The 72089-nt window shown below is 33.7% G+C and overlaps 2 protein-coding genes across 2 annotated transcripts; both read left to right on the forward strand.

Moving 5' to 3' along the window:
- The first annotated feature begins 7041 nt into the window (after nt 1-7041).
- Nucleotides 7042-10056, forward strand: LOC139868198 (uncharacterized). Its single transcript, XM_071856528.1, has 2 exons — nt 7042-7866; nt 7936-10056. The coding sequence occupies exons 1-2, from the start codon at nt 7042-7044 to the stop codon at nt 10054-10056; spliced, it is 2946 nt and encodes a 981-aa protein (XP_071712629.1).
- An 18002-nt stretch (nt 10057-28058) lies between these two features.
- Nucleotides 28059-59940, forward strand: LOC139868199 (uncharacterized mitochondrial protein AtMg00810-like). Its single transcript, XM_071856529.1, has 2 exons — nt 28059-28668; nt 59288-59940. Exons 1-2 carry the CDS (start codon nt 28059-28061, stop codon nt 59839-59841), a joined length of 1164 nt encoding a protein of 387 aa, XP_071712630.1. The 3' UTR covers nt 59842-59940.
- The last annotated feature ends 12149 nt before the right edge of the window (nt 59941-72089 follow it).

Raw genomic sequence — 72089 nt, forward strand, 5'->3', positions numbered from 1 at the left:
ACAAATAATCATTCCATGCATTTATTATTAATAAACCAAAATAATACAATACCATACAATACTGATATTTTACATATGCTTATTTTACATAACAAGATAGAGTAGCACACATAAGCAATAAAATAGCGCATGGAAGATTTATGGTTGCGAGGTCGTTTATTCAGAACTATCAGAAACTTCTTCCCATTTGGTTCTCTCAGCCAATTGTTTGTGTGCACATGGTCCGACAGACATTCTGGCAGTGTATTTTATTTTTGGTTGGGGTTTTGAGGTACCCGTTGCCTCAGTGGGTTTAATACAATAAGGGTGGTTACGGATCGAATGGTCATGTTCCTTTTTAATAATTAAGGACTTTTTATTATTGTGGTTGTTTTTATTATCTATAGCAAGTTGGAATTTCTCCTTAGTGATCTCTTTTATTTCATTAGCGAAATCCTCCTCCTTACTGATCTCGTCTGATGACGAACTGTCTGAGTCATGTGTAGGAGAATATGATGAAGAACTGCGAGAATATGTACCGGTGGTCATGAACCGAAATCTGCCAGGCGTAATCGGCACAACCCGCCCGTCGGCGGTATATCTGGACCAATGTCCATATTTGTTTAGAAATGGACGATCCTCGTTTACTCCAGGGATCATGGGTCCATGCCAACGATACTGTGGCTCCGGAAAACTAAAGCTGGGTGGAGCTGGAACCTCCTCTGGGTTTACCGGGAGTTGAGATTCCCCGGCTAACACAATTTCTTCTTTAATAGGTATTGGAATGCCCTTTTCAGTTGTGGATAGAATAGATTCAGTGTCCGATTCCAAGTCGTACAAAATGATAGGATTAGAAGAAGTCATCTATCGATTAATTGAAACAACAATTACGTTAGCATATAAATATATCACATATAATGTTTTTGACCAAATGATAAGCAAAAATCAGTAAAAACAGATATGGTCATAGTCCAGACTCACTAATGCATCCTAACAGTTACCAGTTAAACACACTAATGTAATTTCTGGTTCCCTATGACCTCAAACTCGGATACCAACTGTAACGACCCGTCAAAATCGCTATTGACGCGGCACGTTAATCATTGATTCCACAGTGAGGTTTTGACCTCTATATGATACGTTTTGATAAAATATTGCATTCATTAAAATAAGTGACTTTCTAAACATAGAAAGTTATAAACATGTGGGCAAGTGCTTAGGTATAAGCAAAACCCCGAAATACATAAGTCTTTAATTTACAGGTTGACATCACAGTCCAATTATTTATTACACAACGCAGTTTTATTTTGAATGCAATAAACTTTGTACAAAGCATGAGAGACTCCATGCAGGCAACAAGCACATCACAGCGGAAGCATTCTAAGGACCTGAGAATAAAACATGCTAAAAAGTCAACACGAATGTTGGTGAGTTATAGGTTTAATTGCTCGAGTCATAAACATATATAAAGATAGACCACAAGATTTCATCAAAATTTTATCAATAGATTCTACGTAACAGAGCACCCTGGTAACTAAACTTAACGCTATAGTGATAATTACCCCATTCGTTTTAATACACGCAAACCAACGTTCTTAAACTCAAATAACATACGTCCGTTAAAAGGCTAGCGCTCTAGCTCGAACGGGGATGTCAAGCCCTATGGATCCATATACAATTATTCGCGCCCACCAGTCCATATCCTATGTACTGGCAGCTACTAGTTACCAAAGCTAAGGAATTTTCGGTTTAACTCAGTGTAGAATTTAGTATGTACTTGTGTCTTATCGCGTTTAAAATAAATTGCATGTATTCTCAGTCCAAAAATATTTAAAGTATTTAAAAAGGGAGACTATAAACTCACAGTTCAATATTGCGATTCAATATTGTAGGCAAATTGCGTAGACGTAATGATGGTAGACGACTGTATGGTTGGCCTTGGATTCAAGAACAATACCCCGAATAATACCTAATATTTCCTTAGCTTAAAGCGGTTTGAAACCCGAATTAAAAACACCCTCGTATATACCTTATTATTATTAAACTTAAATTTAAAATTATAATTATAATATAAATATAAATATTGAGAGATAAATGTGAAAAAACTTCGTCGAACAAACTGCGTATTTATATTACTTTTCGATTTACTGTAGCTCATGCGATCGCATGAGTTTTCAGTGTTTTTGTCATGCGATCACATGGCCGCCTTTTCCGTTTTTGTTTGCTAGTCCGTCGACATCAAATAGTGTTTACTGTAGCAAATAGTGTATACTGCAGCAAACAGTGTTTTACTGTAGCAAATAGTGTTACTGTAGCACTGTAGCACTGTAGCAAAATGCGGTTTCACTGTAGCAAAATACGGTTTCACTGTAGCAAAATACGGTTTCACTGTAGCAAATAATGTTTTACTGTAGCAAATAGTGTTTTACTGTAGCAAAGTAATTTTTACTGTAGCAACTAGGGTTTTACTGTAGGAAAGTCGTTTTTACTTGTACATATATATATATATATATATATATATATATATATATATATATATATATATACATACATATAATTGTTCATGAATCGTTGAGAGTAGTCAAAGGTAATTGTATATATGAAACAGTTCTAAAATTTTGAGACTCAATCTAACAGACTTTGTTTAACGTGCCAAAATAATAAATTGTATAGAGAATTGGTTTAAATTAGTCGAAATTTTTCGGGTCATCACAACTCGGTAACTAACTTAACGTAAAAATAATATATTACCCCCTAAAAGCACACTTGGCGAGTGCGTATGTTCTCGATGTATTAAACACACGTTAAATGCTAGCGCACTAGCCCGGGTGGGGATGTCAAACCCTATGGATCCATATCTGAGATTCGTGTCTACCGGTTCAAAAACCAGTAGTTAAACGTTACCGTGCTAAGGGGAAATTTTATGCCGTTATATAACCCACACATATATAAAGTTTAAGTACTCGTTTTTAGTAAGTAAAACATAAAAAGCGCATGTATTCTCAGTCCCAAAAATAGTATAAGTAAAAAGGGAGCTATAACTCACAGTGATAAATGCGGTAAAAGTCGATATGAAAAGTATGCAAGTAGTAAGCCGGTTCGAAAGGTCCTCAACCTAGATCAAAGGTTACTAAGCCAGTATATTGTCCCAAAAGGTTTAAAAGTGAATAAATTAAGTCTTAAGTATCATCATCATCATCATCATCATCATTCGTAAAAGGTAAAGTAAGTTTCCAACAGGAATAGAGATCGAAACAAAAGGCTGACTTCGGACAGCTGCTACGACCTCTATACAAACCGAAAAGATACGTGGTCAGTGGCCAAGGCTCCGTATGTGAGTCCTCGTACCGCTCTCAAATTTTTAGATCCTAACTCGATGTCTTTTGACCGTGGCGACGGTTCAAGCGCGAGTAGGTCAGAAATTTTAGCACGTCGTTACAAAGGCGTAGTGATTTTCGGAAGGCTATAAATCCTAAACCGTATATCGGATTTAGGAGAGTCTTAAATGAAAAGTCATCTAATCGAAACGAACTATCTGAAAATCAACATTCCAGAAGTCCCAGGTGTCTGATCAGACCCCAAAAAATAGTAAACAAGTGCTCCAGTGGGTTCCTTGGTGCTTGATGCTCATCACGGTTCTCATCCTTGATGCGTGTAAGCTTGAAGTGTACATCTCTTTGATGTTTTAGCATCACTTTGACCAAGTTTCAACCATCAACACACAATGTCAAGACTAAGAAGTAATACAACTCACTTAAGAGTTTTAGAAGGATGATGAACCAAGGTTGCATCATGTTCTTAGTCTTAACACAAATACAAGTTCTATTCAAGATTAAAGCTACAAACTTTGATTCAATCAAACAAGCAAGACATAAATTTGATCAATCAAAGTAATCGAACCCTAAGCTAGAGAGCTTGGATCCTTTAACAATTAACTATGAGATTTCAAAACTAGAAAGCTTGAATCTTTTATTTTCTTGAAGATCTTTAAAGCAAAAGGCTAGATCTTCAAGTTTCATGAAGATCATAAACATAAGTTTTGATCTTTTTAACAAAATAAAGAGATCATAAGCTAGAAAACTTAGATCCAATAAAATTAATGAAGATTCAAAGCTAGAAAGCTTGAATCTTTCATGTTCTTGAAGGATTCAAATCAAAGTTTGAATCTACAAGATATAACAAGATCAAAAAGCTAAAAAGCTTGATCTTTACATGATGATGATGTCGTAATTATGAAGAGAAGGAGAAGAAGAAGAAAATTTAAAACTTACAATTTTTAGTGTGAGAAAGACTAGAGAGAAAATTAGAGAGCAAGTGTGTGTAAAATGAGAATGAGATCAAGTGTGAAATGGATGAAATAAGCTTGATATTTATAGTGGTGGAGGGTGGTGGTTACTGTAGGTTTTGGGGGGGACAAGGGGACAACTTTTTGCTTTTTGCATGGTGGTGGTCTAAAGGTGGTGCTTGTTGTTGGGATCTCATGCAACATGTGTGGTAATGGTTAACAAAAATGCTAGTATGTTGGCTCATATTAATGGGTTTTTGTCCTACTTCTTAATGGGTCATAATCCATTTAAAATTGGGCTAATTAAATGGCCCATTAGCTAGAGTAGGGTGGGCTTAAGTCCAACAAGGTAGAAAGTCCAATAAGACTAACTATTGTGCATTAGTAAATTACTAAGCGTAATTAAGTAACCAATAAGCCAAGTAATTATCATTAGAAAATAACAATTAGTATTACGTAGTCATAATATTCTAATTACGACAAAAGTTAAACGTGTACCAAAATACATAGCTCGTTCTAAACGTCAAGTGACACTAACGGTCATAGAAGCATTCGGGGATCAAGTTAAGTAATTAAGCACTTAATAATACGTTCTAAGATATAACGAAAGTAATCAACATAAATAAGATCCCAGAATATAATCTAATACAGTACGCACAAATACGCAGTTTTGAGAAAGTAACAAGCACAAATATAAGTCAAAAAAGTCGGGTCGTTACACGAATCTTGGGGAGATCTCGTTTGGACATTTTTTGGGAGATCACGGCATCTTCGAAAATCTCGGGGAGATCTCGAAAGTTGACTTACGTTGACTTTTTAGTTTTTTGAATAACAATATAAATATATTGATAAATATATGTATATTTATATAAATTTTTACGAGATTTTAAAAGAAAAATCGAGAAAATCGGAGAAATTACTAGATTGTGCGAGAAAATCCAAAAAATGAGCGAGAAAATTCGAAAAATGAGCGAGAAAATTCGAGAAATCATGGCTTTGACCAAGTTTGACCCCGTTGACCAAGAAATCTCGGGAGATGAACATCTCGTCTCGGCCACCTTTCAAAAACGAGATCTCGGGGAAATCTCGGGGAGAAATAAGGAGATTTACAACACTGGCTGTAGGTTATCTTTACAATCTTGCTTAGACTTATCTTCAAGATGAGGTCCATTATCAATATCACGATACTGGACTATTGGGTCGTTTGGTTCAGTTGGCCTAATAGATCCAACCCGATTCGGGACCAAACATTCTGTATCTGGTCCCACCTCTTCATGTCTCTTAGTATTCTCACCCACATTTTTGGAATTTGGGTTGTCATGATTATGTTCGCTTGAATTAAACTGGCAGCCGTAAACATTCTCATTGGTCTCCTCAACTACCGCGTTATCATCAAAAAGCTCATCAATTCCGAAACAACCCGAATACGAATCATGCAGGTTTATCTTTTCCGTCACCGGAGAACCGGTCATCTTCTCCGGCATGTTTTCTTCAAAAACCCTAAAATCATCACCATCAACTTCTTTATCATCCTCATCCATGATCTGTTCATCTTCTTGAAGGATCTCATTGTAGAGACTATATTCCTCATCTGAGAAGTGTAACATATCATCATCACTAGATAGGTCATCTGAATCGATACTATCACTTGAATACCCTGAAAAAGTGCAATTGTCTTCCCCATCATCTGTAGAAACTTTTTTAGACGAACATATTTTGCGTTCTCCTTCCACGTTGACAAAGTATAATTTAGACTTGAAGATAAGTTTAATCGATTCATTTACTACCTCGAGTTATTAAGTTTCACAAAAACTCTACCATGAGTTAAACTCTGGTTCCCTTCTACAGAACAATTCTCCAAGATATAAACTGTACCCCCACCATTCGGCGATGGAGGTGAAGGTTTTCAGTCTAGAATGGTGGTGGTACCCCACATATCTTTAGCCATGTCGTACGCCCTTCCGGCCAAAGTGAGAAGTCCCACAGATGTAACTTGTGTAACCATTTACGAAACGAATGGTCACATTTCATAACATTCTTTGCTGCCTAAATTGAATCAAGAACGGTCAACACATCTAACTCACCGAGTAGTTTGATTTGAAGTTTTTCAAATCCTTCTGCAGTAAGAATCTCACCTAGGTTGATTAAGATATCATGACTTTTCACCTCATCTACAATGGATCTCTGGAGAATATTGTTGTTTATGACACGTATGATTTATAACATGTGCTTTATAATAATGTATAAATTATATAGTGCCTCCTTTTAATTACTCCATATTATTAGTTTAATTATGATTGTATTAATATATTAAGGAGTAGTTTATCTTATATTTTATATCTACAGATAAGAAAAAGAAATGGCATGGAAGGATTAAATAAGTAACATAAACATTTATGTTTTTGATAACTTGTTGGAAGGTTTTTGGTTTAGATTTTGATTGATAAAAGCATAAAATTAATGATGTGATTTATACTTTGATTTTTGAACTAGTTCGTGATGGATAAATGGATTATTATTTAAATATGACGGACGAATATATACTAATAAAAAGAAGGATATTATGTACAACACCATTTTATAAAACAAGAAACATAAATAAGTATGGGGGGTTTTAAAATGGTAATATGAATCTTTTATCCTTAAATATTGGTGGAGGGATGTCATTTAGAGTAAAGCAAAAATGGGTCAATAAAATTTGTAAAGAACATTCAATCTCTATTTTTGGTTTACAAGAAACGAAAGTGTAGACTTTAAATCATTTCGCTATTAAAGCAATGTGGGGCAATTATCAATTCAAGGTTGCGTCTTCTAGTGCTCGAGGGCACTCAGGTGGTATAACCACGGTATGGGATCCGAGTGTCTTTGTGAGCTCAAGGATTATTTCGTTTGATAATATTCTTATTGTCGAAGGATATTTTACTGGAAAAGGGACTAAATGTTTTTTGATGAACATATATGCTCCTCAAGCACGTGCTCAGAAGCGTAATCTTTGGAACTTTATTTCATCTTTTATTTCTAACAACGAAGGAGAGTTCATCGTATTTGGCGATTTTAATTGTGTTCGTTTTCCTCATGAAAGAGTTGGGATGAGATTTTGTAGCGCTGAGGCAGATGAATTCAATAACTTTATCGCAAATGGCAACTTGGTTGACGTTCCATTGGGTGGTCGTTCCTTTACGAGGACGAATAAGGAATTTACCAAACGATCCTTACTTGATCGTTTCCTTGTTTCCAATGGAATTTTGAATTTGTTTCCATCTCTTACAGGTAATATTCTATCGAATATTTGGTCCGATCATTGCCCCATTGTATTGAAAAACGAAGTGGTGGATTATGGCCCGACTCCTTTTCGCTTATTCCATTCTTGGTTTAAGGAAAGTGGCTTTGATGAGGTGGTGATTAACTCCTGGAATGACTCTAACCAATATTGGAGCACAAATTCTCAAATAAAGTTTAAGGACAAACTTAAGTTTGTCAAGATGGCTTTAAAGGACTGGCATAAGTATTCTACAGCTTGTGCAACTTTGCAAAAGAATGCTTTGAACAGTAGGCTTCAAGAAATTGAAGTTGCTTTAGATAATGGGGATATTTCCAATCATGTAGCTCATGAAAGAAATTGAAATGCCTTATCGCTCATTCCAAAGAAGGATAAACCTGTCCACGTTCAGGATTATAGGCCGATAAGTCTCATTGGAGTTCAATACAAGATCATCGCTAAGCTGCTTGCAAATAGATTGGCGAACGTGATTGATACGGTGATTGGCTCTGAGCAAACAGCTTTCATCAAAGGTCAGCAGATTTTAGACGGTCCTCTCATGGTTAACGAAGTTGTTGATTGGTGTAAGAGGAAGAGAAAAAAAGCTATGTTATTCAAGGTGGATTTCGATAAGGCATTTGATTCCATTCATTGGGATTATGTGCTAGATATTCTTCGCTTTATGGGGTTTTCGAATCGATGGATCAGATGGATTAAAGCATGTTTTAACTCTTCGAGGGCCTCTCTTTTACTTAACGGCAGTCCATCTTCAGAGTTCTCGGTTGAACGGGGTCTTAGGCAAGGAGACCCGTTATCTCCTTTTCTTTTCATTATTGGTATGGAAGGATTAAATGCAGCTATAAATGATGCCATGGATGCTGCCTTATTCTCCCCGATTCAGGTAGGAACTCGTAAAAAGTTTACCCGATTAGCATTATGCTTATATGTAGACGACGTCTTATTTTTGGGGGAATGGTCTCAAACTAATGCAGCTAACCTCAAGATTATCCTTGAGTGTTTTTTTCGGGTATCCGGGTTAAGAATAAATCTTATCAAATCTTCCCTTTATGGTGTCGGAGTTAGTGAATCGGAAGTGAATTACTTAGCGAGTTTCATGGGTTGTTCTTTTTCGTCTCTTCCGTTTCATCATTTAGGTTTGCCGGTGGGTTATAACATGAATAGGATGGAAAGTTGGAAAAATGTGATTGATAAAGCTAAAAAGCGTCTTGCTTCGTGGAAGGCAAATATGATCTCGATGGGTGGAAGGCTCACTCTCTTAAAATCAGTGCTAGGAGCGATCGGTACGTATTATATGTCTTTATTTAAAGCCCCGACAGTTGTTATTCAAAAACTCGAATCGTTGCATGCTAATTTTTTTTGGGGCGGTAAGGAAGATGTGAAAAAAATTCATTGGATTAAGTGGAGGGTGGCCTTAAACCCAATTGAAATTGGTGGGTTAGGGGTTGCTAGTCTCAAGTCTCTTAATTTGGCTCTTGTTAATAAATGGAGATGGCGTCTTTTAAATAATCCGAATTCGAGTTGGGTCAATATTATTACTGCTATCCATGCTCCAAGTATAGGTGGTTCTATGCCTTGTGCTAATAATGTGTCTGGAATTTGGAGCTATCTAAAGAAGTGTACGGATCAAGTTGCTTTTTCTCATGCACTTAATGTCTCTAATTTGCGAATGTGTATTGGTAATGGTCGTGCAACAAACTTTTGGTACGACCCGTGGTTTGAAGGTATTCCGCTAGCGGTGAGATTCCCCAGATTGTTTAATTTAGAATGTAACAAGTTTTGCAAAGTGGTTGACAGAGTTGCAATGTCGTTTGAGAGTTATGGCTGGCGTAGATTACCGAGAGGAGGGATCGAATCGATTCAATGGCAGCAATTAATGGATATTGTGAATCAGGTGCAGCTTGTAAATGAGTGTGATCAATGGTGTTGGGATGGGTTCAAGTTTGGTATTTATTCGGTTTCGCAAGCGAGAAAAATGATCGACTCTATTGACCAACAAGATCCATCGCAACCTACTTTATGGTGTAAATACGCTCCTATAAAGATCAATGTTTTCATTTGGCGTTTGAAGTTACGCCGTCTTCCAACTAAGCTTAACTTGGTGGCGAAAGGATTGGAGTTAGATGATGGGATTTGTTGTGTATGCTCTAATGACTTTGAAGATGATTTGCATTTATTCACCAACTGTGCTACCCGCATGGATATTTGGAGCGCTTTAGCAGCCTGGTTTAATTTGGATATTCCGGCATGGAACTCGTTGGATGGCATATGGAATTGGGTGGATGGTGTTCCCATAAACGGCAAACAAAGAATGATTATTCGGGTGATTATTTTCGCTACTCTTTGGAATATTTGGCGGCTAAGAAACAGCATTATTTTTAAAGATTCAAAGTTTCGCAAGTGTCATGTTGTTGATAGCATTATCGTTGATAGTTTTAATTGGTTGTATGCTAGATATAAGAAGAGTAGTATTAATTGGACAGGGTGGTTACAAAACCCTCTGAACGCTTTGTAATTGTATTTTTTTTCCCTTGCTTCTAGCGTCTTGCTAGTCGCCTTTTTATTTAATTTTTCTGCCGTTCGAAAAAAAAAAAAAAACATAAATAAGTTTTTGATTCTATATACCCACCACAGTATTGGACTATATTTGTGTCACATACATATAAATCATAAAATTATACTCTCTCCATTTCATGATGATTGTTAAATAGGTTTTTTTTTTTATATATTTTAATTTAACATACGTACAATAAATGCCATTTTTATCTTATATTTAAGATAGTTTGACCGAATATATTGAGAAGTTTAAATTACGGTAAATAAGTTAATTTTTGCAACTGAACATTTGTTACATAACTAGTAGTCACAACTAGTACCATCCCATAAAAATTAATAACAAAATGCAGCTAGCGTTAATCAAAATTCAACCATCCGTTACACGCCTAGCTACAGCCAATACCACGAGCTGAGGACCAGGACTTCGTACCCATGTCGAAAATTGACTAGTCAACTTTTTTAGCTATTCCATTGAGTTAAAATAGTTAAAAAATGTTAGATTTACAAAAAGCTTATTAAAATATTTGAATATTTTATAAAACATATGGCATTTGGTAAATTAGCAAACCTTGTTAGGATTTTGAATTTTTCATCATGCAATAATGGTACAAATTATTATTACGTGCATCTTCTGCATATGATCGGATATAAGTTAGGTGTTATTAACAGCCCATCGTACTTTCTCCAACCTTGTTTAAGTTGCTTTTTTTTTTTTTTTTTTTTTTTTTGTTGGGGGGGGGGGGCAGCCCTTATTTAAGTTTGTAGTAGTAGTAGTTAGTATTTAACGGAAGTCATATTCGTAAAAGCATATGATCAAAACCACGCAGGTTTGTCTGAGTAGTCACCGAGTTGTCCAATGAAGCACAACACTCGGGTACAATTCCTGATGATCATATATATAGGCATATATATGTATATTTCAAGTGCAAAAGGCAACTTAAATGCAAGTGTAAACAGAACCGCGGATATAAGTTAGCAGTTGTGCGTTGCGCCTAAATCATTGCGGAAGTCCGCATAAAGAAAGTGTGCGAAGATATCCAGCACGAACATTGCGGATAAGTCGGTGGTGCGCGAACATTAGTTCCGCGGATATCCGAAGCCTATAAATAGGGAGTTTGGCCTCTCATTTTAGGTTGTTGATTTTGTGCAATTGCTAAGGTTTTTATGGTTCGCTTGTGAATACGCCCAAGCCTTAATCATAATCAAGCCAAAGTAATGCAATCAAGACCGGGACATGGTGATTGATCACTTAAACCTAGGTGAAAGACGATCATAAGGTCCTAAAAACATTATCAACACCACCATCCACCCCTCATTGCACTCAATTCCTAAATTAGATCTTAACATATGTTACAATACATAAGACATACGTATACACATTTAATGTTAGTAGGTAGTCGGTGCAATTAATGTAGTTAGTTGGGTTGGTGCATTTATTGGGCAGTCAGGTCTTGTATCTAGGGTCTATATATATCCTCGTTGTATGTTGTAAATATGAATTAATCAATAGAGATGAAATTACAGAGAGTTTAGATGTTTGTAAATGTTAAATTACATGGTATGAGAGTGTACCTGTTAATGAGTTGAGTTCAATAAGTCACCACTGTCACCAAGTCATCACCGCCACCATCATAGCCACCCCAAGTCACCACCGTCTCTGAAATTGAACTATTCGAAGTCACTTTTAGATCTCACCACCCCCTCCAAACGTTCCAGAATGTCCCGAATTGTATAACAGAAAAGCACGAAATTTTTCTGACCACCGTAAGCCTTCTCACGCGCCGCCTACCTCCGCCTGCTGCCGCCCACTCGACGGCGCGTGAGGGCGCTTGTACGACTGTTCATCGCTGTTTTTTTCGATCATCTGTTTTGTGATTCCGAACAATATCCTTGAAGTATTGACCCGTTTGAACATCGAAACTTCTGATCGATTGTTTGAGTCACTGTTCTGCTCTTTGGGTGGTGCCTTTTTATTTTGTGTGTGAACAAATTGTGTCCAGTACTAGAGTGGGAGTTAGATATTTTATAAGTCATATTTACTTTTACTTAATCTTGCACATCTTTTGGTTGGGCCCCATTTTATGGAAAAGTTATTAAAAAAAAAAGTTAGTTTTAAGTGACTGTTTTTTCTTTCCCGATTTGATGGATATTATATATATGTTTGAAGTTTGTGGATTTGGTGGGATTTTGATTTGGTTATTTGTTAAGCTCTTACTATATCCATACATACTTGGTCCTATGTATTTGTGGTCATTACACAAGGATGATGAAAAGAAATTCTCATCACAAGTGCAAAGTTCTTCCACATTCACTATCTCTGCAGAAGAATATAAAGAATATGTTCAATTGAAAGGATCCGTAAAACTCGCGATACCATTTGCTGCTTTTGCTGGATCAGGTAAGTTTAATACATGCCTATTATCATCGGCCTCTAAATGGGTCATCGATTCTGGTGCTTCATGAAATGTCCCGTTCATATTGATTATAAACGTTCCATATTAATTGATTTCGTTGCGAGGTTTTGACCTATATATGAGATATTTTTCAAAGACTGCATTCATTTTTAAAACAACCATAACCTTTATTTTATCAATAAAGGTTTTAAAAATATTACGTAGATTATCAAATAATGATAATCTAAAATACACTGTTTACACACGACCATTATATAATGGTTTACAATAGAAATATATTACATCGACATATGTTTCTTGAATGCAGTTTTTACACAATATCATACAAACATGGACTCCAAATCTTGTCCTTATTTTAGTATGCAACAGCGGAAGCTCTTAGTATTCACCTGAGAATAAACATGCTTTAAACGTCAACAAAAATGTTTGTGAGTTATAGGTTTAACCTATATATATCAAATCGTAACAATAGACCACAAGATTTCATATTTCAATACACATCCCATACATAGAGATAAAAATTATTCATATGGTGAACACCTGGTAACCGACATTAACAAGATGCATATATAAGAATATCTCCATCATTCCGGGACACCCTTCGGATATGATATAAATTTCGAAGTACTAAAGCATCCGGTACTTTGGATGGGGTTTGTTAGGCCCAATAGATCTATCTTTAGGATTCGCGTCAATTAGGGTGTCTGTTCCCTAATTCTTAGATTACCAGACTTAATAAAAAGGGGCATATTCGGTTTCGATAATTCAAACATATAATGTAATTTCACGTACTTGTGTCTATTTTGTAAATCATTTATAAAATCTGCATGTATTCTCATCCCAAAAATATTAGATTTTAAAAGTGGGACTATAACTCACTTTCACAGATATTTCCTTCCTCGAAAATAAGACTTGGCCACGGATCGATTCACGAACCTATACAAATATGTACATATATATCAAAGTATGATCAAAATATAATTAAAACCATTTTTATTATGTTTTAAAGATTTGAGTGTATTAAGTCAGCTGTCCTCGTTAGTAACCTACAACTAGTTGTCCACAGTTAGATGTACAGAAATAAATCGATATATATTATCTTGAATCAATCCACGACCCAGTGTATACATGTCTCAGGCTAGATCACAAGTCAAAGTATATATATTTTTGGAATCAACCTCAACCCTGTATAGCTAACTCCAACATTACTGCATATAGAGTGTCTATGGCTGTTCCAAATAATATATATACATGGGTCGATATGATATGTCAAAATATTTGCATACGTGTCTATGGTATCCCAAGATTACATAATATATTAGAATACATGTATAATACAATATAAGTTAGCTAGGATATGATTTGTATAGATTTGTTAAACATTTCCCGTATATAAAAAGATCAAAAATATCCAATCTTGTTTTACCCATAACTTCTTCATTTTAAATCCGTTTTGAGTGAATCAAATTGCTATGGTTTCATATTGAACTCTATTTTATGAATCTAAATATAAAAAGTATAGGTTTATAGTCGGAAATATACGTTACAAGTCGTTTTTGTAAAGGTAGTCATTTCAGTCGAAAGAACGACGTCTAGATGACCATTTTAGAAAACATACTTCCACTTTGAGTTTAACCTTGATTTTTGGATATAGTTTCATGTTCATATGAAAAATAATTTTCCCAGAAGAACAACTTTTAAATCAAAGTTTATCATAGTTTTTAATTATCCAAACCAAAACAGCCCCCGGTTTCACTACGACGGCGTATATCCGATTTTATGGTGTTCATCGTGTTTCCAGGTTTTAAATCATTAAGTTAGCATATCATATAGATATAGAACATGTGCTTAGTTGATTTTAAAAGTTAAGTTAGAAGGATTAACTTTTGTTTGCGAACAAGTTTAGAATTAACTAAACTATGTTCTAGTGATTAAAAGTTTAAACCTTCGAATAAGATAGCTTTATATGTATGAATCGAATGATGTTATGAACATCATTACTACCTCAAGTTTTCTGGATAAAACTACTGGAAATGAGAAAAATGGATCTAGCTTCAAAGGATCCTTGGATGGCTTGAAAGTTCTTGAAACAGAATCATGACACGAAAACAGTTCAAGTAAGATTTTCACTCGAAATAAGATTGTTATAGTTGTAGAAATTGAATCAAAGTTTGAATATGAATATTACCTTGAATTAGAAAGATAACCTACTATAAATAACAAAGGTTCCTTGATCTTAGATGATTACTTGGAATGGATTAGAAAGCTTGGAAGTAGACTTGTAAACTTGGAAGTATTCTTGATTTTTATGAAACTATACTTATGGAATTTATGAAGAACACTTAATACTTGAAGATGAAGAAAATTGAAGAATGAAAGTGTTTGTAGGTGTTTTTGGTCGTTGGTATATGGATTAGATATAAAGGATATGAAATTTTATTTTCATGTAAATAAGTCATGAATGATTACTCATATTTTTGTAATTTTATGAGATATTTCATGCTAGTTGCCAAATGATGGTTCCCACATATGTTAGGTGACTCACATGGGCTACTAAGAGCTAATCATTGGAGTGTATATACCAATAGTACATACATCTAAAAGCTATGTATTGTACGAGTACGAATACGGGTGCATACGAGTAGAATTATTGATGAAACTGAACGAGGATGTAATTGTAAGCATTTTTGTTAAGTAGAAGTATTTTGATAAGTGTCTTGAAGTCTTTCAAAAGTGTATGAATACATATTAAAACACTACATGTATATACATTTTAACTGAGTCGTTAAGTCATCGTTAGTCATTACATGTAAATGTTGTTTTGAAACCTTTAGGTTAACGATCTTGTTAAATGTTGTTAACCCATTGTTTATTATATCAAATGAGATGTTAAATTGTTACATTATCATGATATTATGATATATAATATATCTTAGTATGATATATATACAGTTAAATGTCGTTACAACGATAATCGTTACATATATGTCTCGTTTCGAAATCATTAAGTTAGTAGTCTTATTTTTACATATGTAGTTCATTGTTAATACACTTAATGATATATTTACTTATAATTTAACATAATTAACCAAGTGTATCAATATCTTAATATGATTCATATGTACCTAGTAAGATGTTGTTATAACGATAATCGTTATATATATCGTTTTCGAGTTTCTTAATTTAATAGGCTCATTTTTATGTATATAACTCATTGTTAAAATACCTAATGAGATAATTACTTACAATAAAATCATGTTAACTATATATATAACCATATATATGTCATCGTATAGTTTTTACAAGTTTTAACGTTCGTGAATTACCGGTTAACTTGGGTGGTCAATTGTCTATATGAAACCTATTTCAATTAATCAAGTCTTAACAAGTTTGATTGCTTAACATGTTGGAAACATTTAGTCATGTAAATATCAATCTCAATTAATATATATAAACATGGAAAAGTTCGGGTCACTACAGTACCTACCCGTTAAATAAATTTCGTCCCGAAATTTTAAGCTGTTGAAGGTGTTGACGAATCTTCTGGAAATAGATGCGGGTATTTCTTCTTCATCTGATCTTCATGCTCCCAGGTGAACTCGGGTCCTCTACGATCATTCCATTAAACCTTAACAATCGGTATCTTGTTTTGCTTAAGTCTCTTAACCTCACGATCCATTATTTCGACGGGTTCTTCAATGAACTGAAGTTTTTCATTGATTTGGATTTCGTCCAACGGAATAGTGAGATCTTCTTTAGCAAAACATTTCTTCAAATTCGAGACGTGGAAAGTGTTATGTACAACTGCGAGTTGTTGAGGTAGCTCCAGTTGGTAAGCTACTGGTCCGACACGATCTATAATCTTGAATGGTCCAATGTACCTTGGATTTAGTTTCCCCTGTTTACCAAATCGAACAACGCCTTTCCAAGGTGAAACCTTAAGCATGACCATTTCTCCAATTTCAAACTCTATATCTTTTCTTTTACTGTCCACGTAGCTCTTTTGTCGACTCTGGGCGGTTTTCAATCGTTGTTGAATTTGGATGATTTTCTCGGTAGTTTCTTGTATTATCTCCGGACCCGTAATCTGTCTATCCCCCACTTCATTCCAACAAATCGGAGACCTGCACTTTCTACTATAAAGTGCCTCAAATGGCGCCATCTCAATACTATAATGATAACTGTAGTTGTAGGAAAATTCTGCTAACAGTAGGTGTCGATCCCAACTGTTTCCGAAATCAATAACACATGCTCGTAGCATGTCTTCAAGCGTTTGTATCGTCCTTTAGCTCTGCCCATCAGTTTGTGGATGATAGGCAGTACTCATGTCTAGACGAGTCCCCAATGCTTGTTGCAACGTCTGCCAGAACCTTGAAACAAATCTACCATCCCTATCAGAGATAATAGAGACGGGTATTCCATGTCTGGAGATAACCTCCTTCAAATACAATCGCGCCAACTTCTCCATTTTGTCATCTTCTCTCATTGGCAGGAAGTGTGCTGACTTGGTGAGACGATCAACTATTACCCAAATAGTATCATAACCACTTGCAGTCCTTGGCAATTTAGTAATGAAATCCATGGTAATGTTTTTCCATTTCCATTCCGGGATTTCAGGTTGTTGTAGTAGACCTGATGGTTTCTGATGTTCAGCTTTGACCTTAGAACACGTCAAACATTCTCCTACATATTTAGCAATATCGGCTTTCATACCCAGCCACCAAAAGTGTTTCTTGAGATCTTTATACATCTTCCCCGCTCCGGGATGTATTGAATATCTGGTTTTATGTGCTTCTTTAAGTACCATTTCTCTCACATCTCCAAACCTTGGTACCCAAATTCTATCAGCCCTATATCGGGTTCCGTCTTCCCGAATATTAAGATGTTTCTCTGATCCGTTGGGTATCTTATTCTTCAACTTTCCTTCTTTTACAACCCCTGTTGCGCCTCCTTTATTTGAGTAGTAAGGTTAGTACGAATAATTATATTCATAGCTTTTACCCGTATAGGTTCTCTGTCCTTTCTACTCAAAGCGTCGGCTACCATATTTGCCTTCCCCGGGTGGTATCGAATCTCAAAATCATAATCATTCAACAGTTCAATCCACCTGCGTTGTCTCATATTCAGTTGCTTCTGATTAAATATGTGTTGGAGACTTTTGTGGTCGGTATATATAATACTTTTGACCCCATATAAATAATGCCTCCAAGTCTTTAATGCAAAAACAACAGCACCCAATTACAAATCGTGAGTTGTATAATTTTGCTCGTGAATCTTCAATTGTCTAGACACATAAGCAATCACCTTCGTTTGTTGCATTAATACACAACCGAGACCTTGCTTTGATGCGTCACAATAAATCACAAAATCATCATTCCCTTCAGGCAATGACAATATAGGTGTCGTAGTTAGCTTTTTCTTCAATAACTGAAACGCCTTCTCTTGTTCATCCTCCCATTCAAATTTCTTCCCTTTATGCGTTAATGCAGTCAAGGGTTTTGCTATTTTGGAGAAATCTTGGATGAATCTTCTGTAGTAACCAGCTAATCCTAAAAATTGACGTATATGCTTCGGAGTTTTTGGGGTTTCCCACTTTTCAACGGTTTCGATCTTTGCCGGGTCCACCTGGATACCTTCTTTGTTCAATATGTGACCGAGGAATTGAACTTCTTCTAACCAAAATGCACACTTTGAAAACTTAGCGTACAGTTTTTCTTTCCTCAATACTTCTAGTACTTTTCTCAAATGTTCTTCGTGCTCTTGATCATTCTTTGAGTAAATAAGTATGTCATCGATGAAAACAATGACAAAATTGTCAAGATATGGCACACACACACTCGGTTCATAAGGTTCATGAACACAGCTGGTGCGTTAATCAATCCAAACGGCATAACCATAAACTCGTAATGACCATAACGCGTCCTAAAAGCAGTTTTTGGAATATCATCCTCCTTTACTCGTATTTGATGATATCCAGAACGTAAATCGATTTTCGAATAAACCGACGAGCCTTGTAGTTGATCAAATAAGTCATCAATTCTCGGCAGTGGATAACGGTTTTTGATGGTAAGTTTATTCAACTCTCTGTAGTAAATACACAACCTAAATGTACCATCCTTCTTCTTGACAAACAAAACAGGAGCTCCCCATGGTGATGTGCTTGGTCGAATGAAACCACGTTTTAATAGTTCTTGCAGTTGGCTTTGCAGTTTTTTCATCTCGCTGGGTGCGAGTCTGTAAGGAGCACGAGCTATTGGTGCAGCTCCTGGTACAAGATCTATTTGAAATTCAACAGATCGATGTGGAGGTAGTCCCGGTAATTCTTTCGGAAATACATCGGGAAATTCTTTTGCGACGGGAACATCATTGATGCTCTTTTCTTCAGTTTGTACTTTCTCGACGCGTGCTAGAACAGCATAGCAACCTTTTCTTATTAGTTTTTGTGCCTTCAAATTACTAATAAGATGTAGCTTCGTGTTGCCCTTTTCTCCATACACCATTAAGGGTTCTCCTTCTTCTCGTACAATGCGAATTGCATTTTTGTAACATACGATCTCTTCTTTCATCTCCTTCAGCCAGTCCATGCCAACTATTACATCAAAACTCCCTAACTCTACTGGTATCAAATCAATCTTAAATATTTCGCTACCCAGTTTAATTTCCCGATTTCGGCATATATAATCTGCTGAAATTAATTTACCGTTTGCTAATTCAAGTAAAAATTTACTATCCAACGGCGTCAATGGACAACATAATTTAGCACAAAAATCTCTACTCATATAGCTTCTATCCGCACCCGAATCAAATAAAACGTAAGCAGATTTATTGTCAATAAGAAACGTACCCGTAACAAGCTCCGGGTCTTCCTGTGCCTCTGCCGCATTAATATTGAAAACTCTTTCGCGGTCTTGTCCATTCGTGTTCTCCTGGTTCGGGAAATTTCTAATAATGTGGCCTGGTTTTCCACATTTATAACAAACTACATTGGCATAACTTTCTCCGACACTACTTGCTCCGCCATTACTCGTTCCGACACCATTTGTTCCTTTCGTTCTGTTAACCCCTGGTCCGTAGACCTCACACTTCACCGCGCTATGACCATTTCTTTTACACTTGTTGCAAAATTTGGTGCAGAACCCCGAGTGATACTTTTCACACCTTTGGCATAGCTGCTTCTGATTGTTGTTGTTGTTGTGGTTGTTATTGTTGTTGGGATGATTGTTGTTGTTGTTGTTGTGCCGTTTGTTGTAGTTGCGATTGATGTTGCGATTGTTGGGATAGTTGTTGTTGTTTTGGTGACTCTTATCACCGTTTTCCTCCCACTTTCTTTTGACTAACTTCACGTTGGCCTCTTCGGCCGCCTGTTCTTTAATTCTTCCCTCAATCTGGTTCACTAGTTTGTGAGCCATTCTACATGCCTTTTGTATGGAGGCAGGCTCGTGTGAACTTATATCTTCTTGAATTTTCTCCGGTAACCCTTTCACAAACGCGTCGATCTTCTCTTCCTCATCTTCGAACTCTCTCGGACACAATAGGCACAATTCTGTGAAAAGTCTTTCGTACGAAGTAATATCGAATCCCTGTATTCGTAACCCTCTAAGTTCTGACTTGAGCTTATTGACCTCGGTTCTGGGACGGTACTTCTCGTTCATCAAGTGCTTGAATGCTGACCACGGTAGCGTGTAAGCAGCATCTTGTCCCACTTGGTCTAGATAGGTATTCCACCATGTTAACGCAATACCTGTGAAGGTATGCGTAGCGTACTTCACTTTGTCTCCTTCAGCACACTTACTTATGGCAAACACCGATTCAACTTTCTCGGTCCACCGTTTTAATCTGATTGATCCTTCGGTCCCATCAAATTCTGAAGGTTTGCAGGCAGTGAATTCCTTGTAGGAGCATCCTACATGATTTCTTGCGCCGTTAGCTGTATTGCTAGATTCAGAGTTATTGTTGGTATGTAGCGCGGCCTGTACTGCGGCTATGTTTGAAGCAATAAAGGCACAAAATTCCTCTTCGCTCATATTCAAGGTGTGTCGAGTAGTCGGTGCCATTTCCTTCAAAATAGTCAAATGAAACAATTTAATCATATAGAATATTAAGAGTAGTCAATAGTATCTCGTAGCATAATATGAACTCATTTGTAAAAGCTTTTTCTTCATATTAGCGTTTTATAAGTTTAAATACGGGTACTACCTACCCGTTAAGTTCATACTTAGTAGCTAATATACAATTTAACTACTACAATTCCATATAAAAAACTGATTATAATAATATATCACATACAAATATTCTTCAAACTTTCAACTTCGCTATATTACATATAACATGAAATATAGTACACTATGATACAGGACAGTTTTGAAGATAAATCTAGTTAATACGCAAGTTGTTCAGCAAAGGAAATAAAGACACGTAATTCATAAGTCCAGAAACAAGTCATGCATTCTGGTTTTACTAAGACGACTTCCCATCCTTGGTCTTGTGGAAAATAACTGTTATGACCATTAGCTAGGCAACATGTTGTAATGTCGTTAAAAGGACGAGGGTTTCGTAATGTCCAACAGCCCCGTAATAATCTAAAAACCTTGTTTCTCACGCCAACTACTGAATCCGTCACTTGTGGGAAAGTTTTATTTAAAAGCTGCAATCCGATGTTCTTTTTCTCACTTTGGTAAGAAGCGAACATCACTAACCCGTAAGCATAACATGCTTCTTTATGTTTCTTTATGTTACATGTTAGAAGCTCTTTCTAATTCACGAAATCCTATGTTGGGATATGTTGAGTCAAAATAGGTTCTTAACCCGTAGCGTAAAATTGCATTTGGGTTCCCCGCATTTAACGCTTTAAAGAAAACACGGCGTAACTTAAAGTCTTCCCAATGTGATATACTCCACCTATCAAAGGAAAGCCTTTTATAAACTAAGGCATTTCTGGAAAGTCTTTCAAATGTTTGACAAGTTAATTTCGCCATAACTAAATGTGCTGATGAATTCTGACCGACTCTAGACAAGATTTTCTCAATCATATCCTCTGGTAGGTCTTCTAAAATATTCGGTTGTCTACCCTTAACGTCCATTTTGTTTTTATACTGTAAAATAGACAAGGATAAGATTCTTAAAAACAAACAATACAAGCAATTTTTACATAGAACATAAAAGTACAAGCACACTACAATACATTTATTACACAACATGCTCACACCCCTCTAATCTGAATCACTGGTTTATTCTTCGGACTTGGTTCTTTTTCCTAATCTTCTAGGGATATATGATGTTCCTTTAATACGATTCGTCGTTTTCCACATTGGTTTAGAAAAACCTGGTTGTTTAGAGGTTCCCAGGTTATTGTCACGATATTGAAAATACGGGTGTTGACGGTACATATTAAGTTCATCGGGGTCGGAATCAGATTTCTCTGTTTTGATGCCTTTTCCCTTATTATTTTCTTTTCCCTCATTAAATTGGGTCGGGGTAATTTCTATAACATCATCGGAATCCTCATCAGGATCCGATTCATTGGAAAATTGGTAATTTTCCCAATATTTTGCTTCCTTAGCGGAAACACCATTGACCATTATTAACTTTGGTCCATTGGTTGAGAATTTTCTTTTATTTGACCGGTTTTCTGTGGTTCCTACTATTCCCCCTCCGGAACCTCTTCTTCTTCCGGTTCCTCTTCTTCTGGTTCCTCTTCTTCCGGTTCCTCTTCTTCCGGTTCCGTTTCCTCTTCTTTCGGTTCTTCGAGAACTTGTGAATCTTGCCAATATATATTTGACTCTTCGTTATTATTAGGTGAGTCAATGGGATTTGTGCTAGAGGTAGACATCTATCACACAATATAAAACATGTTAAGAGATTAATATATCACATAATATTTACATGTTAATAATATATAGTTTCCAATAAAAATGTTAAGCAATCATTTTTAAAGAAAACACGGTCGAAGTCCAGACTCACTAATGCATCCTAACAAACTCGATAAGACACACTAATGCAAATTTTCTGGTTCTCTAAGACCAACGCTCGGATACCAACTGAAATGTCCCGTTCATATTGATTATAAACGTTCCATATTAATTGATTTCGTTGCGAGGTTTTGACCTCTATATGAGACGTTTTTCAAAGACTACATTCATTTTTAAAACAACCATAACCTTTATTTTATCAATAAAGGTTTTAAAAACATTACGTAGATTATCAAATAATGATAATCAAAAATATACTGTTTACACACGACCATTACATAATGGTTTACAATAGAAATATATTACATCGACATATGTTTCTTGAATGCAGTTTTTACACAATATCATACAAACATGGACTCCAAATCTTGTCCTTATTTTAGTATGTAACAGCAGAAGCTCTTAGTATTCACCTAAGAATAAACATGCTTTAAACGTCAATAAAAATGTTGGTGAGTTATAGGTTTAACCTATATATATCAAATCGTAACAATAGACCACAAGATTTCATATTTCAATACACATCCCATACATAGAGATAAAAATCATTCATATGGTGAACACCTGGTAACCGACATTAACAAGATGCATATATAAGAATATCTCCATCATTTCGGGACACCCTTCGGATATGATATAAATTTCGAAGTACTAAAGCATCTGGTACTTTGGATGGGGTTTGTTAGGCCCAATAGATCTATCTTTAGGATTCGCGTCAATTAGGGTGTCTGTTCCCTAATTCTTAGATTACCAGACTTAATAAAAAGGGGCATATTTGATTTCGATAATTCAACCATAGAATGTAGTTTCACGTACTTGTGTCTATTTTGTAAATCATTTATAAAATCTGCATGTATTCTCATCCCAAAAATATTAGATATTAAAAGTGGGACTATAACTCACTTTCACAGATATTTCCTTCCACGAAAATAAGACTTAGCCACGGATCGATTCAAGAACTTATACAAATATGTACATATATATCAAAGTATGATCAAAATATAATTACAACCATTTTTATTATGTTTTAAAGATTTGAGTGTATTAAGTCAGCTGTCCTCATTAGTAACCTACAACTAGTTATCCACAGTTAGATGTACAGAAATAAATCGATATATATTATCTTGAATCAATCCAAGACCCAGTGTATACACATCTCAGGCTAGATCACAACTCAAAGTATATATATTTTTGGAATCAACCTCAACCCTGTATAGCTAACTCCAACATTACTTCATATAGAGTGTCTATGGTTGTTCCAAATAATATATATACATGGGTCGATATGATATGTCAAAACATTTGCATACGTGTCTATGGTATCCCAAGATTACATAATATATTAGAATACATGTATAATACAATATAAGTTAGCTAGGATATGATTTGTATAGATTTGTTAAACATTTCCCATAGCTAAAAAGATCAAAAATATCCAATCTTGTTTTACCCATAACTTCTTCATTTTAAATCCGTTTTGAGTGAATCAAATTGCTAAGGTTTCATATTGAACTCTATTTTATGAATATAAACATAAAAAGTATAGGTTTATAGTCAGAAATATAAGTTACAAGTCATTTTTGTAAAGGTAATCATTTCAGTCGAAAGAACGACGTAAAGATGACCATTTTAGAAAACATACTTCCACTTTGAGTTTAACCTTGATTTTTGGATATAGTTTCATGTTTATATGAAAAATCATTTTTCCAGAAGAACAACTTTTAAATCAAATTTTATCATAGTTTTTAATTATCCAAACCTAAACAGCCCCCGGTTTCACTACGACGGCGTATATCCGATTTTATGGTGTTCATCGTGTTTCCAGGTTTTAAATCATTAAGTTAGCATATCATATAGATATAAAACATGTGTTTAGTTGATTTTAAAAGTCAAGTTAGAAGGATTAACTTTTGTTTGCGAACAAGTTTAGAATTAACTAAACTATATTCTAGTGATTACAAGTTTAAACCTTCGAATAAGATAGCTTTATATGTATGAATCGAATGATGTTATGAACATCATTACTACCTCAAGTTTTCTGGATAAAACTACTGGAAATGAGAAAAATGGATCTATCTTCAAAGGATCCTTGGATGGCTTGAAAGTTCTTGAAACAGAATCATGACACGAAAACAGTTCAAGTAAGATTTTCACTCGAAATAAGATTGTTATAGTTGTAGAAATTGAATCAAAGTTTGAATATGAATATTACCGTGAATTAGAAAGATAACCTACTGTAAATAACAAAGGTCCCTTGATCTTAGATGATTACTTGGAATGGATTAGAAAGCTTGGAAGTAGACTTGCAAACTTGGAAGTATTCTTGATTTTTATGAAACTATACTTATGGAATTTATGAAGAACACTTAGAACTTGAAGATGGAACTTGAGAGAGATCAATTAGATGAAGAAAATTGAAGAATGAAATTGTTTGTAGGTGTTTTTGGTCGTTGGTATATGGATTAGATATAAAGGATATGTAATTTTGTTTTCATGTAAATAAGTCATTAATGATTACTCATATTTTTGTAATTTTATGAGATATTTCATGCTAGTTGCCAAATGATGGTTCCCACATGTGTTAGGTGACTCACATGGGCTGCCAAGAGCTGATCATTGGAGTGTATATACCAATAGTACATACATCTAAAAGCTATGTATTGTACGAGTACGAATACGGGTGCATACGAGTAGAATTGTTGATGAAACTGAACGAGGATGTAATTGTAAGCATTTTTGTTAAGTAGAAGTATTTTGATAAGTGTCTTAAAGTCTTTCAAAAGTGTATGAATACATATTAAAACACTACATGTATATACATTTTAACTGAGTCGTTAAGTCATCGTTTGTCGTTACATATAAATGTTGTTTTGAAACCTTTAGGTTAACGATCTTGTTAAATGTTGTTAACCCATTGTTTATTATATCAAATGAGATGTTAAATTGTTACATTATCATGATATTATGATATTTAATATATCTTAGTATGATATATATACAGTTAAATGTCGTTACAACGATAATCGTTACATATATGTCTCGTTTCGAAATCATTAAGTTAGTAGTCTTATTTTTACATATGTAGTTCATTATTAATACACTTAATGATATATTTAATTATCATTTAACATAATTAACCAAGTGTATCAATATCTTAATATGATTCATATGTACCTAGTAAGACGTTGTTATAACGATAATCGTTATATATATCGTTTTCGAGTTTCTTAATTTAATAGTCTCATTTTTATGTATATAACTCATTGTTAAAATACCTAATGAGATACTTACTTATAATAAAATCATATTAACTATATATATAACCATATATATGTCATCGTATAGTTTTTACAAGTTTTAACGTTCGTGAATCACCGGTCAACTTGGGTGGTCAATTGTCTATATGAAACCTATTTCAATTAATCAAGTCTTAACAAGTTTGATTGCTTAACATGTTGGAAACATTTAGTCATGTAAATATCAATCTCAATTAATATATATAAACATGGAAAAGTTCGGGTCACTACACTTCAGATCACATGACAGGTGATCATCATCTTTTCTCCGACTTTAAATCACAACCATCTCATGTCACAATTGCAAATGGTACTACCTCCCCTGTCCTTGGTTTCGGTATAGTCAATCTTACCCCATCTATTTCGTTATTAGTTTTAAGTCTACCTAACTTCTCATTTAATTTGTTGTCCATTAGCAAAATTACCCGAGATTTGAATTGTGTTGCTTTACTCTATCCTGATTATTGTGTCTTCCAGGATCTATCGACAAAGCAGATTATTGGTAAAGGAAGGGTATCTGATGGCCTATACATACTTGAACCTGAAACTAAAATACCACGCTCTTTGGTATGCTCTAAGTCATCATCCCCTTATGAGATGCATTGTAGGTTGGGACATCCTTCTCTTCAGAGTATGAAGAAATTATGTCCTGAATTTTCTAATTTATCGTCTCTATATTGTGAGTCATGTCAGTTTGCTAAACACCATCGAATCCACTTACCTCCCAGAGTCAATAAATGAGCTTCAGTTCCATTTGAATTGGTTCACTCTGATGTTTGGGGACCATGTTCAGTTACTTCCAAACTCGGTTTTAAGTATTTTGTTACCTTCATTGATGATTATTCTCGTGTTACCTGGCTTTATTTGATGAAAAGTCGTTCCGAAGTATTTACTCACTTTTGCTCAATTGTTACTGAAATAAAAACGCAATTTCAGGTTCCGGTTCAAACTTCACGAGTCATCTTGTGTTGACATACCGAATCATTTTCGTCATATATGCTTCAGAATGGTATCCTTCACGAGTCATCTTGTGTTGACATACCGGCCCAAAATGGGGTTGCGGAACGAAAGAATTTACATCTTCTTGAGGTAGCTCGAGCACTTTTATTTCAAATGAATGTTCCAAAACCATTTTGGGCTGACGCTGTTTCAACTACATGTTTCCTTATAAATCGAATGACATTTGCTGTCCTTAATGGTGATATTCCATATTCAGTCTTGTTTCCTACAAAATCTTTATTTTCGATTGAGCCAAAGATTTTTGGTAGTACTTGTTTTGTTCGGGACACTCAACCTCACCTCACTAAATTAGATCCAAAGTCCATCAAATGTGTATTTCTTGGATATTCTCATCTTCAAAAAGGGTATAGATGCTTTTCACCAACTCTCCAACGCTATGTTGTTTCCAGTGACGTCACATTTCAAGAAGAATTACCATTCTTTCAGACAACAATTTCTCGCAATCATAAGGAGAGTGATGACTTATTGAGATATAGCATGAAAGTACCCACACCAGATCCCACACCAGATCTCATACCAGATCCCACACCAGATCCCACACCAGTTCTCACACCAGATCCCACACCAGATCTTACACCAGTTCCCACACCAGATCCCACACCATCAGAACAAACTGACCATTTTCAATATATATACAGTCGATGTCCCCGTGCTACATCAGTGTCCGCTCCTGAGCCACAGTCATCGTCGGTAGATCCTCCCGGTGATTCACCGAGTAATGTTTCAAGTGATATTCATGATACTCAATCTTCCGATTTTGATTCTGATATACCGATTGCTCTTTAAAAAGGTAAACGTAAGTGTACTTATCATATTGCTTCCTTTGTCTCTTATGATACATTGTTCGTCTCTTCTCGTGCTTTTGTTGCCACTTTAGACTCTGTCGCCATTCAGAAAACTGTTGGTAAAGCTTTGGCTCATTCTGGATGGCGTGCTGCTATGATTGAGGAAATGAATGCACTCGATCATAGTGGCACTTGAGCATTAGTTAACTTACCTGTTTCTAAAAAGGCAATTGGTTGTAAGTGGGTCTTCACAGTAAAGGTTAATCCTGATGGTTCTTTGGCACGATTGAAAGCTCGTTTAGTTGCTAAGGTATATACTCAAACATATGGGGTGGATTATTCTGAGACCTTTTCTCCTGTTGCTAAACTCACATCTATCAGATTATTCATTTCTTTAGCTGCTACATATTAATGGACACTTCACCAACTTGATGTGAAGAATGAATTTTTACATGGAGATTTGCAAGAAGAAGTCTATATGGAGAAACCTCCTGGGTTTGTTGCTCAGGGGGAGTCTGGTAAAGTATGCAAATTACGAAAATCAATTTACGGTTTGAAGCAATCTCCTCGTGCCTGGTTCGAAAAATTCAATGAGGTAGTTAGAAACTTTGGCCTAAGAAGAAGTGCATATGATCACTCTGTATTCTTCACTTCATCAAACTCTGGGTGCATCTTGCTTGTTGTTTATGTGGATGACATTGTAATTACTGGGAGTGATAAAGAAGGAATTCACAGGTTAAAAACATTCTTAAGTACTCAATTTCAAACGAAGGACCTTGGTCCTTTGAAATATTTTCTCGGTATTGAAGTCTCTCGAAATAAAAGAGGTATTTTCTTATCTCAGAGAAAGTATTGTCATGATGTGCTTAGTGATTCTGGGATGATTAACGCAAAAACTTGTGAAACACCAATGATACCTAGCATAAAGTTAAAACCTGACGAAGGAGAACTTCTTATGAATCCAGAAAAATATAGAAGGATTGTCGGCAAGCTAAATTATCTTACACTCACCCGTCCTGATATTGCTTTCCCGGTGAGTGTTGTTAGTCAGTTCTTGTCATCTCCGAGAACCTCACATTGGGATACTGTCGCTCACTGATAATGCTAAAACCGAACATATATTTCATAGCATTATCCCTCAAGAAAGACAAGCTTTTAGTTGCAATTGTTCTATTTACAAGTGATATTCGTTTAAATAATAAAAGGTGAAGACAAAAGACAGATTCAACGAATTGAAGACGCAAACGACCAAAAAGCTCAAAAGTACAAAATACAATCAAAGTGGTTCCAATTGTTGATGAGAAACGTCTCAAAATTACAAGAGTACAAGACGCGAAACGCAAAGTACAAGATATTAAATTGTACGCAAGGACGTTCGAAAATCCGGAACCGGGACCAGAGCCAACTCTTAACGCTCGACACAACGGACTAAAAATTACAAGTCAACTATGCACAAGAATAAAATATAATATTTAAATAATTATATAAATTATTTATATATTATATATTATAATAAAAACCGTCGGCAAGCTAGGAGCCAAACTCTTGTGAGCTGGAAAAAGGGGCCATGCGATCGCATGGCCTGGAAGGCAAAAATCCATGCGATCGCATGGCAGTAGGTGACAGACCACATGCCTATAAATTCGCAGTTTTGATTGATCATATATCCATTTTTTCTCTTCTCATTCATATACGTAAATATATATATATATATATATATATATATATATATATATATATATATATATATATATATATATATATATATATAGATATACATATACATATATATATATATATATATATATTATATTTTAATTTTAATTTTAATTTTAAATTCTAATAATAAGGGTATGTTAGCGAATGTTGTAAGGGTGTAAGTCGAAATTCTGTCCGTGTAACGCTACGCTATTTTTAATCACTGTAAGTTATGGTTAATGTTATTTTTAAATTAATGTCTCGTAGCTAAGTTATTATTATGCTTATTTAAGACGAAGTAATCGTGATGTTGGGCTAAAAATATTAAAATTGGGTAATTGAGCTTTGTACCATAATTGGGGTTTGGATAAAAGAACGACACTTGTGGAAATTAGACTATGGGCTATTAATGGGCTTTATATTAACTAAACGACACCTCGTTAATTTAATATATAGACTTATAATTTGACGTATTTATATATAACCACATACGCTTGACTGGGTACGGTGGGCGGGATATCTATAAATACCAATAATTATTCATTTTACCGGACACGGAACTGGATTAATAGTTAATAGAATTGTTGAAACAGGGGTGGATTACATTCAAGGGTAATTGGTGTAATTATTAACAAAGTAGTAAAACCTTGGTTTACACGCAGTCGATAACCTGGTGCATTCATTAAACAAAGTATTAAGACCTTGTTACAATTCGAATCTCCAATTAGTTGGAATATTTGACTTCGGGAATAAGAATAATTTGACGAAGACTTTCACACTTTATGATTATGACTGATGGACTATTATGGACAAATCCGTATGGACATATTGAATAATCCAGGACAAAGGACAATTAACCCATGGTAATAAAACTAAAATCAACACGTCAAACATCATGATTACGGAAGTTTAAATAAGCATAATTTATATATTTCATATTTAATTGCACTTTTAATTATCGCACTTTTATTTATTGTCATTATATTTAATTGCACTTTTATTTTATCGCACTTTTATTTATCGCAATTTCATTATCGTTATTTACTTTACGCCTTAAATTAAGTTATATTTATTTTTAATATTTTACATTAGGTTTTAACTGCGACTTAAGTTTTAAAATCGACAAACTGGTCATTAAACGGTAAAACCCCCCTTTTATAATAATAATACTACTTATATATATTTTTGTATTTTTACAATTATAAGTAAAAAATTATAGCGTTAAGCTTGTTTAAAAGATCCCTGTGGAACGAACCGGACTTACTAAAAACTACACTACTGTACGATTAGGTACACTGCCTATAAGTGTTGTAGCAAGGTTTAGGTATATCCATTCTATAAATAAATAAATATCTTGTGTAAAATTGTATCGTATTTAATAGTATTTCGTTGTAAAAATTAATGCTATTTCATATACCCCTCGCATAACATCAAGTATTTTTGGCGCCGCTGTCGGGGAAAGCTTAAACGCCGGAAGCGAAACGCTATCTAAAAAAAAAGATTTTTTATTAAGTTCTTTGTATAAAAATATATATGTTTTAAATAATAATATATTCAAAAATATAAAAAGAAAAACAAAATTTATATATTTTTAAGAGTTTGTTAAATATTTAAGTTTTATAAAGTTTCTTTATTTTTATTTTAGTTTGTAAAAATATAAGTTTTATTTAAATATTTTGTATAAATATAAAACAGAAAATTAAAACAGAAAAAAAAAAATCCTTCGGTCTGGTACTGTAGCAGCCCAACTCTGGCCCGAAACCCTAGCTCATGCGATCGCATGAGCCCGAAGGCAAAAATTCATGCGATCGCATGAATGTACCTGACACGCCACAGTTGACCTAATTCAGCATTAATTACGGAGTATATTTTAATTATTATTATTATAACCCTAATTAGGTTTAGATTATTTAATTATTTAGTATTAGTTTTAATTAATTTGTTTTATTTAGTTTAATTAGTTTTAATAAAAAATAAAATTAATAGTTTTATAAAATAAATAATATAAAAATAATATTTTTATAAAAATTGTACTTTTTACAACTTTAAGTTTATTTTTATATTTTGTATCTTTTTATTCGTTTTAGCGTAATTTTTATATTTTTCGCTCGTATTTAGTTTTAAGACATAGTTTTTGCCACAGTTATTTTTATATCTAGCTTTTTTAGGCTTTGCCGTAAAATCCCTTAAGTGCTTTTTCTTTAGACTAAGATTTAGGTGCTTTAGAATTTTGCGACGCCGTTTTAAATATTTTAGTACCTTTTTAAGTTTTTGCCATTTTGAATATAGTATTCCTTTTAAGCTTTAATATTTTTAGACGCAACTTTTAAATCTTAGTTTTTAGACTTTTTAAGTTTCGACGCGCTACTTTCTTATTTTTATTTTTCGACCTTTTATTTTTCGACATTTTTCGACGCGCAATCTTTTTCTTTCTTATTTCTCGACGCTCTAGTTTACAGGACATAGAATTTTTTTTTCTATTTCTTCTCTAAAATTTCAAAATGAAAAATTATTTTAAGTGGTTAAATTGATAGACATCCATTTTCTGATTCGTAGTAATAGTTGGATTTGTACGTGGACCGGGTTATTGGAGCCAAACAGTTCTCATTTATATTGAGACCAAACGAATCCTGCCCCTCTGCTGTATCTTTTGGCTATTCGAAACGTGGGCAAAATCAGAAAAGTCTATTAATTTGATAACTTATATAATTTTTCTTATTTTTATAACTAATAGGATATTCAGTGAATGCACTGTAGTGACCCGGGAATTTCTGATCAAATTTAAACTTTAATCTTTATATATTTCTGACATGATAAGAAAAGTCTGTAATGTTGAGTCTTAAAATCTTTGAACTGTTTACATAGATTCAGTTGACCTTTGACCATTCTCGACGATTCACGAACAACTATATATAAATAGATACATATACATTAACTTGAAAATATTACTTGAAATAATATATGATTTAATTGTTGAAAATAAATATGAAAAATAATATGCGATGTAATGAAAACTATTATTATAAATATATAGATATATATTTATATATATAAATATGTATATAAATATTACTTGTAAATATATAAATTATATTAAATTCAATGGTTTAAAGATATATAATATATTTATTTAGTAGTTAAACTTGCTATTTAAAACTCTTTATATATAGAAAGAGAATATATTAAAAATAAATGATTTCGAGTCTAATTAGTAAATGTCAGTAGCACTTGGTTGACGATTTGTTAGTTTTAATATAGATATTGTACATGTCCATGAAGGATTGAAATAAAAGTTGAACTGTAAATCGATTACGAAGATTTTAGATTTGTTAAAAGTATTTTTACCTTTTTAAGTTTAAATATTAGTACTCCGTACATATAAATCGGAACAGAATATAAATAATTTTTGAACCTTTTGGATCAGGTTTCAAACAGGTAATGAGTGAAATAATTAAATATGTTTAATCTAAAAATTTGGGATTTTTAGGAACACTTTTATACGTTAACTGTTTAGCAATGGACCACGATATACTATCCGTATAAAAGTGTCGGCAGATATTTTAAGAGGCTCGGCTGCTATACTATTAGGCATGTGTTATTGAATTGAATTTAAATAATTAAAGTAAAAGTACTGATTTTGTTTTCAATTTATTCCACTACCTATCTAAACTTTCTATATATTATTATACACAAGACATTTAGATATAGATATAGATGTTAGATGCAGAGGTAATAAAACCCACCCTCTTCAACCTAAACTCACCACCTTCACAATCAACGGCAACCACCATCATCTCGTCTTCTTCGAACCATCGAGATCACCATCACCTTAAACCCACTTCCTAAATTTATGTGTTTCTAATCGACAACCCACAATAATTCACCACACCCATCACAACTTTGAACCACCTCAAGCATCACCGTGAGCCACCACCATGATCACCATGCTTTATTTTTTTTATTTTTATTTTTTTGGATACTCCTGTATCATTCGAGACCCACCCACCTGAAACCGCCACTTTTATTACTTCTCTTGTCACCGTTACTACTGTTGTGTCGTTTTGGCTCCAACACACATGTTAAACAACCACTTCATCATCACCCTTGTTCTCTATAACTATATAAAAACCACCATTTAAACACCTATAAATGTGATTTGCAGCTGTGTTTCTATTTCCCACGTGAACAACCGAAGCACCATCACCACACATCCACTTTGCCGTTCGAATACAGCTACTATTTTATATTAATAGCTATTGAAAGATCAAAACCCTAATAGAGGTGATAGATGGAACAGTGAACACAGCGAAGGCAATTATGATGATGAAAGACGATAAATGTAACGATGACATAACGATGATGATGATCATACCATTCGTTTTTGTTCCTGGTTCATCTCACACATACAGACCCAACCTCATCCGAAGACCACCTAGTTGTTTGCTACTAGCCTTTGGCTCAAAACCACACCATCATTATTTCTACTGCCTGCTCGTAACGTGTTGATCTACCATGGGGTTTTACTTAATTGCTGTTGCAGCTTCGTGAACGGCTCCTGTGCACCGAACTCTTGTTGTTTGACGATACCAGGCTACCTTGTTTATGTTTTCTAATTGGGCGTATACCCCTTGTGTAGTTGGGTCGAGATCCATGTTAATTTTTTTTGGTTGGGCCGTATCCCTAGGCCAAGAACTTGGTTAAGTATACTGTGAAGTAACGAGGTCAATGAAGATATGCTATAGACGATGATGATAACATGTTGATGATGGTATCTGTTTATGATATTAAAGGATGATGATAAAAGTATAATAAATAAGATAAAACAGTTTTCTTAACAGGTTAAATAATAAATTCGTACGAGTTATAACAATAACAAAAATGGTGTAGTGGTTTAGAGGTTGTTTGTTGATCGAGAGGTCACAGGATTGAAACCTGGCCACGACAGATTTTTTTTTTTTTTTAAAACAACAGATATGGTTGGGCTGAAGAAAATTAGGCCAAGTGTGATTGGGCTTATCGACTAGCGGGCTTTATTTGGATTCAGGAATTAGCTATTGGGCCGAATATGGTTTACTGTTGGGCCAAAATAGTATGAATTATATAGAATAAATACCGAATATAAATAAGAGAATTTGAAATAGATGAATGGTTTAGGAGGTGTTTCGCTAAGCGGGAGGTCGCGGGTTCGAGTCCCGTCTTGGGCTTTTCTTTTTAGAGGACGTTTTAAAAAGGGTATATTTTTATTTCCATTTTCATCATTATTATTATTATTATTATTATTATTATTATTATTATTATTATTATTATTATTATTATTATTATTATTATTATTATTATTATTATTATTATTATTATTATCATTATTATTACTATAAGTATTAATAATATTATTATTAGGAACCTTATCATTTTAAAATTTTTATTATCATTATAATTATGATTATGATCATTATTATTAATATTGTGAAAGTAATAAAAATTTATTATTATTATCATTAAAATTAAAATTTTGTATCATTCTATCAATATTAGTATTAGTATCCTTTTATAAATAATATAAATTTTAATATTAACATAAATATTATTATTTGTATCATCACGAGTATTGTTATTATGTAATTACTAAAATCACTATCATAACTATCATTAATAGTAAAATTAATATTTTTACAACTATAATTATTAACATCAATATTATTATCATTAATAGAATTATTAACATTAAATTAATAATATTAAGTATTATAATTATAATCATTTCTACCACTACTAATATTATTTTGACTACTGTTATTATTAATATACAAATGATATATTTAATACATATGACATAACAAAAATTAATATTTTTATATACAAAATGAACATATGAAACAAATATATACCATTAATATAAAAAGGATGTAACTAATAAATGTATATGTTTCGATTACAATTATGTATATTAATAAATATACAAATAATATAGGTTCGTGAATCCGAGGTCAACCCTACACATGTTCAATGACGTCATACGTATTTTTACTACAAAATACAGTATGGTGAGTTTCATTAATCCCTTTTTAAATGCTTTTGCAATATATATTTTTGGGACTGAGAATACATGCGCTGCTTTTATAACTGTTTTACGAAATAGACACAAGTACGTGAAACTACATTCTATGGTTGAATTATCGAAATCGAATATGCCCTTTTTATTTAGTCTGGTAATCTAAGAATTAGGGAACAGACACCCTAATTGACGCGAACTCTAAAGATAGATCTATCGGGCCCAACAAGCCCCATCCAAAGTACCGGATGCTTTAGTACTTCGAAATTTATATCATGTCCGAAGGAGGATCCCGGAATGATGGGGATATTCTTATATGCATATTGTGAATGTCGGTTACCAGGTGTTCAATCCATATGAATGATATTTTTGTCTCTATGCATGGGACGTATGTTTATGAGAAATGGAAATATGAAATCTTGTGGTCTATTAAAATTATGAAATGATTATTTATGCTAAACTAATGAACTCACCAACTTTTTGGTTGACACTTGAAAGCACGTTTATTCTCAGGTACGAAAGAAATCTTCCGCTGTGCATTTGATCATTTTAAAGATTATTATTTGGAGTCATTGATGACATATTTCATCGAGTCGTTGAGTTTATCAAGATCATTATTAAGTCAATTATAGTTGGATATATTATGAAATGGTATGCATGTCTGTCAACTTCAGATGTAATGAAAGATTGTCTTTTCAAAATGAATGCAATGTTTGTAAAATGTATCATATAGAGGTCAAGTACCTCGCGATGTAATCAACTGTTGTGAATCATTTATAATCGATATAGACTTCGTCCGGATGGATTAGGACGGGTCTCTACAGTTGGTATCAGAGCGGTGGTCTTAGCGAACCAGGTCTGGCATTAGTGTGTCTAACTGATAGTCGTTAGGATGCATTAGTAAGTCTGGACTTCGATCGTGTCTGCATGTCAAAAGTTTTGCTTATCACTTCGTGTCAAAAAAAAAAAAAATTACCTGCTTATCATTCTTAGAGAATCACTTGTTTATCATTCTTAGTCTAGACACGTTTTACTGCATTGATTGCATGATTCGTGTATGGACAAAAATTCATATCTTAGCATATCTGCTAATTCATATCTTAGCGTATCTGTTATTTTAAACTTTGCCTGACATTTTCTGTAGATTCCTCCGTAACTTATGGGATGTTAGTATTATATATGCATATGTAAATTATGTATTGCAGGGTACTAATCTACATCCTATAATCTATTTCTTATCGAAAATCCTTCATCTGATCGTATGAGATGAATCCTACAACCAGTTCCAGTCCCTCAGATTCCGATAGTTATTCCGACAGCTATTCCGACATAGATGTTCACCTAAGCTCCAAAAACAGCGTCATCGGCATGAATCAACCAATCAGCCATTATCAATTCATCTGATGGGTTCGTAGTCGACTTAATTAATGGAAACGCGCAGAAGGCAATCCCTTCCATCAACCGAATTCACCTCTTGACAATGAACCTGAAGCGTTTACCGGCGAACCTGTTCGAGACACCATTTTCAGTCTCATTTCCAGGGTAACTCGACAAGATTATATTCTATCTACAATTCTGAACCTTAATTATCCGCTCGTTCCGACCGACAATCATCCTGGAGTAATAAGTCAACGAACTTCGCGCTCGAATAATCAATTCGGAGAATATGGTGAAAAATGTACCAGCTTCAGCAACATCACCGGCACCAACAGTACCATCAATAACAGCACCAGTACCATCAACAATCCATGCTTCAATATCATCATCTGTACTTTGAGTATGATCTTCGTTCTACGTATCGTTCTACCTCATTTATCTTCGTTCGACATGGAGAATATGTAATCTCTAAAGTTTTAGAGATTATTTATTCTAATTCCAACCGAAAACTAAATGAGTTTAATTTCCCATTGACTCATTAAATTCATGATTACGTCTGAAGAAAATATATATGTATATATGTTTTCATAGAGATTGTAATTAAAATTTTTATTGTACAAACTGTTAATGGTGAGAATATTTTAACGGGTAGGTAACACCCGAGGAATATTTAGATTCTACATTAATAGGTTACACTGTACATTCTTCGAATCTGATTCAACATTCATTTACTATCCTACTTACATCCACCGATATACAAATCCGTTCATCACAGAATAACCATTTTCATCCAATTTCATATTTGGATTTTGATCTATCAGAATCCATCAAGTGGCATAACGAAGAAATAATGGACACAATAAAAATTGATTAGAAACAGATTAATTAACAATATGAAATTCTATTAAGAATCCACGCTAACAAAATCCTAGCTAACTGTTCCTAGCTAACTGTTAATTCCGTATTACCATTTATTTATCGCAATTTATTTATCGCAATTTATTTATTTATCGCATTTTAATTATCGCAATTTACATTCTCGCAATTTTATTTATCGTCATTTAATTTCTGTTATTTACTTTACGCACCTTATTTATTGTCATTTAATTTCTGTTATTTATTTTTACGCTCTTTAAATATCGGGACACGTATACAAGGTTTTGACATATCATATCGACGCATCTATATATATTATTTGGAATCACCATAGACACTCTATATGCAGTAATGATCGAGTTCTCTATACAGGGTTGAGGTTGATTCTCAAATAATATATATACTTTGAGTTGTGATCGAGTCTGAGACGTATACGGGTCATGATACGTATTAATTAATTCGAATATTATATATGAATTATTGGACTGTTAAATGTGGACTATCGACTGTGTACTAATGACATTGGACAATTAAAATGAATTAAAATATTGATTATAACATATGAAACTAAACATATCTTCAAGTTTGCCACTTGATTTCATCTTAAACCTCATTTGTATCTTGACGATTCCAATCTGCGTTCAAACATTTCATAATTCTTGAAAACACTTCAATCGAGAGGATGAACCAACCGCACTTCATCTACGGAAGAAAAGATTTATGCATAAAGTTATGCACCTGAGAACTCTCGGAAATTGAGTAAACGTTTAACACATAGTTGTGTTAATTCTTTTAGTGTTATTATTACCCAAAATAACTTTGCAATCCCTTTCCAAATTAGCCAATTTTCTCACAGCTCAAACAAGTCAACTTCAACTTTTCACTCGGATTAGCTTATTATAACCCTGGTATATAAGATGTCTTTCGTCATCGATACCGGAAAACCGTTTATGTCTCACTACATTAGCAGTAAACTTACTAGCACATCATTGATCTTTGACTTTATGAAAAGTTATTATATTCATTGAAATCCTATCATCTACCCATCTGCATCTGATAACGAGAATTGCCGTACCAAACACCGAGAATCAGCAATCAGTACTTTAAAAACTCACAGCATATCTACATCAACAGTTATATGTGTGACATTTATCTCTTAGAATTATGATCTTTCATTCTGAAATTCTGAAAAGCACTCAGTCTACAAATCAATACTCTGAATGTTGAAAAAGCTGAATGAAGCAGCAGAAACCGTAGACAACCGTAAACGGCCTTAATCATCGGCAGTTTGATGATAAAGAATAATATGTTGGAAAAGCTCAGAAAAGTTGGAACTGGAAAGCGGATTGAGCTAACCATAAAGGAAACCAAGGAGAAATACAAGTAACATACCCTAAATTCATAGAACCCAGATAAATCTAGATTCGTTGAAATCTTTAGAGAATATCTTGCTCCGAAGTCATGTTAAAATCTTGCGGAAAATCTTTCTCCATCAACCATCGAACTTAGAAATTCCAAAATATCATCATCAATATCTTCGATATTTCTGAGGATATTTTCATAAATATTCTCGTCCGAAATTATATACCTCTTCGTGCTTCCTGTGTATCATTATATTGGAAACATGCAATAGAAAATTTAGTACCGAAAAGCAGATTATGCGAAACTATGAAGAAAGCCGCAGACAAATCACAAAGAATAAGTTTGACTTCAAAGAATCCAAATGATTCAATGTCTACTAAAGTATTTAGTGAATACCTTGCTTCCGAATCTAAACCCTTACGGATAAATCTTCTTCATCACCCATCAATATTAGAAATTCCAAGATATCATCGTATCTTTCATTATAAATATCCTCCATATTTCTTTAGATATTTTTATAACTATTCTTATCTGAAATCATTAATCTCTTCGTGCTATCAGTATTACATCATATAGAAACTGTTAGTTTCTATATTCTGTAAACTTTCGAGCTTAAAATATGAATGTTATTGAAGTAATGTTGGGAATTAATGCATGAGTTAGTATAATATAATGACACTTGATCAACGTGATTATATTACAGTAAGTCATGCTGAGTTTCTAATGGGACGTGATGATTCACAAATCATAACGTCATCATGCACCATGTTACATAACTCTGTTATTCTGCTTAACTTCTGAACATATCAAGAAAGTATATTCTTGATAGTTCTATTCTCAGTGAATCTGGTAATTTTACAAATCAAATTGTGCTATTACGTTCCTTCTTATTTAGAACATTAAAAATGTTCATTCTGAAACTTATATCTGTGAATTCTGGACCATTACAAGAGATGCCAAATCGCCAGAAGAAGAAACGAAGGGACAAAGCTCTGAAATAGAAATTGGAGTATAAATTGCAGCAAATAGGAGGGAGTATTAACTGTGGATGACAATGATTATAGGAAACAGAAAGGGGGACATTGAAATATAAGGAGAGATATAAAGCCCGATAACAACGCATAAATTACAAACCGTGTATATCAATGTTTATAGCAATATAAAGACACGGGAGGATTATAAATACAATAATCCCTAGAGCATAATAGAAATAAACAGATTCCTCGGGTGGAAGTTGGAAAAGGAGAATGATTGTTACGATAGTAAGGATAAGGACAAGGATTAGAACTGGATTAAGCATTTCCACAATCTTTTGGATGTATGAACTAAGGAAGAGAGTATGGGAATGGTAAGAATAATGGAATGGAAGAGCTTAATTTATAATGGAAATATCAGACAGAGAAATCGAGACAGATCACCGTATTTAATTATAGATATCTTAAATTCCTAATTTGCCGAAGAATCAAATCTTTTAGATTTCGAAGATTTTCTTTAAATCCCTTGGATTTTGAAATTCAACCAAGACAACGTCAAAAGTTAAGGCGCACCTTATTTTCTAAATTCAACCCCGACTCTGTCAAAAGTTAAGACAAATCTTTATCCTGTCATTTCACTATTTGTGATAGCTTCATTCGTACTCCTCGAATAATCGAATAGTTTTATCCACATTACTCAATGATGATAAAACTTTATTTATCAACTCATATTCGTCATGAAAACATTTTTATTGTTAACCATGACGACCTCACTCAAATTTCGGGACGAAATTTCTTTAACGGGTAGGTACTGTAGTGACCCGGGAATTTCCGATCAAATTTAAACTTTAATCTTTATATATTTCCGACACGATAAGCAAAGTCTGTAATGTTGAGTCTTAAAATCTTTGAACTGTTTACATAGATTCATTTGACCTTTGACCATTCTTGACGATTCACGAACAACTATATATAAATAGATACATATACATTAACTTGAAAATATTACTTGAAATAATATATGATTTAATTGTTGAAAATAAATATGAAAAATAATATGTGATGTAATGAAAACTATTATTATAAATATATAGATATATATTTATATATATAAATATGTATATAAATATTACTTGTAAATATATAAATTATATTAAATTCAATGGTTTAAAGATATATAATATATTTATTTAGTAGTTAAACTTGCTATTTAAAACTCTTTATATAGAAAGAGAATATATTAAAAATAAATGATTTCGAGTCTAATTAGTAAACGTCAGTAGCACTTGGTTGACGATTTGTTAGTTTTAATATAGATATTGTACATGTCCATGAAGGATTGAAATAAAAGTTGAACTGTAAATCGATTACGAAGATTTTAGATTTGTTAAAAGTATTTTTACCTTTTTAAGTTTAAATATTAGTACTCCGTACATATAAATCAGAACAGAATATAAATAATTTTTGAACCTTTTGGATTAGGTTTCAAACAGGTAATGAGTGAAATAATTAAATATGTTTAATCTAAAAATTTGGGATTTTTAGGAACACTTTTATACGTTAACTGTTTAGCAATGGACCACGATATACTATCCGTATAAGAGTGTCGGCAGATATTTTAAGAGGCTCGGCTGCTATACTATTAGGCATGTGTTATTGAATTGAATTTAAATAATTAAAGTAAAAGTACTGATTTTGTTTTCAATTTATTCCACTACCTATCTAAACTTTCTATATATTATTATACACAAGACATTTAGATATAGATGTTAGATGCAGATGTAATAAAACCCACCCTCTTCAACCTAAACTCACCACCTTCACAATCCACGGCAACCACCATCATCTCGTCTTCTTCGAACCATCGAGATCACCATCACCTTAAACCCACTTCCTAAATTTATGTGTTTCTAATCGACAACCCACAATAATTCACGACACCCATCACAACTTTGAACCACCTCAAGCATCACCGTGAGCCACCACCATGATTACCATGCTTTATTTTTTTTATTTTTTTTTTCGAATACTGCTGTATCATTCGAGACCCACCCACCTGAAACTGCCACTTTTATTACTTCTCTTGTCACCGTTACTACTGTTGTGTCATTTTGGCTCCAACACACATGTTGAACAACCACTTCATCATCACCCTTGTTCTCTATAACTATATAAAAACCACCATTTAAACACCTATAAATGTGATTTGCAGCTGTGTTTCTATTTCCGACGTGAACAACCGAAGCACCATCACCACACATCCACTTTGCCGTTCGAATACAGCTACTATTTTATATTAATAGCTATTGAAAGATCAAAACCCTAATAGTGGTGATAGATGGAACAGTGAATACAGCGAAGGCAATTATGATGATGAAAGACGATAAATGTAACGATGACATAACGATGATGATGATCAGACCGTTCGTTTTTGTTCCTGGTTCATCTCACACATACAGACCCAACCTCATCCGAAGACCACCTAGTTGTTTGCTACTAGCCTTCGGCTCAAAACCACACCATCATTATTTCTACTGCCTGCTCGTAACATGTTGATCTACCATGGGGTTTTACTTAATTGCTGTTGCAGCTTCGTGAACGGCTCCTGTGCACCGAACTCTTGTTGTTTGACGATACCAGGCTACCTTGTTTATGTTTTCTAATTGGGCGTATACCCCTTGTGTAGTTGGGTCGAGATCCATGTTAATTTTTTTTGGTTGGGTCGTATCCCTAGGCCAAGAACTTGGTTAAGTATACTGTGAAGTAACGAGGTCGATGAAGATATGCTATAGACGATGATGATAACATGTTGATGATGGTATCTGTTTATGATATTAAAGGATGATGATAAAAGTAAAATATATAAGATAAAACAGTTTTCTTAACAGGTTAAATAATAAATTCGTACGAGTTATAACAATAACAAAAATGGTGTAGTGGTTTAGAGGTTGTTTGTTGATCGAGAGGTCACAGGATCGAAACCTGGCCACGACAGATTTTTTTTTTAAAACAACAGATATGGTTGGGCTGAAGAAAATTAGGCCAAGTGTGATTGGGCTTATCGACTAGCGGGCTTCATTTGGATTCAGGAATTAGCTATTGGGCCGAATATGGTTTACTGTTGGGCCAAAATAGTATGAATTATATAGAATAAATACCGAATATAAATAAGAGAATTTGAAATAGATGAATGGTTTAGGAGGTGTTTCGCTAAGCGGGAGGTCGCGGGTTCGAGTCCCGTCTTGGGCTTTTCTTTTTAGAGGACGTTTTAAAAAGGGTATATTTTTATTTCCATTTTCATTATTATTATTATTATTATTATTATTATTATTATTATTATTATTATTATTATTATTATTATTATTATTGTTATTATTATTATTATTATTATTATTATTATTACTATTATTATTATTATTATCATTATTATTACTATAAGTATTAATAATATTATTATTAGGAACCTTATCATTTTAAAATTTTTATTATCATTATAATTATGATTATGATCATCATTATTAATATTATGAAAGTAATAAAAATTTATTATTATTATCATTAAAATTAAAATTTTGTATCATTCTATCAATATTAGTATTAGTATCCTTTTATAAATAATAGAAATTTTAATATTAACATAAATATTATTATTTGTATCATCACGAGTATTGTTATTATGTAATTACTAAAATCACTATCATAACTATCATTAATAGTAAAATTAATATTTTTACAACTATAATTATTAACATCAATATCATTATCATTAATAGAATTATTAACATTAAATTATTAATATTAAGTATTATAATTATAATCATTTCTACCACTACTAATATTATTTTGACTACTGTTATTATTAATATACAAAATACAAATGATATATTTAATACATATGACATAACAAAAATTAATATTTTTATATACAAAATGAACATATGAAACAAATATATACCATTAATATAAAAAGGATGTAACTAATAAATGTATATGTTTCGATTACAATTATGTATATTAATAAATATACAAATAATATAGGTTCGTGAATCCAAGGTCAACCCTACACTTGTTCAATGACGTCATACGTATTTTTACTACAAAATACAGTATGGTGAGTTTCATTAATCCCTTTTTAAATGCTTTTGCAATATATATTTTTGGGACTGAGAATACATGCGCTGCTTTTATAACTGTTTTACGAAATAGACACAAGTACGTGAAACTACATTCTATGGTTGAATTATCGAAATCGAATATGCCCTTTTTATTAAGTCTGGTAATCTAAGAATTAGGGAACAGACACCCTAATTGACGCGAACTCTAAAGATAGATCTATCGGGCCCAACAAGCCCCATCCAAAGTACCGGATGCTTTAGTACTTCGAAATTTATATCATGTCCGAAGGAGGATCCCAGAATGATGGGGATATTCTTATATGCATATTATGAATGTCGGTTACCAGGTGTTCAATCCATATGAATGATATTTTTGTCTCTATGCATGGGACGTATGTTTATGAGAAATGGAAATATGAAATCTTGTGGTCTATTAAAATTATGAAATGATTATTTATGCTAAACTAATGAACTCACCAACTTTTTGGTTGACACTTGAAAGCATGTTTATTCTCAGGTACGAAAGAAATCTCCCGCTGTGCATTTGATCATTTTAAAGATTATTATTTGGAGTCATTCATGACATATTTCAAAAGACGTTGCATTCGAGTCGTTGAGTTTATCAAGATCATTATTAAGTCAATTATAGTTGGATATATTATGAAATGGTATGCATGTCTGTCAACTTCAGATGTAATGAAAGATTGTCTTTTCAAAACGAATGCAATGTTTGTAAAATGTATCATATAGAGGTCAAGTACCTCGCGATGTAATCAACTGTTGTGAATCGTTTATAATCGATATAGACTTCATCCGGATGGATTTGGACGGGTCTCTACATGCACCGAGCAAAACGTTCACCACCTTTTGTACGTTCACCACCTGTAACTCGATCAAGACATCTAGCAAATATTGTCGCCGTTGATTTTTCTTTAGAATCGTCATCCAGTCGACCAAGTGCTCCAATTAAAATTTCCGATAATCCATTTTTTGAACCCGACCTCACAATTGAGAATCCGGAGAATATTCAGGGACGATTTCGAGATCCTGAACCATTAATCTTTCCTCCGGAACCACCAATCATTCAAACGGAGATTGTAGAGGAACTAACCGTTAAATCAGAATCCTTTAGTGATTCAGATTCAACAAATTCAATCATGGAAAATCTGGAACCTCTAAGTATGGAAGACCGAATGAGAGCTAAACGCACTGGCCTAGGTCACACAATTACTCAACCAAACATTAATGCGCCAGATTATGAAATCAAAGGACAAATCCTACACATGGTAACAAATCAATGCCAATTTAGTGGTGCGCCGAAGGAAGATCCAAATGAACATCTTCGTACCTTTAATAGGATCTGTACACTATTTAAAATCCGAGAAGTGGAGGATGAACAGATATATCTCATGTTATTTCCCTGGACTTTAAAGGGAGAAGCCAAAGATTGGTTAGAATCGTTACCTGAAGGGGCAATTGATACATGGGACATTTTAGTTGAAAAAATTCTTAAACAATTCTTTCCGGCATCTAAAGTCGTGAGACTTCAAGGAGAAATTGTTACGTTCACACAAAAGCCAAACGAAACTCTATATGAGGCATGGACAAGATTTGGAAAGTTATTAAGAGGATGTCCGCAACATGATTTAGACACCTGTCAAATAGTACAAATATTCTACCAAGGATGCGACATCACTACAAGGAAAGACATCGATATAGCAGCTGGTGGTTCCATTATGAAGTAAACCGCAACTGACGCTTACAAAATTATTGATAACACAACATCCCACTCACATAAGTGGCATCAAGAAAAAGATATCGTTAGATCATCTAAAGCAGCTAGAGCCGATTCTATCCATGACTTTGATTCCATTTCTGCAAAGATAGATGCTGTCGAGAGACGAATGGAAAAGATGACAAAAGATATTCACTCAATAAGAATTAGTTGTGAGCAGTGTGGAGGACCACATTTGACAAAAGATTGTCTCAGTATTGAACTAACAATGGAACAAAGAGAGAATGTTTCATACATAAACCAAAGGCCTGGAAATAATTATCAGAATAATTATCAACCGCCAAGACCAATCTACAATCAAAATCAGAATTATAACCGAAATGTTCCATACAACAACCAACAAGGTCCTAGCAATCAACAAGTATCCAACAATACTTACAATCAGCAAAGACCTATTTTTCAAAACAAACCACCACAAACCGATGATAAAAAGCCAAATTTAGAAGATATGATGTCGAAGCTAGTTGAATCTCAAACTCAGTTTTTCACATCTCAAAAACAAACCAATGAACAAAATGCTCAAGCATTTAGAAATCAACAAGCTTCTATTCAAAATCTGGAACAAGAAGTGAGCAACCTAGCAAGGTTGATAGGTGAAAGAAAACCGGGAAGTCTACCTAGTGATACAAATGCTAACCCCCAGAATGAGACAGCTAAAGCCATTACCACAAGAAGTGGTATTACACTTAAACCACCTGAAATACCTGTAATTTCTTATGAAGCTATTCCTACTTCACAAGAACCACAACCTGATCAAGATAAGGAAACAGAACCGGTAGTTGAAAAGGTTAATAAAGATAACACGGTTAAGGCTAAACCTTATGTTAAACCATACCAACCACCACTTCCTTACCCGAGTAAAATGAAAAAAGAGAGACTTGAAGCCGAGCAATCCAAATTCTTGGATATGTTTAAACAAATAAATGTAAATCTTCCTTTCATTGATGTGATTTCATGAATGCCTAGATATGCTAAATTCTTGAAAGATCTAATCACTAATAGAAAGAAAATGGAAGAACTCTTGGCTGTTACTATGAATGCTAATTGTTCTGCAGTACTGTTGAATAAGATACCAGAAAAATTATCAGATCCAGGAAGTTTCACAATTCCATGTTTTCTGGGTAGTCTTAGTTCAATAGAAGCATTGGCAGACTTAGGTGCTAGTATAAATCTAATGTCGTATTCACTATACGCTAAACTAGACCTTGGAGAATTGAAACCAACACGAATAAGCATACAACTAGCCGATCGATCAGTAAAATATCCTAGAGGGATAATGGAGAACATGCAGTTAAAGTTGGTACTTTAGTATTTCCAGTAGATTTTGTTATTCTGGACATGGAAGAAGATTCTCAAGTTCCTCTCATATTAGGAAGACCATTCTTAAACACGGCTAAAGCAATGATAGACGTGTTTAGTAAGAAACTGACCCTAAGTATAGAGGACGAGAGTGTTACCTTTTCAGTTGATAGAGCCATGAAACAACCGCAATCTGCAGATGATACATGTTATTATATTCAAACTATAGATTCGCATGCAGAATTGTTAGAAGAATTTCCAGAATTACAAGGAACGGGAGAATGTTCTTTAGGAGAAGGGACTGAACCAATTGATGAAGCTGAAAGTTAGCTACACTTATGGCTAATGGATATGAACCAACAACAGAAGAAATTCAAATACTAAAAGAGGAAGACAGATATCGATATAAATCATCGATAGAAGAACCACCGACATTAGAGTTAAAGCCACTTCCAAACCATTTGGAATATGCTTATTTACATGGTGAATCTGAATTACCTGTAATAATATCGTCTTCTCTTACTGAAACTAAAAAATCTCAACTCATTTCTGTGCTAAAAGCTCATAAACCAGCTATTGCATGGAAGATTCATGATATTAAAGGAATAAGTCCTTCGTATTACACACATAAAATCCTTATGGAAGAAGGTCATAAAACGTATGTGCAACGCCAACGAAGACTAAATTCGAATATGTAAGATGTTGTTAAGAAAGAAATTATTAAACTGCTTGATGCATGTTTAATTTATCCAATTTCTGATAGTCCATGGATAAGCCCAGTTCAATGCGTACCTAAGAAGGGTGGCATGACTGTCATCACAAATGAGAAAAATGAGCTTATTCTTACTAGGACTGTAACATGATGGCATGTTTGTATTGATTATAGAAAATTAAATGACGCCACCAGAAAAGATCACTTTCCCTTACCTTTCATTGATCAAATGTTGGAAAGATTAGGTGGAAATAGTTACTATTGTTTTCTTGACGGTTTTTCCGGATACTTTCAAATTCTAATAGCACCGAGGACCAAGAGAAAACCACATTCACTTGCCCTTATGGTACTTTTGCTTATAAACGCATGCCTTTTGAACTTTGCAACGCCCCTGCAACCTTTCAAAGGTGTATGATGGCGATTTTTCACGACATGATAGAAGAATGCATGGAAGTTTTCATGGATGACTTTTCAGTCTTTGGTGATACATTTGAAACATGTCTAATCAATCTTGAACGAATGCTTATTAGATGCGAACAATCAAATCTAGTACTTAATTGGGAGAAATGCCATTTCATGGTTAAAGAAGGCATCATTCTTGGTCATAAAATTACAAAGGAAGGAATTGAAGTGGATAGAGCTAAAGTAGATGTAATTGGTAAACTTCCACATCCCACCAATGTTAGAGGAGTTAGGAGTTTTCTAGGGCATGCCGGTTTTTACCGACGTTTCATAAAAGATTTTTCTAAAATTGCCACTCCTATGAATAAACTCCTAGAAAAGGATGCTCCATTCATCTTTTTAGATGAATGCATCAAATCTTTTAATATTCTTAAAGAGAAACTCACTAATGCGCCGATCATGATAACTCCAAATTGGAATCTACCGTTTGAACTTATGTGCGATGCAAGTGATTTTGCAATGGGAGCCGTTTTAGGACAAAGGATTGAAAAATGATTTCAACCTATTTATTATGCTAGTAAGATGTTACAAGGAGCACAAACGAACTATACAACTACTGAAAAAGAACTCCTTGCTATTGTCTTTGCTTTTGACAAATTTCGATCATATCTCGTTCTAGCTAAAACGGTGGTCTATACCGACCATTCTGCTCTTAGATACCTTTTCTCGAAACAAGATGCCAAACCAAGATTAATCCGTTGGATCTTACTCTTACAAGAGTTCGATATTGAAATCCGAGATAAAAAGGGAGTAGAAAATCTCGCCGCTGATCATCTTTCTCGTCTTGAAAATCCCGAATTAGAAGTTCTAAATGAATCGGCCATACAAGACAACTTTCCTGATGAATATCTATTGAAGATAGATTATAATGAAATTCCATGGTTTGCAGATTATGCAAACTACTTAGTATGTGGATTCCTTGAAAAAGGGTTGTCGTACCAAAAACGAAAGAAATTCTTTAGTGATATAAAACACTATTTCTGGGAAGATCCACATTTGTTTAAAAGTTGTCCCGATGAAATAATACGCCGATGTGTATTCGGAGATGAAGCTAGTCAAATCTTAAACCATTGTCACACAGGACCAACAGGAGGGCATTATGGGTCTCAACTCACAGCAAGAAAAGTTTACGATGTTGGATTCTATTGGCCTACAATTTTCAAAGACGCACACCTTCTTTGCAAATCCTGTAATGCTTGTCAAAGGGCCGGAAAAATAAGTCAACGTGATGAAATGCCACAAAATGTCATTTAAGTATGTGAAGTATTTGACGTTTGGGGTATTGACTTTATGGGTCCATTTCCAAAATCTCATAATAATCTCTACATTCTCGTTGCCATTGATTATGTATCTAAATGGGCGGAAGCACAAGCTCTCCCGACTAACGATGCACGAGTTGTAGTCAACTTTTTAAAACGTCTTTTTGCTAGGTTTGGAACACCGAAAGCTTTAATAAGTGATCGGGGTACTCATTTCTGTAATAATCAACTTGAGAAACTTCTCAAAAGATATGGAGTAACTCATAAAATCTCAACCGCTTATCATCCACAAACAAGTGGACAAGTTGAAAATACCAACCGAGCTTTAAAACGTATTCTAGAGAAAACCGTAGGATCAAATCCAAAGGAATGGTCCATGAAATTGGAGGATGCACTCTGGGCTTTTAGAACAGCCTACAAAACTCCAATTGAAACCACACCTTTTAAACTCGTTTACGGAAAAGCATGTCATCTTCCAGTAGAAATTGAACACAAAGCATTTTGGGCTTTGAAGACTTGTAATCTTGATTTACATGAAGCCGGACGTCTACGGTTAAGTCAATTAAACGAATTAGAAGAATTAAGACATGAAGCATACGAAAATTCGTTAATCTATAAAGAAAGAACAAAGAAATGGCATGATAAAAGAATCAAAAGTTCAAAAGAATTTAAAGAAGGAGACAGAGTTCTTCTTTTCAATTCACGATTCAAGCTATTTCCTGGAAAATTAAAATCAAGATGGTCTGGACCATTTATAGTCAAAAGAGTTTTCCCATACGGAACAATAGAGTTAATAAATTCAAATGGGATTGAATTTAAAGTTAATGGTCACAGAGTTAAACATTACATACATGGTCCGATGAAAGTTGACAATGAAGTCAATCATAATTTCACCACCCAAGAAAACCCTCAAAATGAAAACATAAATATGTTATCAACAATATATGAAAAATCAAAATTGGAAAATAGGGAGGATTCAAATTGGAGTGATGAAGAAGAATTCTTATACAAACCTCCCATTCCAAGAAACGAAGAAAAATGTGAACAAGAAGTTCAAATAGAAGTGAGAGAACCAAGAAAAGAACATCCGAAAAAGGTTTACAAACCAACTCGACTTACTAAAGCAGGAGACCCGGGTGAATTTATCATTTCTTGCTTGCTTAATGATGGTGCTGTATATAATGGACTCGCAGATTTAGGAGCAAGTGCAAATATTATGCCTCTTTCCTTATACAAAAGATTAGGTATGGGTAAATTAAAACCAATCAAAATAGGTGTTCAATCATTTGACCTAACCATTAAACACCCGGTTGGAATAGCAAATAATTTACTTGTTAACGTGGGAAGTTTGACCTTTGTTGCAAACTTCATAGTGATTAATATGGAGGAAAACCTTGATATTCCTCTAATTTTAGGTCGCCCATTTTTAGCAACCACCGAGGCATTCATTGATGTAAGAGAAGGTAGAATGACACTTAGGGATGGTGATAAATCAATCACCTTTGTGAACCGAAAGTTTAGATCTCCACCAACTAAAACTGTTAAACCAATAAAAACGCATAAGTGTGGGGAAGATGAAGAAACACTTAATGATGATCCGATCACAAAGAACCCCGTTGATGATAAGAAATTAGATGAACCCGTTTTTAACAGTTCAATGAAGAAACTTTATAAACGGATTCACGATGCTAAGATTAAGGGAAACTTTAAGTTATGTAACCGATTAATATCCAATTTATCGCCAAAAGAAAAGGCGATGTTAGTTGAATTTGTGAAAGTTACGGAGGAAATTAACAAATGAATTGAAGTAAAAGTCAAAGATATTCAAGTTGTTGATGATCCAATTGAAAATCACGTTAATCACAATTTCAACTAAGTGTGGGGAGGTTCGAATCTTTTTAGGGTAATATGTATTTCTGTTAGAGTTAGATTTTCTGTTTTCATGTAGTTCTCGAGAATGGAAACCGAATGGTCTTTCCCTAGCAGACCCTAAAGAACTAGTCTTCTCCCCCCATTCTGAATTTTTATTTTTTTTAGGTTTTACGAGATGAAGACTTCCTGTGAACTAAACCATGGTTTAATGCTACACGCTTTGATCACTAAACGTAATAATGACACCCTTCCAAGTGAATTGGTATCATTAATCAGAGGAAAATTGGACGGAGTAAGAAAAGAATCCAGGAACGAAAATAATAAGTTACAGTTTGGTAAAGGAAAATCAAAATCCGCAGCGAAAAGAAGAGCACGACACCTTGAAAGATGTCACAAATGCGGAAAATGGTCACACGAAGTAAAATGCTCGAAGAATCAGACATGTTCCAATACCGAATTCGTTACTTTATGCAGAGATGGACCGTTCATATGTTTCGAAGAAAAAACATTGAATGCTCGAGGTTACGCCAATGTAGCTATGGAAAACCAATTAGTCCGACTATCTTATGAGTGGGCTAAAGCAGGTCACTGAGAATTCCATTTCACAGGTAAGTATGTACAGTTTTTATTTTTATTTTTATTGCTTTGAACCTTTTGATAATAAACGCTAAATCGTTCGCTATAAAGTATTAAATTGGTATTCAATAAAATTAGGTTTTGCGACCGAAATTATTGATATCATACAAAAATTTATTACATCACTACAACATTTACCGTTTATTCTTAAGGTATAAATATCTTTAATCAATCACCCCAAAATATTTCAAAAATTCGTCATAAGTTAAACTAGGTTATGGAACCGAAATTACTTTACCGAAAAGAGGGGCGTATATTTTTGATAATATTTGATTGATTAAAGTGGGATAAAAGATCAAAAAGATTTTTAATTTTTATTTTTACTTTGTTTTTTAAAATTAATATATTAATATTAAATTATTATTGTAAACTTTTTAAATAAATATATTTAAATTTATAAATATTTGAAAAAATTAATATTTTTAATATAAGTTTGTATGTATAAAAACAAAAATATAATATAAATTTGGTGTGAATATTTAATTTTAATAATATGAATTTTTAATTTTATGCATTTTAAATTTAAGTTTGGTGTGAATTTAAAAACAAAAATTTACTTTATTTCGCTAAGTTAAAAATTGATTTCTAAAAATTCGTCGTGAGTTGAAGACTAGGTCGTTGAACCGAAATTGCTCTACCCAAGGTAGGGACGAGAACTTTTATTATCATTATTTTTAATCTTATTGAATTAAAGTATGCCAAAAACATGTAAAAAAACCCAAAAATCTTTACTTTTAAAACCACGCTTTGAATTGACAAATTTTAAAATTTTGTCGAGGGACGAACTAGGACAACGATCCGAAACGCCCTCATCCTAAAAAGAAACAAAATTTTTATTTTTATTTAATTATATGTTTTAATAAGTATAAGGTTTTTATATAAAAAAAAAAGGGAAAAAGTACTGTACCCGGACCCCATGCAATCGCATGTGGTTTACACTGCAACTCCATGCGATCGCATGGAGCTGGAATCCAGGCCAGATACAAGAGCTCACGAGTTCTGCTTCTGTCTCCATAACACACACACAAAACACGAACATACACACACAAACACCTCTAAATTTATCATTTTAACACCAAAATTCACCAAAATTTTCGCTACAATCTGCTCTAAACATGAAATTGTTCAGAAGTTTATCAAGAAAGGTAACAATTACATCCCTAAACCTCTTTAAATTTGATTTTTAGTGTTCTTGAGCTATATTTTTCCTAATTTGATTTTGTTAATTTCTAGTGTAATTAGAGTTAAATTGTTAGTATTTTATGCATGTATAACCTAGATTGATGCTATTTAACATGATTTGAAGCCAAAAACTTCAAAATTTTTAAAAATCTAGGGTTTGTGTTCTTGAGCAATTTGGGGCTTTTTGATATAAACAGGTTATTGCCGATTTTTGTCATGAATTATTGCTAAATTAAGTAGTATAACATGTTTAGGTAGCTAAATGATCCAAACTTTGATCTTAAACATGATTTTTGAGAATTAAAGTGGACTTTTTAGGTATAAAATTCATGAACTTGATTAATTTGATATAATTGTCATTTGAGACTTGTTTAATTGTTAGTAATGACTATTTTGACATGTAATTTGAGTTAAATGCTTATGAACTTTGTATACATTTTCATAAAGACTTATTTGAAAAAGTGTAGAATTGTAAAAATTGTGAAAATGTGTATAAGTTTAATTTTGATTTAACATGTTATTGTAATTGTTTCAGTTTGTTATTTTGCTAACACTAATACATATTTGGATGCACAAATTTTGTGTTTAATGTGTTTTGCAGAGATTTACATATACTGATGGTGTAACATCATCATCTAGACAACCACAACCAGAACCTGAACCTGAAATGCAATATGAACCTGAACAAGAACCATAACAGGAACCACAACAACAGCCTGATCAACACGTACGTTATTATGATCCACTACAATTTGTTGATGCCTTCACAGTATTTCCGATGCATCCACCAGTAGAATACCCAACAATTCCTGAACACACGTTGCATCCTAATCTGAGATTCGATAGAAGCTGGAGAGATTACCTATCATATCAAAGTAACAAATTCAAACTGCTACCAAAAAATGTAGAGGTGCCAAGAGTAATCGATTGGGATCCTTTGGAAAGGGTCCAACTAGCTAGCCGAGTTAGACTCCATCTGATCCAAAGGTATGGCAGTTCTTCTTTTCCCGATTGGGAACGTCTATTCACCATTCGTAGACCTGTATATAAGGAATGGTGTGTTGAGCTGATGAGTACTATAGCGTTAAATGTAGATGTAGATAGGTTAGATGATAGAAGTTTTCTTAGGTTTATACTTGGCCGTAGATGTACAGGATGTCCATGCTGAACATGGCTAGGGCATTACAGATTTACACTCCTAGTGAATTGCTACTACCCGATTGTATGAATTTGATTTATCGTGGTGAAAGGGTAGATAGGAATTTTGATGTGAACGCCGTCTGGAGGCGTATGTCAAACTATAATGTTTTTACACTGGGAGGAAAACACTCCTACTTACATATTAACAAAGCCGAGCTTCATATAATTCATAGATTTTTGGCTACCTCGATTACACAGAGAGGTCACAACAAGGAGAAAATGACCTTACATGATTTATTTTACCTAAAGTGTATTCGAGACCCAAGAAGCTTTGTTAATATCCCATACTGTGTTGGTTTTTATTTGTCAAAAATGGTGGAAGGAATACAGGAAGGGGGGATTATAGGAGGAGGTATTTTTGTTACTCTCATTGGAGAGTACTTAGGTGTAGATAGGAACCAAGGGGGTCCACTTTTGGAATGTAGGGAACAGGTCGAGCCTTTAGGATGGAGCAGTGGCAAGCCCGGAATGATTACGAGCATTCCAGGCAACGACAGCATGATAGATGGGACTATCATCAGCGTCAGATTATGAGCCTGCTGTCACCTCAGGATCACTAAGTTCCGACCCGACCCGCTTACTATCCTCCACACCAGCCCGAGATGAGACCACCATTTACCCTTTACGACCCTAACCAGTCATACCAGTACACCTATCACCAACCATGGAACTCGAACGATGACATGAACTGGAACCCCTATCCAGATTGATATAGTTCCTGTTGGTAATTTTTATGAATTTTATCTTGTTATTATTTCTGTTTATTTATGTTTAAACACATTATATTTTGATACTTTTATTGTATTGTTTAATATTTTAATTATTTTGTACTAATATTTCATATTTGATTTGAAAGTGGGATTTTAAGTCCCATTTCAAATTACAATGCATGTTTGTATTTGTATGTATGTATATTGTCAATTGTACACAACAAGGTAAAACAGCACATTTTCAAAGACTGGCATTAAGTTTAGCAAAAGCTACTAATTTTGACGACAAAACGAAAAACAAATGTGATGTAACAACAAGACGGAATGAACAAATGATGTACACCATTTATCATTCAGCAAACAAACGCCAATATGTTTGGAAATTTTGGTAAAATTTAATCATTTTTCTACGCTAATCACCCTCAATAATTTAAATTTTTACTGATTTCTTACAAATGAGGGCATTGCAAGATCTTAAGTGTGGGAAGGGGTTAAATTCTTTCAGATTTTTAAAATTTTTGACTTATACACTTGGTTACCATTAGAAATACTAGTAACGCAGTAGTTGTATTAGAATCTAGTGCTCTCTGATAATAAAGAACATCCCTAGTCTTATATACTGACTACCCAATTCTAGTAAAATTTTCAAAATTTTCAATTAAATGAATTCAAAATCATGTTTATACATATTTATGAACGATAAAACTAGGTGTTAATACCGAAATTATTGTTACCTCGAAAAGGACATAAATTGAGAAACAAACCAAAATGTTAGAATTCATTTAAAATGGAATAGAGGACAATAAAAAGGAAAATAAAAGCCAAGTGTGGGAAAAATTACCAAGTTTTTTAAAACATATATCACATATTGTGTACAAAGATACTTTTGTTTTGGACAAAATTAACCATTTTACCCAATTTATTGTAATACTTTTGAAAGAAAGATGAATCTACACGATGAATCAATTCCATCATTAAAAGGAAGTAAAGTCTTCCGAAAAAGAAACGCGCTTCTTGATTTAGGTCATGAAGTTGTCGTCCAGACCAGCTGTAGGTTGACGAAAAATCTAGAAAAGTCATCACTAAAATCAGCAGGAAATCCACGGACCTCGGCATCAAACAGGGTCGCCAAGTGGTCAGACTTATCCTAACCATGAGAGGATCTGTCTCGTAAAATGGGGAGAACGCCGTGAAAATTAGCTTGATAAGACTAATGAATCAGACCCCCAGTAAGGATAATCTCCTTAAAGATTAAAAATCAGTTTTTAAGACTGATATTACTCAATCCTAGAGATTGACCTTAAAGATTGAGAATTACAAACTCATGGAATTCTATGATATCTAAACTCGAGCTTGAACGAGAAAATATTTTGATCAAAATTACAAACCGATTTGTTTTCTGAAAACCCATTTTTAATGCGTTCATTACCATTGAACGTAAAATCCTAGGAATTCACCTGGAATTCATTAAGTCACCTGAACCAAATCGGGTGTCAACCGTAAGAACGGCGGTTGCATAGCATGGTCAAAGACAGGACCTTGTGCCAGACCGAAAAACTAAAGGGTGAGCTTTACTATTGCTCCTACCAAGGATAGTAATTGCATTCGACACGTTATAGACCATAATTAAAAGCATGTCAGGGGACAATGCCTTAACAGTTGCTTGTTCAACGCTTTCCTTTACAACCGGACGGTAGTTTACCGAAAGGTAATATATGGAGCAAGTATACTGGACGTGTTGCTTTCTAAATACAAGGTTAGCAAGTGGGTGACACAAAACCGCAAGTTTTGAGCTAAAATTTTCAAATCTGAAATCCACCAAACCCACAAAAACATTTCGCAAACACCGATGAAGGGTTATTCCAGAAAACTTATCTAGGGTAAAAGCTAGATTGTATTTTCAAAAGATCAAATGTTTTCATAAAGATCCAATTTCCTTAAGGATCTAAATTTTTATAGTCATGTGGGACTGTAAACCACATCGTTACTACCATTGTTCATACCGCCGTATAGAAATCACTGATGTACAAAGTGTGAAGAATAAAGAAGTGATTCTAGTATTTTTATTTCAAGACTATATTGCTTGAGGACAAGCAACGCTCAAGTGTGGGAATATTTGATAATGCTAAAAACGAACATATATTTCATAGCATTATCCCTCAAGAAAGACAAGCTTTTAGTTGCAATTGTTCTATTTACAAGTGATATTCGTTTAAATAATAAAAGGTGAAGACAAAAGACAGATTCGACGAATTGAAGACGCAAACAACCAAAAAGCTCAAAAGTACAAAATACAATCAAAGTGGTTCCAATTGTTGATGAGAAACGTCTCAAAATTACAAGAGTACAAGACGCGAAACGCAAAGTACAAGATATTAAATTGTACGCAAGGACGTTCGAAAATCCGGAACCGGGACCAGAGTCAACTCTCAACGCTCGACACAACGGACTAAAAATTACAAGTCAACTATGCACAAGAATAAAATATAATATTTAAATAATTATATAAATTATTTATATATTATATATTATAATAAAAACCGTCGGCAAGCTAGGAGCCAAACTCTTGTGAGCTGGAAAAAGGGGCCATGCGATCGCATGGCCTGGAAGGCAAAAATCCATGCGATCGCATGGCAGTAGGTGACAGCCCACATGCCTATAAATTCGCAGTTTTGGTTGATCATATATCCATCTTTTCTCTTCTCATTCATATACGTAAATATATATATATATATATATATATATATATATATATATATATATATATATATATATATATATATATATATATATATATATATATATATATTATTTTTTAATTTTAATTTTAATTTTAAATTCTAATAATAAGGGTATGTTAGCGAATGTTGTAAGGGTGTAAGTCGAAATTCTGTCCGTGTAACGCTACACTATTTTTAATCACTGTAAGTTATGGTTAATGTTATTTTTAAATTAATGTCTCGTAGCTAAGTTATTATTATGCTTATTTAAGACGAAGTAATCGTGATGTTGGGCTAAAAATATTAAAATTTGGTAATTGAGCTTTGTACCATAATTGGGGTTTGGATAAAAGAACGACACTTGTGGAAATTAGACTATGGGCTATTAATGAGCTTTATATTAACTAAACGACACCTCGTTAATTTAATATATAGACTTATAATTTGACGTATTTATATATAACCACATACGCTTGACTGAGTACGGTGGGCGGGATATCTATAAATACCAATAATTATTCATTTTACCGGACACGGAACTGGATTAATAGTTAATAGAATTGTTGAAACAGGGGTGGATTACATTTAAGGGTAATTGGTGTAATTGTTAACAAAGTAGTAAAACCTTGGTTTACACGCAGTCGATAACCTGGTGTATTCATTAAATAAAGTATTAAGACCTTGTTACAATTCGAATCCCCAATTAGTTGGAATATTTGACTTCGGGAATAAGAATAATTTGACGAAGACTTTCGCACTTTATGATTATGACTGATGGACTATTATGGACAAATCCGTATGGACATATTGAATAATCCAGGACAAAGGACAATTAACCCATGGTAATAAAACTAAAATCAACACGTCAAACATCATGATTACGGAAGTTTAAATAAGCATAATTTATATATTTCATATTTAATTGCACTTTTAATTATCGCACTTTTATTTATTATCATTATATTTAATTGCACTTTTATTTTATCGCACTTTTATTTATCGCAATTTCATTATCGTTATTTACTTTACGCTTTAAATTAAGTTATATTTATTTTTAATATTTTACATTAGGTTTTAACTGCGTCTTAAGTTTTAAAATCGACAAACCGGTCATTAAACGGTAAAAACCCCCTTTTATAATAATAATACTACTTATATATATTTTTGTATTTTTACAATTATAAGTAAAAAATTATAGCGTTAAGCTTGTTTAAAAGATCCCTGTGGAACGAACCGGACTTACTAAAAACTACACTACTGTACGATTAGGTACACTGCCTATAAGTGTTGTAGCAAGGTTTAGGTATATCCATTCAATAAATAAATAAATATCTTGTGTAAAATTGTATCGTATTTAATAGTATTTCGTTGTAAAAATGAATACTATTTCATATACCCCTCGCATAACATCACTCACATCTTAAAGTACTTAAAAGGTACACCTGGTCGTGGTCTTTTATACCAGAATCATGGTCATCACACTATTGAGGGATTTTCTGATGCCGATTATAATGGTGATCCTGCAACTAAACGGTCTACAACTGGTTATTGTGTCTTCATTGGAGGAAATCTTGTATCTTGGAAAAGTAAGAAACAAAATGTTGTATCTCGTTCAAGTGCGGAATCCGAGTATCGAGCCATGGCCCAGACAACTTGTGAACTTATTTGGGTTCGTAACCTTCTTAGCGAGATTGGTTTTGCTCAGTCCGAACCAATGAATTCGTGGTGTGATAACAAAGCAGCCATTCATATTGCAAGCAACCCCGTCTTCCATGAAAGGACCAAACATATTGAAGTTGACTGTCATTTTACTCGAGAAAAGTTAGAAGAAGGAATTATTCAAACACCTCATATCAAAAGTAATGAACAGTTGGCTGACTTATTCACCAAAGCATTACCTAGAAATTGCATCTGTCAGTTTTGTGACAAGCTGGGCATGATCAATATCTATGCTCCAGCTTGAGGGGGAGTGTTACAATACATAAGACATACGTATACACATTTAATGTTAGTAGGTAGTCAGTGCAATTAATGTAGTTAGTTGGGTTGGTGCATTTATTGGGCAGTCAGGTCTTGTATCTCGGGTCCATATATATCCTCGTTGTATGTTGTAAATATGAATTAATCAAGATAGATGAAATTACAGAGAGTTTAGATGTTTGTAAATGTTAAATTACAACATCTAATTTAGGATTGATCACCTGACTATGCCAAATTGTTCAAAAAAGGAGTGTGATCGGTACCAGGCCTTGTGCTCGAGGGACTTGACTACCGGAGGTTTTACCTTCTATGGTGGAAGGTGCTCGTTCATAGAAGAGTTTCCTCGCTTAACTAAAAAAAGCGTATGATCAAAGTAAAGAACATAAAATTTGGTTACAAAAATATTAATCCTTATAAAAGGATAGGTAGCATTTGTTTAACTCTAGTATTTTGAAATTTGAGAATACTCACAAGTCGCAGTGGTGGGTATGAACGTTGGACAAAACCAAAAGAATGGGTTGAATTTAAGACCTTTGATCCCAAGACTTTTCATCATCTTGTAATACATCCAATCAGCCAGCACATATAATTTTGTTATTTATTATTAACAAATTATACTATTGTTATGATAATCGTCACAAGATGAACTGCTAGTTGGTGTCACTTATAGGACATGTCGACATCTCTATGAGAGGTGTTAGATTCATATATCAAGAGCATTACATCTTATAGTGATCAGAGAAAAAGTTAGAAACAGTTACAAAGTAACTCGGTGAGTCACGTATATCTAAATAAAGATTTTACACTTCTTGGATAACCTGAATAAGAAAGTACCATCCCTTTACATGTTTATTCTATTATTACCTTTCCATGGTCTCTCTTGGCAAAAATTTACCTTTCTAATGATCACCTTGATAAATGGAAGATGTAGCCGAATCAAGTCATCACTACTAATACGAACCGCGCAAGAAATTGCAATATAAAATTCATTAGAATATGAACCTCCAAAATTATTGTAAATTCAAATTGTGAAATGAGAATTGACGATTTGTTTGATTATTATTTAATTTGATGTTAACTTTCCAACTTATAATTCAAACTGAAATAAAGTTTAAAGTTGAATAAGTTTTGGAATCAGTCACGTCGGCGGACTCCTTATTTTTTATACTTAACTTAATTATTCAAATTTTCGTTGTACACAACTTATGTTATAAATTAAATAATAAACGATAATAACCCTAACCAAATCAAAGATAAATATGTTTCAAATCAATACTTAAATTCAACATAATTTGACTTGTTATTTAATGGTAATAACTAGTTTTCGAACTCTCGCTTCGCGCCGGGGGTTCGGTATTCAATATATTTTATTGCGTTTAGTTTGTAAAATTATTTCGTGGTTAACGATGATGTCATTGAAGCGCAACTCGAGTCGAACTAAAAGGTGTAACCCGTCAAAGATTTAATGTTATTTTAAATTTACAATATATGTGTATCTTCGCGTTTCGCTATGGGATTGTTGACTTTTAAAAATTTAACGCAATTAAGCCGTTATCTTATATTAACACTTCTTATGATTTAAGAGTAGAAGATTTACTGAGATATATCCAAAAAATCACTAAATAATAATAAGACACATATGTGTTTGTTGTTAATAGATAAAAATAGTTACGGAGACTGCGAGTGAAAAGTCAACGTGTATGAAAAGTACTTCAAATATTTAGCGTTTTTTAAAAAGAATCCGTTTTGCGTATAGTTAGTGACATTCTGTTCGTAAAATTATGTTGAGTTTAACGATGGTGCCGGAAAAATTTAACTCGTTGCGAGCGAGAAGATATGACCTGTTGAATATTTGGGTGGAGTTTATTTAAAAATTTTTATGAAAATGTTGATTTAACACTTTACCCCCTATTTTTTTTGGGGGGGGGGGGGGGGGGGGGGTTAATTTTTGAATAAAGTGTGGGGGTTTTTTTGGTGAAATGGAATTTAATAAAAAAAAAAGGTAGAAATGATGAAAATGCCCCTAATACTATTCATCATTTTTGTCTAATAGTTAATGTAGTAATAGTAATGTGTGGGTGTAGAAAAAAAAATTGTAAATAAAAAGAGTAAAAAAGCATTTAAATGAAAAATATAAAAAAAAATTAGTTAAGAAAATAAAAATTAAAGAAGCCATATAAATATTGTAAGAAATGTTATATTATAAAAATCAAAATAAAAGAGTAGAAGTGAGATGATTGAATTAAAAATAAAAAATATTAAGTGGTACATTATGAAAAATTATAAAAAAGTGAAAATAAAGGGGTAAAAAAAAGTACACAAGACTCAAACTCGTGACCCTTTAATCATCAATACGCCCAGTGGCGGAACCAGGATTTTTTTCACTCGGGGGAAAAAAATTTTAAAACCGTATAAACTTTTTTAGGTAAAATATGGAGGTTTTGAGGCGAAAAATAGAAGTTTTTAGGCAAAATTTGAAGTTTCTTGGACAAAATTTGATGGTTTTGGGTCAAAATTTGTAGATTTTTGAGCAAAATTTGAAGGTTTTGGGGGAAAATATATAGATTTTGAGGCAAAAAAAAAAAAAAAAAATTCACCCGAGGCAAAGTCGAAAAATCCAAAATTTTTTCACTAAAATTTCAAAATCGACTAGGGCGCACCCACCCACCACCCTCTTGTCCCCACTTAAGAGCACTGGGTGTGGTGACGCGTCAGTTCAGTGTTAGTTCAGTGTCTTGCTGATGACTGGACGCTGACTGGACTGACACTGAAAACTGACATTGGTGAAAAAACAGAGGAATTGGAAAGAATGTCAGTTCAGTGTCTTGGAGAGAGAAGATAGGGTCCACCAATTATTTTTAATAAGTAATTTCTTATATATTTTTAACACATTATTAAATAGAATTAATAAAAATACGAACAAATATTAAATTTAAAAATGCATTAAAGGTCATAAAATACACTTTTATTAAAAAAAAAAAAAAAAAAAAAATCCTAAAACGATTACAATTAAAAACCTAAAATTAAAAGTTATTAAAAAAAGTCCTAAAATTACTTATTAATCCTAAACTTACTTATTAAATCCTAAAAATTACTTATTAAAAATAACAACAATTTAACGGCCATAGCGAGTGGGAGATCCGAATTCATGCGAAGACGTATCATCGTCTCGACCGTTCGAAGCCGGAAGGCTCCACACGTTCCTACAGTACAACGTGATACATTTGTTTTTCAGTTTGGCCTTTCCGACCATTCGTTCCCACACGGCTTCGGATTGAAATTCCTTGAATAAATCCGTGACCTCGTCACAGTACCAAACGTCGGCGGCTTCGCAATCTACCATATCGCGTATAAAGCTTATAACGCGTTCTACATCAAAGCCGGTAACATCTAGAGCTTCGAACGATTGTGTGTACCCGTCGAGCCAATATTGGCGGTTATCGGATAGCTCGTCGTTGTAGTGCACGTCGAGGTTGATCAAGCAACGATTGGCCATATTTTTTTTGTGAAGGAGAGAGGAATTTTTTTTTTTTGTTGATAAATGATGTAGATTGTAGAATATTTGTTGTGTGTGTAAATAATGAAATTGATGGGTTATATATAGGGATGAATAAAAAAAAACAAAAAAAAAAATAAAAAAAAATAGGCAACGAATATAATTTTGAAAATGGGACCCACAAAACAACCAAGCACCGGAGTCTTGGCAGCGACGTCGGCACTACCGACGCAACCCCGACGCCGGCGCGGTGTGGGGCGACGGTCGGTGGGACAACCGACGCCGGGGTGACATCCACCACACCGTGTGCTCTAAGATCGCCCCTGAATACGCCTATATAGCCACTTCACCGATCTTACATTTGATATACAATTATGATACTTAATACGTAACGCTTAAAGCAATTTATTTAGGGCCTGTTTACTATTATATTAATGGGCTGAGGTGTATAAAATGCTTATTCGGTAAGATTATAGACCTGTTTACTTAGGCCTTAAATTAATGAGATACGTGACCCGATGCATTATCTATTAATGTGGGAAATTTTTTTTTTTTTTCCTTTTTTGGCTAAAAACATGAATTAAATTAAAAAAAGTATTTCACCCAATAGTGAACTACAATACAAGGGCCATTGTAATGGATTTACATGCTTTAGCCATATCCATACAATTACATCATGTGGCAAAAAATACATATTCTCCAAAACTACTTTGAACTACTTAAACAACAAATTCATTACAAACTACAAACGCCGACTTCTTTCTATACAAATTTAAATCAATAACCATGGTTGTGTACTCCAAATCACCCATGACACATACAGGACCATCCCATTTGAAGCCATTTTACTTGTATGAAACCATATAACTTTCTTCTCCCTTTCGTTCCTTAGTGCATAAACATTGAAAATACCTCTACATTATTAGGAATAAAAGTAAGAAGAGTAGCTATCCAATGAAACCGATCTCTAAGTTTGAAACAATCAACTCTCCAACTCGAGATTAAAACAATCAACCCTTTCGTTCCTTATTAATGTTGGAAATGGCACTTGTCCCCATCCAGCAATTATTTTCCCTATACTTTCTCAATATTACCCTTCCCTTTTACTACTTCATTCATTAACTTCTTCTCTTCCCTTTTTATTTTCTTTTCACCTTCTACATTCATAACTTCTTCTGGGTTTTAAGTTCTTCTCTATCAAAACTCATAGATGATTTTGACAATAATACACGACATTATAGGAATATTGAAGTTTGATTTTTTATGAACCTCATAACTTCCGGCGACTTCAATACTCCTGCACGTGTCAAAAATGATCTATACGAACACCCTACCAAACGCATCATTTTTTTTTTTTTTTTTGGTTACTCAGGAACCCCCCTACGAACGAATCTTTGACTCCCCCGCAGAGGGTAAATCTGGGGGAACGAGCCCGCTGAGTGCCAGACCCGCTACCGGGTGAATTGTCTTTCGACATCCCTCCAGTCATCTCCCTTTTTGAACAAGCTGAGGCGGAACTCAAACTCGAACCCGGGTGGATGCTATCATGGGGATAGCTCAGTGGCCATCCAGGCTATGCCCGGATGGTTACCAAACGCATCATCGATGACACTGAACAAGTTCTCGATAAAGCTTTATTTCTCGTCCGTAAGCATTTTACACAACTGATTTGATTTTTTTCTGATAGATTTTTATGAATATATAAATTAGGACTTGTAATTTTAACAAAAGATTTAGGAAAGTTCGTTGTTGTTAACGATGATTGAAAGCAATTGAATAGTGTCTTTGTTGCTACTGGCGATGGACAATGGTTTCATTGAGGAAATTATATTAATAATTAATAATCTTTTTAAATGTTGGTATACATATAAATATAGATATAAACATGCTGCTTGAATGTTCTTTGTGATAGTTGGATTTGGATTGAAAAGCTACGGCTTGATTATTGATTGTTGTTATCGACGATTGTAGGCTTTAATTTTGAATGTTGTTATTCTTAACTTGAAGAAGAGATTGAGTTGATAAAAGAAGGCTTGTATTACGAAGAATGAATTCATAATTGACATAAACAAAATTAAACAATACAATACAGTGTAAAGCATTCCATTAAATAATTTCTACGTAGTACAATTAAATGGTTTATATAATAGAAATATAATAATAATAATGTACACAATTTAAGGGTAAAAAGGTCAATTTATCATTCATATTTTTTATTCAGCATAAAAAGTAAACGGAATTACGCATTCACTGAAATATCCATTCTGCCATCTATATTCATTATGTCATCTATATCCATATAGAACTTAATAAAAAAAAATGGTAAACAGGCCCTTAGTGTTCATTCATTTTTCAAATGAATCTATATACAAGTTCATTCATTATCCAAATGAATTTATATATAATTTGGATCGTAAATTGAGCTGGAAAAAAAAAACATAAAATCACAACTTCAAACTTTTTTTCCTGGGGTCATGTAACGTATTAGTAGGCTCTTACCCATTGGGTTTTTTCATTAATCCACTTTTAAGGCCCAAATATAACTAGGAAGTAGGAACCAATATTGTATTGGGCTAGTTGTGTTGATGGGTTTTATTAGTAAGAGTTTTTCACATCAAACTTGAAATCACCATTTGTATTTGTTTTTATATTTTTTTTTCTTTGAAATTGAAATCGTTGAAACTTCAAAGTTCAAACAAATTTTTTTTAGTAAGCGTAGAACCCTCCCTATGAACGAGCATATTGGCTCCCTCATTGAAAGTAAAACCTCGGGTAATCAAGTCCCCCCTGCATCGCGAGACCTGGACTACCTGGTACCGGATGAATTGCGCATTATGCGCACCCTCTAGTCACACTCTCTTTTTGAACAATTTGGCATAACCAGAAATTAAACCCGATGGTGTGCTTTATTGGGCAACTCGATGACCACTCAGACAAGTCTGCGTGATTAGTTCAAACAATTTTAGTACAGGAATAAGCAAAAGGGCAGAACAAGTAACATTTCCAATGTTAGACATCGTTGACCGACCTTAGGAGGGAATAAGCAAATGCAACGCTCAAATATAAAGGCTCGTTGGACCTCTACAGCAAAAATCAAAATTACAGTATGAGTATCTTTAGCAAAACTAAGATAATGATTAATGAACCTGTTGGAACCCACAAACTCTTGGAATACCACATTAACTTAGAAGTTAATGAATGACTTGATTGTGGCTTTTAATATGATTGAATGGAGACTTATGGTCTTCATTCTTATGGCTATATAAGGAGAGCTCATCTCTTTGTTGATCCACACACAAGACACAAGTAAAAGCAAAAAAGAGTGAAATAAATACACACAATTGAGTTGAAAGAAAAAAGTGTTGGTACTTGGTAAACTATTGAAGGAAATTAGGTTGTGAGAACCGAAAGCCTTCCGTTCGTGATTGCTTTCTCTATCGGTAATCTAAACTTCGATCATAATCGTTCCGCTGCTAGTATTCGATATTTCTTGAATCTATTATTTATACTACAATGGTATCAAAAGCAATGAAGTTTATTTTCCGGTTAATACTTTTTTTTTCCTTTCATTAGTTGATACTGCATGAGTTACGATTTTTCTTATTTTTCTTATTATGATAAAATCTTTTAAATTGGGAACACATTGTACATGAGAATTAGCGAAATCAAAATAAATAAATAAATGAACTTTGAAAGGATTTGGTTGAAATATAATTCTCTTTAAATATCGTGGCTTCTAAAATCTATCCATATAATTCTCCCTTACATTCATGTGGATGTGTATCTCGGTAGAGAATCAGAAGGATGGATATGTGACTTCATATTAACTAAAATATTGTTTAACTATTATATGTTTTCTTTTAGTAAGTATCTATGTGATTCGTATGTGTTTCGTATGTGATTCCTGATTTAATTATTTTGGAAAATGCATGAATATGTACACTATATTATTGGTTGGTATAGACTTCAACTGAATATGTATCCAAGCCATTCTTTTTTTTCCTTTTCTTTCCTCGTTAAAACCGGATGAACCTATCTTATTACTATTGCCGAATTAAAAGAATGAAGATAAAAAGGATCTGTTGCTTCAATAATATTTATTATTTGTAGGTTATCTTTCTTTATTTAATTATGCTCCACTAATGCCTTTGTGATTGATAAATGTTTAGTTTGATTATGATTTTAACATCTAAAAATAAAATAGATGGCATTTATGTATGATTATTGAATATTATGTAATTGTGTAAACATGATTACACAAAAAAAAGGGTAATAAACATTTTGTATATTAACCTCTTAGTTAATATAAGTGTATTCATTAAACGTTTTTGTATATTAACTTTCTAATTAATATACTTAATCACCTTTTGGCTTTCGTAATCAAAATGTTAAAAATAAGTTTATTTATTAAATATATCGTTTGTAGATAATGGTTGAAAGAGCTTAAGAGAGTGGCATCTTTTAAATTGAAAGATATATTTCTACATGAAAATTATAACTTTATAATCTAGCACTTTGAAGGTTTCAAAGAATGAAACATGGTAGTGAAAAATCATACTAATCGGATTTAGAATGAATTTATAACCTTGTATATTTTATTGTGTTAATAATAGTTTCATAATAGGTCTATGGATGATAATTGGAAACATGGTGACCTTTTTCTCTATAGCCTATGATGAACTATTATCTAATAAAATAATATAGTTGCAAGATGATTGAATATTTTGATGGATATAACTAATCTTGCACGGAAAGTCGGAGTGTCCCGAGTTGCGTGGGGATCATGTTAAGAAGCTAGAGAAGGCGCCGGGTACGGCTAGGGGATGCAATTATTTGATGACTAATGATGAAGCCAAACAATCCAATGAAGTGGTCTCGGGTACTTTCACGGTTAACTCTAATCCGGCAAGTATACTATTTGATAATGGTGCTAATTAGTCGTTTGTGTCTCCAAAGTTTGTGCCTAAGCTTAATAAACCGCTAGCTAAGTTAAGTCATCCGGTAGAAGTCGAAATACTGGATGGTAAGACGGTGCCAGGGGTTGATGTGTGTAAAAATTGTGATGTTGTGTTTGGTGCCGAAACCTTTAAAATCAATCTTATCCCGATGACTTTGGGTGCGTTTGATATCGTTGTTGGTGTGGACTGACTTGATCGTTATAGAGCCGATATTGCATGCCATGAGAAGTGTATTCGGGTAAAGACCCCAAGTAGGGGAGAGTTAATTATTCACGGTGAGAAACAGAGAGAGAATTGTACCATTGTGTACTTATGCACGGGCACGTCGGCTCTTAGGTGGCGGTGGCATGGCTTTTTGTTGGTCCCTTGATTAACAACAGAAGTATTGTAGAGGGGGGTGAATACAATTCTTTAGTTTATCTTAACAGATTAAGCTAATTGGTATTCGTGCAAGTAAATTAAATAAGAGTCAAAGGTAATTTTCAACGATTATTCTTTATTGATATAAATCACAAAGAATCACAACTATCCTTGGTGAAATGATAGTTGGTTGATACAGATTCACCTAAGTTATAGCTATTGAGGTTATCTAAAGCTATTACACGTTTGGACTCTTAATAAATAAAACTCAAACCATTAGTTGTTACAATAGTGAATACATCAATTTATAGTAGTCCTATTAACCGTGTAAATATTCTATTGTCCACTGGTACATAGGATGTCTATACTTGTGGGGACAACTGTGTAACATCCCGTTTTTTTTATATATTATCTTTCTTTATCTAAATTCGCATCTTTCATTAACTAGCGTTCCTAATATTCCCGTTATTTAATTATAACATCTCTCGTTAATTTGCGTTTTTAAAATAATTCGTTTGGTTATTTCACGCACCCTCTTTTAAACTCGAGGGACCAAAGTTTCCAAGGGGCCAAACTAGTTGACTAGGTCAACTAGTCAAACCCCACCACCACCACTTATTCAGTTTACCTCTCTTCTCTCTTTTCTCTCTAGTTCAAGAACACTCTTTTTCTCTCAATTCATTCATTCATCATCTAAATCAATTCAAGCAAACAAACATCAAAACAAATTACATATTCGTGATCCTCTCTTCATCCTCTACGTTTTGATACTAACTTCATCTCTTTTGGGTAAGTTTCTAAAAACTCTAGATTTCTCCAAATTCGATTTATTGACTTGAAATGGTGTTAGTTAGTGTCTATGGCTCGAGTCTAACATGAATATGTGATTTATTTGCTCGATTTGTTGTTTTGGAGTAACTTGCATGAACACTTGAAATGGGTTAGTTTAATATTTGATTTTGGATGATTAAATGTTGTTTAAATGTTAAAGTTCATGTATTAAATATGTTACTAGCATCATTAGCTTCGTTTTGGTATGTAGGTTGATTTAGAAAAGCCTCATTTACAAAATGGTTGAATTCATGATTCTTGGTTAGGGTTTGATGAACTTTAAAATGAATTTTTGATGCATTGAATGCTATGAAATGTTGTTAGTAAGTGTTTAGTTGTATTGTATGTTTAATTACCATTGAAACGGCATATTGTATGTGAAAATTGGATTCCCGAATTGTCTTATGCATTTTAAGAACTTGAACTTTTGATTATGAACGATTATTGAACATTCGATGAGAATTTGATTATTGTGAATGCTAGTTTTAATTGATGATATGTATTTAGTTGTATTCCTTGTCAAAATACCTTTTCAACGATATAAGATACGTGTCTTAATTGTTTTCGGTTCATAAATTGCGTTTGTTTGAAGTTTGGCTTGACACTTAGAAATTTTCAGCATCAAAAATCTGTAGTTCATTTGGATGCTGTCCCAATCTTGGACGCCGTCCAATCCTTCACTGTTGGACGCCGTCCAGCCATTCTGGACACCGTCCAGATGAACTGCAAAATTCTGTCCAACTTTGTAAATTTTCGTTTAATTCTAACTATGCTACGCAACTCCGATTAACCTGAAACTTGGCCAACATGTTTATATATAATTACTAATTGAAGAAAAATTGTCGGATACCCGACCCGACCCTGTTGACTTTTACTTTGACTAAGTTTGACTTTTAGTCAAACTTAGCCAAATACTTATGCAATCATTCTAACGTGCTTTTATACTTGATTCTTGCATGAAACTTGACAACTTGATTCACATGCTATATTAATCGAGTCGTAACGAGCCATAGGACTAATTGAACACATTTCGATCGACCTTGTGTCGTAACTGGTAATTGATATGAATTATTTGTTTAGGTCAAGGCTAAGCAACTTTCTTTTGCGCAACGTTTAATTTCAAGTACTTTGGCATGCAACTACGGTGAGATCATAGTCCCACCTTTTCAACAACTTTTATTCTTTAAATCGTGGGCTGAGAAACATATACATTGTATACATTTTATACTTCCATACTTTTATACATTGAACACAAATACGAAAGCAAAGATACATACGAGTTAGAACAAAAATCCTCAAGTCCAATTATCATTAGTTACCCTTGTAGGGTGTAAGCGAGAACTTATGTTGTGTGGCCATACGGTTTTGACGAACCCTCATTCGGATGAATGAAACGTATTTTCGGGATATAGTGTAGGTTCTAACACTATTATGTAGAGGTAAGATTCAGTTAAGCTTTGGTAATTGGGTGCTCGTGATAAAAACAACATCTTTTGAGATGTATACGCTTGGATACTAAATCTTGTGGTTCAAAAACATACTTTTACAAATACACCTATGATTTCACCAACGTTTTTTCGTTGACAGTTTTCTATATGTTTTCTCAGGTTCATATTTCGCTACTTGATACATGCTTCCGCATACTTTGAATACTTGCTTGGGGTCCAGCATACATGCATACGCTAGTGATAGCACCTATGGATTCAAACTTAAAGCATACTTACTTATGCTATTTATAGCAACCATGATTTTCAACTTATTATGTCGTAAGTTATTTAAATTATAATTTACAACTTCTGTAAACTTATACTTGTTTTCGAACTGTTTGGTAAACTAAACTTGTAAGTCTTGTACGTTTCAAACGAATGCGACATACTTTTGGTCAAACGCGTCTCATTTAGGGACTATGACCATGTAACAGGACCTAAGTTAACGACGCCATCAATGACGATTTGGCCGGGTCGCTACAAACTGCATAAGAGAGCGTGCTCTCTTTTTTCCTCTTTGGTAGCTATTTGCAGGAACACCCCGAATCGGTTTAGCACCATTATTTGATTAAACAAATAGAATGTTGTGTTCTCTAGGCGTCGACAAAGAATAACACATGTCTGCACATGTGTTAAACTTCTGCATTCCCACATAGTCTTGTAAGGTCACTTGTCAACTGCCGACGCGTGTCCTTTTCTGTTCAACTTTGTCTTTGACTTCTGTTGAATAGTACATTTGATGTAGACCACTCAGGAAACCACTATGCTTGTAATGGAGCATAGCTGTCTTGTTTTGTATGCTGCTTTCCAGCCATGCTAGTTCTTCTATGCTGAATCACTTGATATTCTTGAATTACTCGGTACACATCTTGTGCTGATCGAAGAATACTGTCTACCTTGTGCTGGTAGAATAGGCAGCAAACTAAACACTCGACACAACAATATTTGCTATTTATACATTAACAAACCTGTGCTGGCTGCACATTACATTCTAGTGTACATATCTGCTGTTTTGTCATGATTAAATCCTTAATTACAATGAGGACTCAACAATCTCCCCCTATTTGATGATGACAAAACTTATGACATAAAAAGTAAA

The sequence above is a fragment of the Rutidosis leptorrhynchoides genome, chromosome 9, assembly GCF_046630445.1.
Source record: "Rutidosis leptorrhynchoides isolate AG116_Rl617_1_P2 chromosome 9, CSIRO_AGI_Rlap_v1, whole genome shotgun sequence".
Lineage (NCBI taxonomy): Eukaryota > Viridiplantae > Streptophyta > Magnoliopsida > Asterales > Asteraceae > Rutidosis > Rutidosis leptorrhynchoides.

What these genes read in the sequence shown, in the direction of transcription:
- LOC139868198 (XM_071856528.1), top strand. Translation starts at nt 7,042, where the DNA reads ATGTGGGGCAATTATCAATTCAAGGTTGCGTCTTCTAGTGCTCGAGGG. An exon ending in ATGGGGATATTTCCAATCAT is followed by an intron (nt 7,867 to 7,935) that starts GTAGCTCATGAA and finishes GTCCACGTTCAG; the next exon opens with GATTATAGGCCGATAAGTCT.
- LOC139868199 (XM_071856529.1), top strand. Translation starts at nt 28,059, where the DNA reads ATGGAGAAACCTCCTGGGTTTGTTGCTCAGGGGGAGTCTGGTAAAGTA. An exon ending in AACCTCACATTGGGATACTG is followed by an intron (nt 28,669 to 59,287) that starts TCGCTCACTGAT and finishes CCTCGCATAACA; the next exon opens with TCACTCACATCTTAAAGTAC.